Source organism: Camellia sinensis, chromosome 1 (assembly GCF_055761805.1).
Source record: "Camellia sinensis isolate YWXY chromosome 1, ASM5576180v1, whole genome shotgun sequence".
Classification (NCBI taxonomy): Eukaryota; Viridiplantae; Streptophyta; class Magnoliopsida; order Ericales; family Theaceae; genus Camellia; species Camellia sinensis.
This window is the reverse complement of record NC_138961.1, coordinates 149172717-149244805: the sequence shown is the minus strand read 5'-3', so window position 1 is coordinate 149244805 and position 72089 is coordinate 149172717. Positions and strand designations below refer to the sequence as shown.

The following is a 72089-nucleotide window of genomic DNA, read 5'->3' as shown; positions in this document are numbered from 1 at the left end:
TGGTCTAATAATACGTCTGAATGTTTGTTCAGGTGGCTGGAGCTGGGATGTCGTATCACTTGGCTGAGGATGCCCATTTCAGACGTGATGGACAGCATGCCTTGTAGGCTATTGCAGAGATCCGAGAGTTATTGTACCAGGCATTCCAGGTTGCCCATCGGGGAGATCGTCTGCATTACGGCCACTACGGTGTACACAGTTCAACAGTTGCTCCAGACACATCAGCGTCGTCCACGTCAGCACCTTCCACTTCAGGGCCTCCCACATCAGCTCCTTCGACATCAGTCACCCCACCACATACTACCCCATACATATCTGGCATACTTTATGTGCCTAACCCTGATTGGACACCACCCCAATACATGCATAACGTTGTTACCCCACCCACCCAGTTACCACCACTAGACAGTTCAACCGCGACCATGAGTACACATGATGTAGTTCTCACTAACATCTCCCACGTTGACGATGTGGCCCATATTGAGCCCCCCCAAAGCACGTGGGAGAGGCCGAGGTTTTGATCGTGGCGGACGTCGCGGCCGAGGTCGGGGTGCGGGCAGAGGCAGAGGTTGAGGTCCAGCTGCAGATCGTGATACAGTTGCACCAGATGATGGAGTTTCACAGCTCACAGCAGTATCCGATCTTCGGCCACAGACAGGATCAGGGGCAGCACATGTAGTAGAGGGAGGGTCACACTCGCAGGCTCCACAGGATACGCATTTACGATTAGAGGAGCCAGATATTCAGAGAGTCTACCGCAGGAGATCGAGGAAGGAGGTCCACGGTCGGGGTTGTGGGACTGGGGGCAGGTTAGGGCATTAGTGGGTGTGATATGGAGTGTATAGTTTATTTTATTTATAGTTTTTGTTATAGTTTTTGTAAATCAAACTTGTACAGATGATGTAAATGTGTCATACTTATTTATTCCAAAAATATAATTTTACAATTTTTTATTCTTATTTGTTTTGATGATTTCTATAAAAATGAAAGGGAAAACAGAAAAAAAAAAGGATAAGAATTGATAGGATTTTATTAACGAGGGAGATTAGAGGACTACTTGTGTTGCTACAGGTTAGTAAAAAATTTATACAAAAAAAATCTGCGAAAAAAATGTAAACATTGCATAATGGATAGTTATGGGGAGAAATATGAATAAAAAGGAAACAAAATAAATATCTAAACAAACATATAATTTTGTTTTCCCTTTTCTTTCACTTTTCTGAATGATTGCATTCACTGTCTTTTTTTCACGTACAAACCAATGATAACCAAACAAAATGTAGACATATATATTTGTTGTTCATCTAGCTTAAACGTGTATTTCAACTATTTGTTATATGAACCTGTAGTTCATTAAGTATCATTATTATATTCCACATCAATAATGCATGAAATCATGAAAGTCTAGTTCAAGTAGCGTTCTTTAAAATAACAATAACGGACAGAAAGTAAAGGTAGAATTATAAGAACTATTCGAAAACAATTGAAATATCTCCCTTCATTGATACGTCGTGGATAAGCATTACAAATTGCATGCATTACAGAAATGGTTTGGTCGTTCATCCAAACAATTTCATTCATTATCATCATCATCTGACATCTCAGTATCAGATTCATACATAGCATCCATGCTCCAGGCGAAGTACTGGTGTGCATCATCCATTAACCCATCTTCGGCACGCTCATTTGCGGTCTTCATTAGTCCGGACCTTTGCAAACATTGGGTCATGCGATTAACCTCGTCGCGGATACGATGCAATGCCCTTTGCAACAACTCTGGAGTGTCAGTTGGCATACGCATGGCTAACCGGCGAGGAAATTTAAGATTAACTTCATGACATAGCTCAACGAGAACGTTTTCTCGAGTTTTGCAAAATTCCCACTCAGCTCTCATGGTATTGATGGTGGCACGTACGCAAATTTGGATTTAATGGGTATTCAAATTCATCTCCATCTGCAACCCAATAGCGACCCATTGCTGAATATAGATCAACCACCGTATATCTCATGATGATATCGCTCGAAATAGTTGTAAAAATTTTGTTGTGGTATGATGCGATATTTATACCATATATACACATGGTAGCTGTATGTATGAAATTATTGTAAACAACAATGCATCAGAGTTGTCACGTCAACTTTTATGACCTGAACAACTATACATCAACTTGATAGGAGTTGTTACTTCGACTTTTATGAATTGCATAATTTATTGTTATTTCAAAACAAAAAATAAAAACATAAAAAAAAGTAAAAACGTCTGAATTAGTCAAATTGCTTAAAATATTTTAAAAAATCAGTAAAAACTTTGGAAAAAAAACACAAAAATTAAGAAAGTAGAATTTTCTGAAAAATATTTTATGAAAAATGAAAAGAATCAAGCTGATCAACCGACTAAACGTCTGAATTAGTCAAATTTCTTTGCCTGAAATTTTTTTTAAAAAATAAATGCGAAATTACAATTTAAAAATCTTTAAAATCTTTTTAAATTTTTTGAAATATTTTTTCACAAATTTGTTTTACTTTTTATGTGTATTGACATATTGATTAATTTATTATTATTTTGTTATGATATCCCCTCAAAATTTTAATGAATTGCATAATTCATAAGGGCACAGTAGGTATGGTACGATAATAAATTGTAGCTCGGCGCAGTGATACGTCCAACATTTCTCAGTGATGCTCGCCAGTGATTTGAACAAACGTAATAATTTGGATGCTTTGTTTTTTCCTCAGATGCTATGCAACTTTGTGCAGCGATGCAGTGATGCATCTGACTTTGTGCAGTGATGCAGTGATGCATGTCACTTTATGCAGTGATGCAGTACTGCATGTGACTTTCTGACTTTGCCATGCTTATATAGTTTATGACTTTTTTCCTCACATTACGTGATGCATGTGACTTTCTGCAGCGCAAATAAATGCTTTCTTTTTTTCTCACATTTCAGAATTCATCTAAGTCACATCAATACGACCACATGGCAATAGTGTTGATAAACAATTATGTGATGGACTGAAGGAGTAAAGTGTAATTTACCGAATATAAAAAGAAGCAGAAAATGCAAAGAGGAGAAAATAGGATGACTGTGAAGTTCATTAAGTGAAAATAAGATAAAATATAGGCTGCAAAGTTCCAATCGTGTTTACATATCAGGTGACCATTTTATTATTTCGGTGAAAAAAACAACGATAGTTTTGCAGGTCGAAGTGAGTTGGACGGTTATGTATTTACTTGCACTCTGTTTCATAGTTGTTTATGAAGAATATTACTTTAAAACAAAGAAAATTTAAGCATTTAATTTCATTTATAATTTTTTGAAAACACTAATTTGTACTGAAATCGTCAATTCCAAGTGACTATTTACTATATTAAAAAAGTAAGCATGAAAAAATAGTTTCATGTGACGATGTGACAACTCACTGCATGTTGTTTTATTTGACAACTCACTGCTCGAATATGAAGGGATTGCATTGTCATCCTCTGGCCTACAATTATGATTTTATTTGACAACCACGTCCGTGACTACATCACAGGTACACAAAGTCACAGGTACTCAAGATTGCATGAAATGAATAACATAAAATAATATCGCGGGTATCACTTCTTCCATAGTGCCCCAGTATGCATTATCGTCACTAGATCATCTCTAGTTAACCCTCAGTATAATGACTATAAATAGCGACACTCTCAGTATGATGTTTGTTCAAGTCATAAAAATAGTAATATATCTACAATTACTATTATTATTTGTTTGTTTATTTTATGAACAATGTCTTCAAGAGGTGCAGGAAGTTCACGCCGGCAAAGAAATTCGAAAGTGTGGCTGCTACCTCCATTTACTTATGACTACAAGAGTGAAAAGTACTCGAGTTCGAAGGATTATTATGCTGCTATCCGAGCAGAATGAGCGTTCAGGGTAACAGAGCAAAAAGGATTATTTAATGATCTACGTAACTTTGGGACACCGGTACCTCATCGTCGTTCATTGACCATGGCTAGACGAAATGTGAGTGACTATGAAAAAGCAATTAGTAGAATTAAGAAGGAGAACAACAGAATGTTGATGCAGAGATGTCGACATTTCATGCTTCAGCTAGCGACCGAAATGGCAGAAGCAAGCAACAGATATTTGAAAGTGATTGAGTGTAGACACCCCATTTTTGACCGTCCTCAAGATTTGGACGTCACCGCTTGGAACACTCGGTGATTATCCATGTTTGTGTTCGTTTGGAGTTCCCGGAAGTCTCGGCTCGCGCGCCCTGCCTCAGGATCTTCGAACTTGACCGTTTAGTGTCTGGTTTCACACCAAACACTTATGTTTTGCCTTGGAGGGGCAGGGAATGCCTTGTAAGGCATCCCCACACGCCACCGGCTGGTTTTTTTTCTGCCATCGGCACTGTTTGTTGCCGGTTGGCACATTTTATTGCCGGTCGGCATAGTTTGTTGCCGGTCGGCACTTTTTTTTGTCAAAATGACATTTTTGGGCAGCCGACCACTGTTCATCTACTTTATGGAGATATTTTGTGCTAGCTGTGATAGCTGGCACCAACTCTGCCTCCCTCCATACACGTGTATGGAGGGATCTCCCTCTAACCAAGCTTGTTGTATAAGCTTTGCAAGAGGGAGTCCTATAAGAGGAAGGCTCTCCTCTTTGATCTAGGTTAGAGACTTGGAACCAAAAACCAGAGCTTAGAGATATAGATACATCCTATCTCTATATCTCCCTCTCTCTCCTCCTTTGTGTGTGATTTTTGGCCCAAAAGTGTGTTTTTACCTTACTTTTGCACCATTACACACACTATTACACCTAGCTCCGAGATTGAGGGACTTGGGGGGTTGATTCTTGAGTTTTTGGACTGATTTTGATCAAAAGAAGAGGGCTGGACCATTTGTTCTTCAAAGGTTCTTCAAGGGTGAGCATCTTGCTTTATATTCCCCAAACTTGCAATAGTTATTTACCTATCTTGCTTGCTGATTTAGCTTTTGTGCATAACATGAAAAAGGTTTATATTTTCATGCTTTAGAACTTTCATTAAGGTTGTCTTGTAGTTTGAGTGCAAACTCACCTTGTTAGGCCTTATTTGGCCCCTTTTGTTGCCTCTTTGGTAGGGCTTTGTTTACTTCAGTGTTTTGATCTCTTCACCACTGAGAACCAGTGTATTTTTAGTGGTAAGGAAGATGGTTTGAAGTCTTGCATAGGGGAGGGACACCCCTCTCCCTTCATTGTCTTGTTTCTTTGAGTTTTGGCCCAAAAGGGTAACATGTATGCTTGCTTGTTCTTTTGCCTTATTTCAGAACTTTTTGGGTGTTTTTGGGTCATATGGGATCTCTGTTTTTGGCCGGATCTATGGCCCTTTGCATGCTTAGTATACTTACTTCATACTCCCCCATTTGGCCTAGAATCGTGTCTTGTGTTTAGGCCTTAATTCTTGCATGTGTTGGCTTGGTTCCATGAAGATCTTGGCTTTATTTTATCATGTTTAAAGTCTGTTGGCCCTTCATTTCAGTCATGCTTGCATGGTTTGATGTCATCCCTTTGTGTTTTGGCTTGTAAGTCTTGAGCATTTCGACCTCTAACATGTATAGCTTGAACCATCTTCATGATATTGGCATCATTTAGGACCTTATTTCAGCCCAAGAATTATGCTTGTATGTGTGCATGTATGGTCTCTTTCATGCCTTGATGGTGCGCTCTTTTATGCCTACACATGAGCCTTGGTGCATATGCCTTTTTGGAGCTACTTTAGTTGCCATATTAAGGAGGTTTTTGGAGTCCATTTTTGCATGTGAAAATTTTGTTTTTACTTGTCTTGATCATGCCATGAGTGGTCATGTTGGTGGGAGTAAAATGCCTCTTTTTGTACCTTAACCTTAGGACCTTTGGTTTGCTTGTTGGCATGAGCATTGGTCCACTTTTTGGACACTTTTTGCCACTGTTTTGAGGTGGGTGAAGGTCTGCCCCTTTACCATTTAAGGCCCTCTTGCATGCTTGTCTCATGTTTGTTGCATGATTGTTTCATTAATGTGTAGTCCCATGCTAACTTTATGACAAATTGGTCCATGTTTGCATCACATTTACACCTTGCATGCTTAGCATTGTATATGTGTCATGATAGTTCCATAACATTTGCCACGACTTGAACAATTGGCATCATGTTGCATTTGAACCATGTTTGCATAACATGCATTGCATTGCTTGGTTTGGGGTGTCAAACCAAGTGTGAGTATTAAGGAGTGTTCATACTACAAGTGATGAAACACGCCTTAACTCTCGGTCGCCGGGGCCTTTGACTTCGACATGATAAGGCTTTGGATCTCATTTGTATGTTGCATGCATCTTTACATTAAGTGGCAAATTTGATCCCTTGGGTTATCATGCACCATTGATGGCTCGAGAATCGAAGGTCATACTTCCTTGAGTTCAAAGCATGATAGGAAGCATGACCATGCTCACATGTGCCTGAAAACCCCATGCCATGCACTGTCTGTTCTCTGTTTGCTGTCAAAACTGTCTTCTGCAGGAAATTTCTGCCGACCGGCAGAATTCAGTGCCGGCCGGCAATCTTTGAATGGCCGATAAATCAAAACAGTGCCGATGGAAATCCTGGACTGCCGGTGGGAATTCTGTTAAGCCGGTGGTACTCTGCAACATTCAAGGAACCTGTCCTAGGGTTTTGGCGATTTTCAGAAAGACAAGGCAGTGTAAACAGAGGTGGCAGAGATATGGTACGAGTTTTTCAGGCGAGCCGGGTTTCGAGCATGCATCATTCGCGCATCCCGAGGCAGAGGCTGCGGCCACCCTCTTCTTTCTTTTGCATTCTTTCTTTTTAATTAAGTAGAAACTCTGTAATAATTTTATTTGCTTATTATTTGGGACTGTAATATTTATTTGTATCCTCTGAGTGAGGGCAATTGTGTAATAAGTGTGTGTGAGTGTGTGTATGTCTTCCAACCCCACGTCTTCCTTCCCTTTTATTTATCCGCTTATGATGGTAGACTAGGGCATATTTAATTTAGCATACCTTATGCTATGCATGCGTGCATCCATGCATTTGTATTGCATGCATTGGGCTCGGTACATCATGCTAACTGCATTTGTATTTCAGTTCCAAATTGAATACGTGCATCAAATTGATCGCATTTCATATGCCATGCTTAGGTTAGCCGAGTCTATCTAATTGCATCCTGTATGTGTTGCATTAGGCAATTTAACATGAACTAGGACATGCATGTTTGCTAACTAGTTTATTATTTTGGCACGGAGTACGATGTAAGTATTTTTGCTTTAGCATCCCGCATGCGTGTGAGTGTTGCCATGACAGTATGCTTGCCATGTGGTTAAATGCTTATCTGATAAACTGATTGAATGCCTGTGGGTGAAGGTTGGATTGCTTGAGTTGGAAGAACTCATTGAAATCCGTGTTTTAGTCTACTTGCGAGTCGCAAATTCCAAAGCACCTTTCAAAACAAACGGATATGCAATGCTTATTTCCAAATTAGGCAATCTAGTCTATACTTGTTTGTTGCGCGCATAACATAGTAATTCTAGGCTAATAAATGGAATAAGAACACATAACGTTTTCAAAAACGGATATCATAGTTAGTAGAGGCCGGTCTTCGAACCGGGCGAAAGAGGGTGCTCATAGCTGACCTTCCCCGATCGTACCCAAGCTCCCGAGCCGAGACAACTCCGGTGATGACGGACATGTGGCCTTCGGCACCGAGTCAGGGTTTCCTAAATTTTCCCATTAAAAAATATTTAGGTGGCGACTCTATATCTGGCAAAGCAGTCCATGTTTGGCACTACTTTTTCAAAAATCTGTTTCTCAAAACGATTTGCCAAATTTGGACTCTTTGGTTCAGATTAAGAACCGCGACAACGAAATCGAGAGTCCAAATTGTAGTAGCGAAGCCCCCCACGCGGGCGCGTCTACATTGAGCGAAATAATGTTTTAAACAATGAAAAATATCTCTCTGACTGCTACATGTCAGATGAGGAATGAGAAATCAAACACCTTTATCTTTCATATATGTTTGTATGTTGGCTCATATCTTCGTTATTGGAGTGTAAGACAATGTTGTTGTTCATCTAACGTACGGATGAATTTCAAGTATTTGTTTTATGAACCTGAAGTTTATGAAATAACTACATTTATAACTGCACATTTATTAGTTCATGACTTTCTTTATTGAATTGCAATGAGTTAATGAATGTTCTGGATTAATGAATAGATTAATGTATGTTGAATTATGTAAATGCTTAAAACACATAAAACAAAACAGGTTGCTCGGTGAAAAGCTTCCCTTAACTGGGGCTCGTGAAATAGGGATCCTGTACGTAAAGAATTTCAATCTCCATCAGAAAAGAAGAAAGAGTCACCTTCAAATTCCTAGAAGTCCAGTCAAAATGATGACTCTGGTAAGGAATGGGGGGTTGACAGATAACTAAACTTGGGGGGCTGGACAAACAAGCTCAAAGCCAAGTGGTTGGTCCAGTTGGGGGACTAATAAAGTTCATACAAACGAACTACCGCCTTCAACAACACATAAAACATGACAGGTAGCTCGGTGAAAAGCTTCCCTTAACTGGGGCTCGTGAAATAGGGATCCTGTACGTAAAGAATTTCAATCTCCATTAGAAAAGAAGAAAGAGTTGCCTTCCAATTCTTAGAAGTCCAGTCAAAATGATGACTCTGGTAAGGAATAGGGGGTTGACAGATAACTAAACTTGGGGGGCTGGACAAACAAACTCAAAGCCAAGTGGTTGGTCCAGTTGGGGGACTAATAAAGTTCATACAAACGAACTACCGCCTTCAACAACACGTAAAACAAGACAGGTAGCTCGGTGAAAAGCTTCCTTTAACTGGGGCTCATGAAATAGGGATCTTGTACGTAAAGAATTTCAATCTCCATCAGAAAAGAAGAAAGAGTCGCCTTCAAATTCTTGGAAGTCCAGTCAAAATGATGACACTGGTAAGGAATGGGGGGTTGACAGATAACTAAACTTGGGGGGCTGACAGATAACTAAACTTGGGAGGCTGGACAAACAAGCTCAAAGCCAAGTGGTTGGTCCAGTTAGGGGACTAATAAAGTTCATACAAACGAACTACCGCCTTCAACAACACATAAAACAAGACAGGTAGCTCGGTGAAAAGCTTTCCTTAACTGGGGCTCGTGAAATAGGGATCCTGTACGTAAAGAATTTCAATCTCCATCAGAAAAGAAGAAAGAGTCGCCTTCCAATTCTTGGAAGTCCAGTCAAAATAATGACTCTGGTAAGGAATGGGGGGTTGACAGATAACTAAACTTGGGGGGCTGGACAAACAAGCTAAAAGCCAAGTGGTTGGTCCAGTTGGGGACTAATAAAGTTCATACAAACGAACTACCGCCTTCAACAACACATAAAACAAGACAAGTAGCTTGGTGAAAAGCTTTCCTTAACTGGGGCTCGTGAAATAGGGATCCTGTACGTAAAGAATTTCAATCTCCATCAGAAAAGAAGAAAGAGTCGCCTTCCAATTCCTGGAAGTCCAGTCAAAATGATGACTCTGGTAAGGAATGGGGGGTTGACAGATAATTAAACTTGAGGGGCTGGACAAACAAGCTCAAAGCCAAGTGGTTGGTCCAGTTGGGGAACTAAATTTAAAACCCAATTGGTTTCACTTGATTTGCTTGTCAAAATCACTATTTACAATTAATTATACACAAACAGATTGTTTTCTGCGCCTTTTTCAAGAAATTAAAGATTTTGTTAGTATAGAATAGCAATCAACGTAAGGCCAAAAATGTAAGAAACTTGACTTATACCCAAATGACAACAAATAATTCAAATAGTCATACTTTTCAATGAAATATACGAACGTTTGGTCGTAATAACGAATGATGCATAGCTAAGTGAATCACAACATTGCCTACATAAGCTTCATTTTTTATTACAGTCTCAATTCAGAAAGTCACATGGCAACAGTGAATTCACTGATTTACCTTACAGTGAGCATGCCATTATTTTGTCCGTATATACAGATGAATTGTCAAGTCATGTGACTTGGTGCACATACTTTGGTTTTCTCGATTTTTTGCTCGATTTTTTTATTACAGTGACAACTCATTTCTTATTAATATATGTGGGATTCTTAATTCAGAAAGTCACATGGCAATAGTGAATTCACTGATTTACCTTACAGTGAGGATGCCCTTCTTTTCTCGGTATATGCAGATGGATTGTCAAGTCATGTGACTTGGTGCATAGGCTTTGGTTTTCTCGATTTTTTGCTCGATTTTTTTATTACAGTGACAACTCATTTCTTATTAATATATGTGGGATTCTCGATTCAGAAAGTCACATGGCAACAGTGAATTCACTGATTTACCTTACAGTGAGCATGCCCTTATTTTCTCGGTATATGCAAATGGATTGTCAAGTCATGTGACTTTTTGCATAGGCTTTGGTTTTCTCAATTTTTTGCTCAATTTTTTTATTACAGTGACAACTCAACACCAATTTGATATATGTGGGATTCTCAATTCATAAAGTCACATGGCAACAGTGAATTCACTGATTTACCTTACAATAAGCATGCCCTTATTTTCTCGGTATATGCAGATGGATTGTCAAGTCATGTGACTTGGTGCATAGGTTTTGGTTTTCTCGATTTTTTGCTCGATTTTTTTATTACAGTGACAACTCATCTCTTATTGATATATGTGAGATTCTCAATTCATAAAGTCACATGGCAACAGTGAATTCACTGATTTACCTTACAGTGAGCATGCCCTTATTTTGTCGGTATATGCAGATGGATTGTCAAGTCATGTGACTTGGTGCACAAGCTTTGGTTTTATCGATTTTTTGCTCGATTTTTTTATTACAGTGATTCTCAATTCAGAAAGTCACATGCCAACAGTGAATTAACTTATTTACCTTACAGTGAGCATGCCTTTACTTTGTCGGTATCTACAGATGGATTGTCAAGTCACGTGACTTGGTACACAGTATTTGTTTTTCTCTGTTTTTTCATTCTAGTGACAACTCATACCTTGTTCATATATGTGGGATTGTCATGCAAGGGCATCTTTCTAAAGTGGTTCATAACGAACTATTTAAACGACTAAATGTGAAGATACAACCTTACAACTCATTTCGCCCTACGAAATTATCATTCATTTGTTTTAAAAAATCAGCATGGCTACATGGTTCATGGGAGGGAGTGGGAATCGCAGAGGTGGTAGGAACTTGCAAAGGGATGACAGTTCACGACGAGGAGGGAGAAGGGGAAGTGGCGATGCTGAAGATGAAACACCATTTACTTTGTTAGATGCCTCTTGTGCTTATCATGATAGGTTTGGGAAGCGAAATTTTGTCATGCCCAAGTACTATCGAGACCCATGTGGTTTGGTGGAGGATCCATCAGATAATCAAACAGAATATGGTTTAGCAAACGCTAGACTTCTGAAGTGGCCCACACTATTTATAAAGCGAGTGCAAATGGAAAGATTATGTCGGGAAAATCGACTGAAGGTGCCAAAAGCACGATCTGTTGAGATCCAAAAGGAAGATCCTGATAATGTTGATCGACTATGTGAAAGACTACAACGTGAGATTTCTCAAATACGCCGTAGGTTTGCCCGCGATATGCAACTATACATAGTTAAGAAGGATGCCCAGAAGAACAGAACAGAACCAAATGTTGCGGCTATCAAGGGTATCATGGAGGATCCTGAGCTTGTCTCTGACGCTAAGCTTTCGGATTATTCAGACTCTGAGCCACCTACTGATTTAAGTGCGAATTAGGTGTTAATGTCTACACTTCGGCAATATTAGGTTATGCATTAATACGTAATGTCTGTGTTAGACTAAGTGTTTCCGTAATGAGTTTGTCAGATTGTCTGGCTAATATTTGTCTGTCTAACTGTTATGTTTATGTATGTATTGTGTGTTCAGTTCGTGGTGTCCAGAATGTATTGTTGTCGGAGACTTATGTCTGTACAACCTATGTATTTTTGTGGGAGACTTATGTGTTTTTTCCTCAAGGTTTTCTAAATTACATTATTACCTTCTAACCCAAAACAAAGACAACAGAAAAAAAAAATTATTTAAATGAAAACGGCTTTGGTAAAGCCAAAACAAATTTTTGAATAACACCTTCTAACCCAAAACAAAGGCAAGAGAAAAAAATAAAAAATAAAAAACTTTACATGAAAACGGCTTTAGTAAAGCGAAAAGAAATTTCTGAATTACATTATCACCTTCTAACCCAAAACAAAGACAAAAGAAAAAATATATATATTTAAATGAAAACGGCTTTATTAAAACCCAAACAAATTACTGAATAACACCTTCTAACCCAAAACAAAGAGAAAATAAAATAACAAAAAATTTACATCAAAACGGCTTTACTAAAGTTTAAAAAATTTATGAATTACATTATCACCTTCTAACCCAAAACAAACACAAAAAAAAACAAAATAAATTTACTTTAGTAAAGCCAAAAAAAAAAATCTGAATTACACCTTCTAGCCCAAAATAAAGACAAAAGAAAAGAAAAAAAATTAACATGAGAACGGTTTTAGTAAAACAATTTTAACCCAAAAAATTATTCTGAAATACATTATCACCAAAACAATGGCAAAAAAAAAACCAAAAAAAAAAAAAATTCTTCTTCAGAGTTCAGTTAAACTGAAACTAAATAATTGGTGTAGTTTATGTAAAAAGCGTGGTTCACAAATACGCTTTCTTTGGGAAAAAAAATTTGCCAAAAAGCGTGGTTCATAACCACGATTTCAGAAGAAATTTTTTTTTTTGTTAAAAGCGTGGTTCACAACCGCGCTTTTAGAAGAAAAAAAAATTAAGTTAAAAGCGTGGTTCAGAAAAGAGATTTCAGAAGAAATTTTTTTTAATTAAAAGCGCCTTTTGTAACCGCGCTTTATTAATTAAAAGCGCGTTTTGTAACGATGCTTTTAAGACTTCCCAATTTTCACGCGGGACAGGTACACAGACGTTGAAAGCGTGATTATGAACCACGTTTTAGCCTATTTTGGGAATTCTTTCAAAACTAGGCTTAGTTTGGGAATTGAATTGATAATTTGACTTATTTAGGGAGATGGCCCTACTAAAAAATCTTGTTCCCAAACGAGGCCTTAGCATATGTTATGATTTTTATTGATCAAAAGTATCATATAGATAATGTCACATAATATTCTAATATCATCTAATAATTTTATGTATATATATAATAAAAAAATAATAATGCTAGGTAACAGTGGATGTCATGTCTTGTTGGTTGTATTATCATATCATCTCATATTTATGTTTGTATTGAAACAGCAATGATAGAGGGCCCGAATTTTCCAGGCTCGAATGGCTCGAATTGACCAAAACAACGTCGTTTTGGACAAAAAATAACACAAAACGACATCGTTTTGGTCAATTCGAGCCATTTGAGCCGCAAATATTGTGGCCACCAAACATTTTTCGTATTGAAAATGCTCAATCATTATCAGCCAATACAGTGTGATTTGTGTCAAAAAAAAAATTTCGTCATTAACTCCAGCTAAATAAAATTAAAAAACAAAAATCAAAATTATACAAAATATATTTTATGATTGAATTTTATCTTTGATTGTAATGTGAGTCTCTCTTAAAATATGTAGGTCATTGTGAAAATAAATCTTAATTTTTTTATTTTAACTAATTTTTTTAAAAAAATTAAAAATTATTGATAATACTAAGAATAATAATACAAAAACATTCATATAAATTTTTTATGCACAATTGATAAAATTTAAAGAAAAATAGCTTTAAAACTATTAAATGTGTTATTTTAATAAAATAGTGTATATAGATTTTTAATACATATTCAAATACCATATAATTTTTTTTTTACTCTTAAAATCTTAATTTTTTTTAAATGATTTTAAAAAATAAAAAATTAATAATTAATAATACAAAGAATAATAATACAAAAACATTCATATAAATTGTTTGTGCACAATTGATAAACTTTAAAGAAAAATAGCTTTAAAAATATAAAATTTTGTTTTAATAGAATACCGTATATAGATTTTTTAATACATATGAAAATAGTAGGTGTTTTAATACAAATGCAAATCACCATAGGTTGATGTTGATGTGAAGTTGAGTCGGTATTTTAATATAAGGGAATATTTATGGTACATGTCTATGTATTATGTCTTGTTATGTATTTTTGTGGTTCATGTTACACATTTATATGGTAAATATTACATATATTTTTGGATAGAGTTACAACAATCCATGATTTAGAAATAAAATTACACATTTTTGTACTAATGTTATACATTTTTGTGGTAATATTATAAATTTTTTTTATCGAAATGTTTATTAACCACAAAATATATAACGTTACCAAAAATGTGTAATAGTAGCACGAATTGCATAACTTCATTTCCAAATCACAAATTATCATAACTATAAATATATATATATATATGTAAAACATTTAACACAAAAATACATCACATTACAAATGGTTATAAGTTGATGTTGATGTGAAGGACATCATTTCTCTCTTAAATGAGAAAACAAGGACAATAATGACCACGTAAGTACACAAACCTGGATGAGAATATCATAGATTGAACTTCAAAATAATGACAAAAAAAGGCGACTTTGATTTCTTCGTAACGAGTGTCATTCCTACCTCTTTGATTCCATCAAACATATCCTAACGCTGTGTTTGGTTAGAGGATTTGAGGAGAAATTTTAAAAAGAAAAAGGAAAAAGTATGTGAAATTAAGTAAAATATAAATATATTTTATTCACATTTTACCTACCTTTTTCATTTTTCTTTCCAAATTCTTCCTTAAATCCCCCAACCAAACACAAGATAAGGGTAAAATTTTCAATTAATAAGAACCACATAAGAGGTTTGCCAAATTGCCATGCTTGCAATACCAAATGCCTCTAAATTTGCAAAGGGGCCAACTTCACGGAAACACAACACCACCATAGTGCTGATTTTTGTCCAACTCATCAAGGAACATTTGACAAGCCTAGTTGCCAAGGACAGATGTCAAAGCCAGGCAGATTTTGAAGCTATTTGAGACAATGCATATATCAATTTCAATTAGTAAGTCGTCGTACTCAAAATGTATCCTATGTTACAGGGGAAAAAAAAAAAATTAAAAAAAAATCAAGAGGGCATCATCATGCTCTTTTATCATCCACTTAGAAGTGATCACCAAGAAGTACAGTGAAGAGTAGTCATTCAAGTCGAATGTCGAAAGAAATCAGCACCATCCTCGACATCATCAGTTTTAATGCTTCCACATTGTGCCATTAATATTCTGTAAACTCTCTTTGAGCAAACCTCCCCCAGTCTTCTATCCTCACCAAGTAACCCTTCTATTATCAAGTCCTTGAGCAAAAATTCTTTCTCATGCACCTGCCATTTTAAATAAGAATCAATTTACAATATAAATTTCAATTATGCTCCTTTTGATATGCAAGACAACGGGAAAATAAATACTGAGAAGTTGAGTTAAACTAAAAAACAGGATGCATTTATCATACTAATAGAACAAATCACTTTCTCTAGGCGTAGCTAACTCAGCATTAATTTTGAAGATCATTTGATGACGTTCAATATTTCCGAAATATCTAGGACACAAATTCAAACCACCCCAATTACTTTTTCAATATTTCTAGTACCAAACACACTTTTGACGCATCTATCACTTGGACACATAAAACACATCACAATTATAAAGAAAAATGACTTGGAACTTCGAAGTTCATAACAAAAGGCAAAATAATGAGGGTTCATATTAATCTTTTCTCTTTAGCCTAGTTTTAGAAACTAAGTTTGCAAGTTCCAATTTTTTGTGAATGAAGTCCTTTATATATATATATATATATACACACACTAGCAGTTCGCACACACGATGCGTGTGCAATTTGAAAAAAGGTAATAGTATAAGAATAATAATAAAGAGAAATGCACACAAAGTATGGGTTGTTCAAGTGGTAAGTGTTTAATCTTCTTCTTAATGTATTTTTTTTACATAAGCACCAACTATAGGGGTAGGGAAAACCCAAAATATGAGACGTCAACACCATCAGCAGCCTTGACATATATAATAGTATAGATTGATTATGACTTTTTGAATACTCTTCTTTTCCATAATATTTGTAATGAGAAAAACAAAGAACTTATTATTACTGTGTAATAAACATACATTTATTTATTGTTGTGTGATATTTTGAAAATTACAATGACGAGTGTCTGTATCATAATAACATAACCATTAACCACCAAATTATGTAAATCCATGTTGAAGAAATAATAATATATGCTAAGGTCAAGTAGCAAGTTTTGCTGCATTTGAGATATTATTGTCCCGCTACATTAGAATTTCTTGTATATATTCATATACTTTCCAAGAAGAAAAGGGAGAAATAAAACAACTTAGTTGGATATTATGTGCCGAAGCATTGAAAAATCTTTGTACCAATTGGGCTATCTTATTGGATGATACATAATTGAATGGTCATGCACATTAAACAATCCCAGGGGTTCATCGGGAAACCCAAAAACGCAGGAAATGAACATGAACTCATTCAACCTCCTAAATAGAGAGCAACAATTTTAGGTTCATTTTCATCTCAATTTTTTTCCCAGCAAAATCCACAAGAATACCTTAATATTTTACTTGGATCCCTTGAAAGGATTTGCTGTCATCCTTAAACTGAAATTTCCATTCCCTCCACAAACCCTACAAGGCTGGACTTAATCAAGACTCACTATTCGAGTTAAATCCGTTGTTTGTTTCTCAGCCCTCCTTTATATGTCCCAAACAGAAATTTAACAAAAATAGTCCACAAATACTATCCTTTTAGGAAGAGGACTGTCCAATCCAAGAGATGGAAGAAGACAAGTTGTACCATGAGAACAGTGTGAGGCATGCTAAAATCGCATCACATTATTCAACCAGTAAAAAAGTCACTATTAGTCACCAATAAACAAGGTTTGTTTATACAAATATGTGTATTAAGAAAAATAAAGGCTGTTTTGTTATATCACTCACCGATTTATTTGGATCCATGTAAACAGTCAAAAGGGATTTCATTGTAGGGTATCTCTTCGAGATAGCAATAGCAAAACGTGGTTGTACCTTTGGGATAGCAACCAATGCCTTTAACCTGAAGTAGAAAAGGAACATCAAGAAAAACAGAACTGATTTTCCACATTGATTTTAAATTAAGGCATATGACACTCCCAAAATCAAGCGTGACTATAGAAGGAAATGGTTCAACCCAAGCAATCATTGTTGTCAAATAATGAATCGAATTGTGAATTTTTTTGCTAAATAGTTAATCGTGAATTGTAAGATTTAGTTTATTTAGCATTATATATATATATATATATTGAAAAATGTTTGGGGACCCTAATTCTGTGGCTCAAATATGGCTCAAATGGCCAAAACGACGTCGTTTTGGCCATTTTGATGTTGTTTTGTACTCAAAACGACGTCGTTTTGGCCATTTGAGCCACATTTGAGCCACAAAATTTGGGCCCTCTACCATTGCTGATATATATTACATATAAAAATACAGTGTTTAAAATGAAATAATTATCAATATACATATTATATATATATATATATATATATATATGTATATACATATAAAATCACGTATATCAAAATAATTAGTTAATCTCTTCTTTTTTCTTTCTTCTTCCTTTTTGTGAAAATGACTCAATTGCATGCATTATGCAAACATAATTGAATCATTTAAATTGCAATGAATCGTAATGAATCATACTAAATTGTAATTCAACCATAAAATTCACTGAATTTAAAATTCAAATGCATGAATCAAATCGTTTTGCCTGAAGCTCATATCAAATCGTATGAATCGAACCGTGAATTGTAAGATTCTAACAACCATGCATGCAATATTATTACAATTCTTTTCCTTTTTCTTTTGTGTTTTTGTTTTTTTGGGATAGGATATTACAATCCTTTTCTAGAACATCTATTTTCAATAATCAGCTTAGACATCCTTGACTGAAGTGGAAAATGAAGAAGCTACAATATTTTAACAAGTCAACTACAAAAAATTCATAGAGCTATATTTGACACAAATGAGTATCACAAATATGTTCATAAAAAAGGGTAGTATCATTTCAGGGATTGTTCTCAATATAAAATTTATTATTATAGTTACTTTCACGGTGGGTGAGCACACAAGAAAAAGGGATGTTTTGCCAAGAAATCATCATTATTTACCGTAACGTTGCTGTAATGTCAAGAATTATGACTGGTGTGGTGACATTTGGAGCACTTCAATCCAGCAGATCCTGGAATGGTGTGGGCCAGCTAAGTAGATTAAAGAGGCAAGCAAGGCCCTGATTCAAGGTCAGCCCAAAGGCCTTTAACCATAGTTATCAAGGTAAGTATGAGCTGAATTATTTTACGAAAAAAAATATTTGACTCTGCCTCCCTATGGTCCTCCATCTGTTTCTGTTGAGTTGTTGCATGAGTAGAGGATGGGAAAAGGCCACAAAGTGGATGAAGAGAGGGCTTCAGGTATTCGGAGCTACAGAATGGTTGGCAGGAGGCAATGATGGGAAAGTGATGATTGGAGGAGATGGATGTGGGGAGAAACTGAGTTCTCATTATCTCAATAGGGCTCTGGTGGTGGAAAGGGATGCATCTATAGGTGGAGAGGATGGGGAGAGATTCTATCAGGTGAAGAAGTGGTGGCTACTATCTGACAGTTAGCATGGAGGTGAGTATTTACAAGACAATGATTTTCAGCCTTTTCTGAGTTCTTTGGGGAGATGGAGAACCAGAGGGACTATTTGTGAGTGATACCAAGGAATGGTCACAACATGGAGATTCTGCCCTCCTTTGGTTGTTTATGGCTGAAGAAAAACAGTGAGGGTAGGACGAGGCAGTTTTAGCTCCTAGGTTTTTATGACAAGGGTTTGAAGAGGAGGCCTACAGGTTTCTGGAAACCATTGAACTAAGATGAGGCAGCAGTCCAAACAGGAGGGTAAGAAGATGGGAGGGGGATCATCTTCGAGAAGAGATAGAGATCATGAAAACCTAGTGTGTTCTACAAATTATGATAAGATCAACAGAAGGGGGAGAGGAGAAGCACCACTAAGAAGTGGAGACTGGGGGTGTTTGGGGTGGCTTCTGAAATGCACTCATGGCGTTGGAAATGCTTTTAAATTAGTTGTCTTTGGCGGTGATTTATACATTGGATTCCCATGGAAACTGACCTTCTCAGAAGCCCATTTTCGGAAGCAGGTCGACCTAGCTTCTAATACCACTTCTCGCAAAGCCAAAAATCAATTTAAGTAACAAATGCACATTGCCATTATTATCTTATTTAAGTGGTGGTAAATTTATGCCTTGCCCTCATGTAGTATCCTAAAATATCAAATGGTAAAATCACAAATACTCCCTAACATTTGATAAAAATACAAGAACACTCCCTGACCTTTCTAATTTATCACAAAGAACCATTGACATTTGGAAGCTGTATCAATTGCAACCCTCTTACAAATTACTTTTATTTATTTATTATGTTCATTTCCTTTAGAAGACAATTTAAACAAGGGCAAACTAATTATGATTTGTAACACAACTTATGCAAACTAAATTAAACGAGGGCAGCTTTGGAATTAATGCAATGATCTTTGATCATTACACATTCAAATGAAAGGTAATGACAATAAACATGCAACTTTGCATAAATTTTGTAGCAGAAGTCATTTGCTTGTATTAGCATTAATTTCCTAAGAATTAAATTTTACAATGATGACTGATATCAAATGAAACTACTCACCACGTGCTTTTTTTTATTAGATTCCTGTCGATGCAATCCTTGGGGATAAGGGAACCATTGGAATTTACAGACAGACGTGTTAACTTCTTTCTGCACATAAATATGAAAGGAAAAATATTGAACAAATTCAGAATTAAGGCAAGCAACAGTAAAGTAGAGAGAAAATAAAATATTAAAACTAAAAAGATTTCTTAATTAAGGTCATGACAATATGCAACTATAAAAATTGAATCATAATATTTGCAAATATCTATACTATATATTAAGCAAAAGGGGGTTTTTAACCCCAAGTCTTGTGGGAGCTCCAATCTCCCAATCTAAATTTCTTAATTTTTTGATTTAAAAAAAAAAAAAAAAACCTTAACATTTATTAACTTCTCCCAACCCCCAAGTCTTACCCTCATAATAACACTTCAATGCATTAAGAACAAGCATAAAAAAAATTCTTTGAAATCCAACATATGAATTCCTTGAAAAGTCCCAACACATATGATTATTATCCCTCATAATAACACTTTAATGCATTAAGAACAAGTATAAAAAAAAATTCTTGAAAAGTCTAGCACATATGATTATTATCAAAATATTAAAATTTAATATAATATAATAACAAAAAAGACATTTAATTCCTTGAAAAGTCTAACACATATGATTATTATCAAAATATTAAACTTTAATATAATATAAAAAAGGAAAAAAAGAAGACATTTAAAAAAAAAAAAAAACATTTAAAAATCGCAATTCAAAAAAAAATCTTAGCATTTATTAATTTCTCCCAACCCTCAAATCTTACCCTCATAATAACACTTTAATGCATTAAGAACAAGCATAAAAAAAATTCTTTGAAATCCAACACATGAATTCCTTGAAAAGTCTCAACACATATGATTATTATCCCTCATAACAACACTTTAATGCATTAAGAACAAGTATAAAAAAAAATTCTTAAAAAGTCCAACACATATGATTATTATCAAAATATTAACTTTAATATAATATAATTAAAAAAAGACATTTAATTACTTGAAAAGTCTAATACATATGATTATTATCAAAATATTAAACTTTAATATAATATAAAAAAGGAAAAAAAGAAGAAATTTTTTTTAAAAAAAAAGACATTTAAAAATCACAATTCACATATATAGATAATTGTAAACACAATCTGTGCATAGCACGGGTAATATGCTAGTATATGATTCCGTAGATTAGCTTGCATAAGATCAACACAAAGTGCCTCTTTCTATCTAGCACATCAACCTGGTAACTGCACTGGACCAGTAAGTCTCACTATATTTGGACTCAATAGTCCCTAACAGATTTGGAAAAAAGAATGACAAGAAAAGAATGAAAGAAACAAATATCCATGATGAAATTACATTATGCATAATATGATTTTTACAAACGCACCTATAAACACTAATTCAAACTATCATAAATTTCTAATTAGTTTTTTTACAGTCTAGCAAATGCGAGTTTTTTTAATATGAGATATGTTTTCTGTTAATCAACCAACTCCTCTAAAAGCTTAAGTTGGCAGGGACTGGGCCCACCAATATATATCATGCTCTCAAACTTTCTTTCAGATGTGATCTCCCTCATATATATATATATATATATATATATAAAATCCAGCCAGACATTTAAAGGAAAAAATGAATCCACATAAACACTTGAAACAAAGACCTATTAGAACCTGAGTTCCAAAACCATGCCAAGCAGCCCACACCTTTTGGAGCTTAAACTGCTAAGAAATAAGCCTGCCAATTATATCAATTTGACATTTTTCTGTTTCTAACATAACTAAAAATCACCAATAGTTATGTGTAAAGACTGTATTGAAATGCATAAAAAAAAGTGTATAAAAGTATGTAGAAATATTTTGGGCTGTATAAAAGTTATATTGAGATTCCAACTTTTTTGCCATTTTTTGCCTCCCTTTATATTATCGATAGATCCGAAGATATTCTTTAAACATGCATGTGTTTTGTGTGTGTCTAGGAAGCATGGACAGTCCAAAATGGGTGTCGTGTCTGTATCCGACATGTATCAGACACCAACATGCATGTCCATGTGTCAGACACATCACATGGTGCATCAACTTTTTTTATTTTTTTTTGCAAGACACTTTGGAGACACTTTACAGATACATGTATCCTAAGTTTGGATACGTCTTAGGCCATCTTTGTGATTTTTTCGTTCATATAGTTTTAGAAAGCTGATTTGGGTCAAAGTAAAATGTTAGCAATAAAGAGGGGAGAAAGTGGGGAAAAACAACAATACACCCACATATAGGTTGATGCCTCTTATGTCTCTATGCCCAAAATTTATATTCATGTACATAGCAATTAAAACCAAGTAAAGTAAAAATTCCTATCCCTACTGTGTCCTTGTCCTAATTTTTTAAAAAATAGCCATGTCCCATGTCTATACCAGTGTCCGTGTCCATGTTAGGTGTGTGTCAAGGCAACGTGTGTCCCCCAAGTGTCCGAATAATGTCTGGTTTCAAAAATTATAAGAAATAGGACACATTTGGACACATGCTTGGCACGTGTTGAAGAGTGTCCAACAAGCTTCCAACACCAACATTGTACCTTCTTAGAAGTGTCCCTGCTTCTTCAAAAAGGAGACAGGCTTCTTCAAGAAGGAGACAGGGCTGTAATACAGAACTTATAGAAAATCATTTCAACATTTCTCAGGGGATTAATAGATTTTTGCAACTTGAGGCAAAACAACCTCAACTCTTGCTTTTACATATTTTGATGACTGCATTTTGTCTTCAATAAAGGCCACCAAAATCAATATGTACAGAAGAACATATAGGGTATGTTTGGTTTGTGTTTGAGAGATGTGTTTTAGAGATAAAAAGTACGAAAAGTTGTTAGGTTTGGTTTTTTTCAAAAGATGTTTTGGAAAATTATTTTGAGAGAGAGTTTTGGAAAAAGTGATTGATTTGATGTGTGTGAGAGAGAGATTTGTTTGGAAAACTTGCTTGGTTTACAAGTTTTGAGAAATTTTTTTGGAAAAATTTGTTTGGTTTGATTACTTTTAAAAACTTATTTGTAGAGAAAATTTCCCAAAAATTTTTCAGAAATACAAACCAAACGAACCCATATAGTTTTAGGATACCAAAAGACAAGGAGAAAGAAATGAAAAGTTACATTTCCGCACTATATTTTTGGCCTTCAAATTACTGAAGTTGACCATACAGTACCTGAATTGGCAAGAGGCCAAGCTGCAAGTCAAACCTACAACATGTTCAGCTAATTCAGCTTCATCTACGCAGAGTCTTGAATGTACCCTAAAAAAATGAGTGGCTAATTTCGATAGCACCTGTAAAAAAACAAATTTCACATTTCAGTATTATAATTGTCCAGTAAAGCTAGAGAGCAGAAATTTCCCAAATATTTGTACATTAAAACTTAATCATCAAACAACCTCCTCAACAGGCGGGCGCCTCCATCTGCTACAATTTGCAGGGTTCTTGTACTGTCCTTGTTCCCTAACACATAACAAATAGTACATCTTTAAAATGGTTGCAACATACCTTGTTATCATTCTACCATATGAAAATCTGTATAACCCCAAGGAAGATTACATAGGAAGTACTTTTATGGGAAGTGGAGATCATTCATGCCATCCTACTTGGTGCCATCCCCAAGGACTTATCCCAGTAATTGCCCGTGTTGCAGGGGATTACACAATCATAGGGACTACTCACTAGTTACTTCTGTTACCTTCCTTTTCTTTTTCCTACTTCTGCCACTCGGCAATCTAAGAGTACACGATATATAGAAAAGAAGATTTTTGTTAGAATTTACCATCACCTACCACCAATTTACCACCACCTACCACCTACACCTACCATCACCTACCACCAATTTACCACCACCTACTCCTCACCTACCACCTACACCTACTACCACATTTTCTTCTATATATATGATCATTGTAAACAATCAGATATCAATCAATAACAATCAATATTACATAAATTTCAACATGGTATCAGAGCAGGTTCAGCACCTAATATTTTTTTGCTTCACCGGCGGGCGGCAACCTCACCTTAGCCGTCCGCCGGACCTCAACCTATTCCGCTCATTTTTATACACATACCTTCCCATCACTTGCCATGTCTGCAGTGCTTGCTACTTGTTTCTTTGTTCGAAGGCATCGCATAAGACGAGAAAGGCCTCGAGCTTCACATGTTCGTGAATTCCACGGGATGAGTAGTCGTCTAGTGAAGGCAATGCCAAGCCTAATTTTTACAGCTGTAGTAGAGGATAATTGTACTTCAGCAACGTGCGCTATATGTCTTGAAGACTACAACGTTGGAGAGAGGCTTAGAGTACTGCCATGTCGACATAAATTTCATGCGTTTTGTGTTGATGCTTGGCTAACCACATGGAGAACCTTTTGCCCTGTCTGCAAACGTGATGCCAGAACTAGCACAGGCGATCCACCGGCATCAGAACACACACCGTTGCTTTCGTCAAGCCCGGCTTCTGTTGCTTCATCTTCGGTATTGTCATCCGTAAGATCATCTTTAGCATCATCTTCAGCAATTCCAATGGCTGATGCTTCTGCAACGCCCCTACATGTGAAATAAGACAATGAAGAAGAAGAACAAGATCAAGAAAACTCCAAAACCCAGAAACGAATTTGCGATTTCTGTGGAGAATCTCAAGCTCTCTTGTACTGCAGAGCCGACTCTGCAAAGCTCTGTTTCTCTTGTGACCAACAAGTCCACTCCACCAATCAGCTCTTCACAAAACACACTCACTCTCTTTTTTTAATATTTCAACCCACTCTTTCTCTTGCCCCACATGGGCATGTCTCCCCCCACTCATTCTCTCTCTCCTATTTCTACTTTCCAACCAACCATTTTAATATTTCAACCCACTCTTTCACCCCGTGCTTTGAGCAGTGATTGATTTTTTTTATTTTTTATTTTCCTCTTCTTTTTTAAAACAAACATCATCATCTCATTTTTTAAAAACCACTCTCTACGCACTAGCATCTTAATATTCTTTCTTTCTTCTGTTTTTTATTTTTCTTTCCCATTCACAGCCCCATGTGCACCATTCATCTTCTTTATTTATTTTCTTTATTTATTTATTTATTTATTTATTTATTTATTTATTTATTTTTTCATTCAAAACAAAAAAAAATAAAAAAAATAATCATACTTAAAAAAAAAATAAATAAAAAAAAAAAATTAAATCACACACCTTTGCAGGTTTTCAAAACCGTGGGCCCAACGCTCCACTTTCTTTCTTTTCTTTTCTTTATTTATTTATTTATTTTATTATAAATAAATAAAAAAAAAAAAAAAAAAAACAAACAAACACGGAGGAAGAAGACGAACTGCAAACTCATTTTATTCATATCGGGCCTCACCCCGATCACCATTTTACACAAAAAAAAAAAAAAAAAAAAAAAAATACAAACAAAACAACCACACCCACAGTGGGATTTTTCTTTTCCCTTCTCTATTCTACTGCAGGTCTCTTCTTCTTACTTTTATCTTGGGTGTCCCGTGCCAGTCCGGTCTCCGTGTTTCCTTGTCCACCGAGCACGTTCACTCCCCCAAACTCCTCCACTGCAGCATATGGAGGACCTCCAAATCGGAACATCACGGTGGCCTTCCGCTTCAGCTCCTTATTTTCCGCCTTCAGCACACTTATCTCTGCTCGCGCATCCTTATACATGCGTTGGAGCAGAGCCAGTTGGGAGTTTAAATGCTGCACCTCATTTGTCCTACTCTGCAGCCGGTTCGACAGGTTTGTGACCGCCGTCATGCTTTCCACACATGCCTTCAAAGTATACTGATTGGCCTCCACATCCGACTGCACTGCCATTCTTTGCTCCACCGACCGCATCGGAAAGTTCAACGGAGCAAACTCCGAGGCGCTTGGTTGAGTTTCCAGTGCCACCGCACCAGTTCTCTCTCTCGTTGACTCGTTGAGGTCGGGAAAGAGAGTGAGCAGCCCGCGGGAAGACGATGAAGCCATTTTCTAGGCAACAGAGTGTTATACAGAATCTCTCTCAGAAATCTCTCTCAGAATATCTCTCGCAGGTTTTTTTGCCTCAGCCTCAGCCTCTGTCTTATAGCCGAGGCAGCCACGCGCATCGCGCGCCTCTTGACGCCCGACAAACTGGCACGCCTTTTCATGGCACATCTTTTGATAAAGTGGACACGTTTTTTGATGGCACGCCTTTTGACAAAATTGGGCACACCTTTTGAGGGTGCGACTTTTTAAGGGTCCGACAAGACTCTGTAAACTGTCCCGACATTGATTCCGGTTAGCTCCATCAAGGGTCCGACAAGACTCTGTAAACTGTCCCGACATTGATTCCGGTTAGCTCCTTTATGGGTCCGACAAGACTCTGTAAACTGTCTTCTACAACGGTCCGACATGACCCCATAAACTGTCTTCTACAACGGTCCGACATGACCCCATAAACTGTCTTCTACAACGGTCCGACATGACCCCATAAACTGTCTTCTACATCGGTCTGACACCACCTTACAGTGTCCTCTACATGGTTATGACACCCCCATACAGTATCCTCTACAACGTTATGACACCACCATCCAGTGTCTTCACCAATGGTCTGACACGACCATACAGTGTCTCTTATCCTCTTTTATTTTTATGTATTTTCTTGTTTTGTTCCTCTCTTCAAACTCAAGTTGGTTAGTTTCTATCCTCCTTGAGTTTGCGGGGGGCTGTTAGAATTTACCATCACCTACCACCAATTTACCACCACCTACCACCTACACCTACCATCACCTACCACCAATTTACCACCACCTACTCCTCACCTACCACCTACACCTACTACCACATTTTCTTCTATATATATGATCATTGTAAACAATCAGATATCAATCAATAACAATCAATATTACATAAATTTCAACAATTTTAATCACAAGAGCAGTGTGACATAATCTCATTTCACTGTCAATGATCTGCACATTGCTGCATTTTATTATAAAGAGGATGGACAAAGGGTTTATTTATTTTCAACGAAAACCCGGCAGAGATACTGCACAAGCTTCTCATGGGTGGGAAGTTCCAGGACAATAAACCTGCCACAAAGTAATTTTTTTAATTTTTTGATAAATAAAAAGTAATTTATTAGCCCTGGAATTGATCACCTAAATTTTTATATTCTAAGAAAAATAAATTAAAAAAAAAAAAAAAAACCATAAAACTGTTTGCTGGTCCAATTGGACACCATTATTCACCTAACCACTATCGCCTTCAGATTGAACTCTGAAATTCCAACATCTTTTTTTTTTTCTTTTCCAACTCCTTGCAAACAATGCTTCATATATGTGTCAGCAATTGGAGACATCAAGGGGGAAAAAAATAAAATAAAATATAAAAAAAACCAAACCAAACCAAACCAAACAAACCCTTGTATCCCAATCAGGTGGGGATCAAGGGGCACACAAAAAAAAACAAACGAACAAATGAACTGAAGGGAAAAAATAGAAAGCAGCAGACACAAAAGAAAAAGCAGATATTTAAAAGGGAGCCACACAGGGTCAAGACCAGCCAGATTATCCATGTGATAGCTGCAATTCAAATAAAACACCCTCCAGCCCAGGTTCAACTATAAGGCCCGCAGTTAGAAGCTTTTATAGGCCGGTCTTGATCTATTAAATACATTTATTTGTTGAATTAGTGCAGAAGAGAAGGGGATTGAATCAGTGCAACCAACATGCACAGTCTCAGTCACAGGAGCTGCAATATAATAGAATGGCAACAACTGCAGAACAGAAACCAAATGGAACATATCCACAAGAGGATGGGGCTCTAAGGGCCACTATCAAATTAGTCAATAAGCAAAGTTCCTTATAACTAAATTTTTATATTCAACCACTAATGATGCAAGCCAATGGACGTCATGGCAGATTCCCATTTCTAATCAGCCCAACACACGTTCAAAGAGTATAAATTAACCTAAAAGCAAACTTAACCAGTCAAAAGCATCTCCGTTGTCTCTAAATCAAAAAAGCACAGACACTTCTACGAAGGAGAAGTATCATGTCGGACACAACACTCTACAAACAATCCTAAAACATGTCATGTTCGACACTTCTTTTAAAATGTCTTAATGAAAATTTCAAATTCATAATATCAATCACTTTATAGACACTCGGCGATACTTCTTGAACACTCCAAAGACAACCTATGATGAATCTCTTCATAGTAACTGAGAGGGTAATTTATGATCTGGAGTTGGGCCGAGGTGACGGCCGAGCAGGTTGAGGGCCCAACGGTGTATGGGGCCGAGCTGATCAACTATCCGCCCGGAAATGGGTTGAGAGAACTTGGGCCGGGCAGAGTTGGACTGAGTGTGTGTGCCACCCCGGACCGTACAGAAACCGCTCGGCCAGGAAGTGACCGGTCAGACCAGGATGCTCGGTCCGAGGATGGTCGAAACCAGACAGACCGAGAGACCGGCGCCCAGAAAGGCACGGTCAGCCGAGGTAGTTGATTGACCGGCAAGAAGGCCAACCAAAGGAGGTGCCCGGGCTAGGCTTTGCCGAGATGCCGCCTAGCCCGGTCCTTCATGTGTTTGTCCGGCTAGGCGCATGGGTTTGAAGCATGACATGGCCGAGGTAGAGCAGCTCGGCTGCCGAGCTCCAGCTGTGAAGTCAGGCAGTTGAGGTTAGGTGGTGAATGGCATGGTTTATGCTGACAGATGGGATAGCAGAGCCACGTGTCAGGAGATGACTGGGAGTGGATATGGGGCTCAGAAGGTATAAAAGCATGTCTGCACCCCCCATACGCAAAAAAAAACATATCTGTAAGAAACTCACACCCAAACACTCTCTCCCTTCTCTCTATCCATCCTAAGGTGTGTGCTAATTTGACCGTCGGAGGGTGTTTCCGGCCACACACCGCCGGGTAGCTCACCGTTATTTGCTCGCAGGTGATCGGATATCGACGGAGCTCGGAAGAAAGGAATACGGGCACGCCGGAATATTTGCTCCCCATACAATTGGCGCCGTCTGTGGGAAGATTGACAGACAAAACCTTGTCTTCCGGGTTCATCTGATCGCCGTCCATGGCGAACAACGACGAGTTCCCGTTGTCCGCCATCGACGGAGCCACCCCGGAGTATACCCAAAGGAGAGAGGGACCACCTGCCGTCCATCCAATGGCTGACTTGGGGACGCCCACTGGAGGACAGTCAGGAGACGTGCGGGATAAGTGCGGAAGGAGTCATGGGCGTTCACGGAGTCCAGACGATCACCGGCGGAGGAGAGACTCGCACGCCAGGCGACTGGAAAACAAGTTAAGGGACCAAGACGCTGTCATCAGGCGGATGGCGGCGGAGATGGAGGATCTTAAGCGGCATGTCAAAGGGAAAGGTGTAGCTGGAGTGGGAGACCACAGTGAGCGCACCCCATCCCGCCGGTCAGGCGATCAGAGTCAGCAACGTACTCAGTCCATTTCCATCACCAGGAGTTACCAGGTTGGTGATTCCGACGTGCATGCAGAAAAGTCTAGCGCGCAAGACAGCACCTACAAACCCTCACGTCCGGCGACGACGTCGAGGTACTCTTATTCTGCTCAGTCAGAGGACCTACGGGCAGTGTTAAGGGAGCGGGCTCGCCGGCGCGAAGCCCAGAGAATACCAGCTTTCCAACGGCTCTCCTACGGGGTTCACGCCAGCGAGGAGGTCGGAATGCCTCCACCCCGCCAAGCAGTGCCAATATTTGAAGATACAGACCTGGCCAGGCTGAGTGCCACCCCTTTTTCCCTGGAAATAGAAACAACGCCGCTTCCGGCAGGCTTCCACCAGCCTAAGTTCACGCTCTACGACGGCAAAACCGATCCTTATATGCATGTGAGCCACTTCCGACAGGTCATGGCCGGACATAGGCGAAATGACGGACTTATGTGCCTAATCTACCCGTCCAGTTTAGGTGAGCTGGGCTTAAAGTGGTTTGAGAGGTTGCCGGAAGGAAGCATACAACGGTGGCATCAGTTGGCCGAAGCGTTTGTTACGCGCTTCAAAACCAACACAAAAACACCAAAGGAAGTCGATCACTTGCTGAGTGTCAAGATGGAACCGTGCGACACACTGAAGGCATACAATTCAAGGTATTGGGAAACCTTCAACGAGATCCTGGATTGCCCGGTCAACCTTGCAATCACGCAATATAAGCGTGGTCTCCCGGTCGGACATAGACTGCGGGACTCGCTTACCATGCACCAGCCGACCTCCATGGGCCAGCTCATGCAGCGCATCAATGAGCACATCCGAGTAGAGGATGATGCGTCAGCTTCCACCGTGAAGGCCACTCCGGTCGGAACAGACAAGAAGACAGCAGGCAAAGTGCACGTAGTTGGGCAAGAGTCCAGCCGCTCAAATGACCGAGCAGAGGAATCAGACCGAGGTTCAAATCGTAAAAACCGGGGTAGAGGACGTCGGAATGACCGGGATGATTACCCCCGAGATGACGTTGAGGACGCAAACAGAAGAATGAAGGCGAGGACTGGCATAACCACGGTCTTCAAGATTCCAATCTATCGCATACTTAGTGAAATCCGAGACGAGGAGTATGTCCGGTTTCCTGCTAAGTTGGGCGATGGACAAAAAGGCTACAATCCGCGGTATCGTTGTACGTTTCACCGGGAGAGGGGCCACCGGACTGAGGATTGTTTGCCTTTGCGACAACACTTGGAAGAACTGGTTGCGGCCGGGCATCTGGACCTATACATTGATGGCGGCGTGAAACCGAATCAGGCTCCGGTCGATCCCAGGGGACAGGATGACCGAGATGCACCACCACAAGGAGTTATTAATGTCATCCACGGCATCGTGGAACCGGAGCATGTTTGCGAACTCCGGGGCATGATCAAGAAGGCAGAGCATATGAGGGAAGTTTTGTCAGTACAACCTGCCATCAAAAGGGGGAAGACAGAAGAGAAATACGTGATTAGTTTCACCTCAAGGGATTTAGAGCGTATCCAGACGCCGCACAACGATGCTCTTGTAGTAACACTACGCGTCAAAGAATTTGATGTTAGACGGATCTTGATCGATCAGGGAAGCTCGGTCGAGATCATGTATTATGATGCGTTCAAACAGCTCAAACTCCGTGAGACAGACTTGGCTCCGGCCACATCGCCACTGGTTGGATTTAACTCGCAGCCGGAGTGGCCATTGGGAAAGATTATCCTGCCGGTCAAAGCGGGATCCGAGGTCACGCAAGTGGAGTTTTGGGTGCTACAAGTGCCTTCAACGTACAACCTTATCCTTGGAAGAGGATGGCTTCACGCCATGCAAGCCGTAGCATCGACCTACCACCAGGTGATGAGATTCCCCTCGGCTATGGGGGCAATCGAGGAGATTTGGGGTGATCAGGTCATGTCCAAGCAATGCTTCGTGGCGGTCAACGGGAGCCGGGCTGCCAAAGGATTCGTTCAAATGATCGAGGGACCGGAGGACCGGAGTGTCTTGGATGATGTTGGCACCAAAGCCGAAGACAAGGCTGTTGAAGAATTGGTTGAGGTGCGGATTGATGCCGAGCAGCCGGACAGATTCTTCTTGCTCGGTTCAAGTCTCTCGGCCATGGAGAGAACCGAGATGATTGAGTTTTTGATGGCGAATATCGAAGTCTTTGCATGGTCGCCCTACGACATGCCTGGCCTTGACCCAAGCTTTATCTGCCATCACCTCAATGTCTTCCCTGGAGCAAAGCCAGTCATCCAGCGAACAAGGAGATCGGCGCTGCATCACGCCGAGGTAGTAGCAGAGGAGGTAAAGAACTTGCTTGAGGCACGAGCAATACAGGAAGTGCACTACCCTCGGTGGATTTCCAACACGGTAGTGGTGCCTAAGAAGAATGGAAAGTGGCGAGTTTGTGTCGACTACAAGACAGTCAACCGAGCTTGTCCAAAAGAGAGCTTCCCTTTGCCGCGCATTGACCAGCTAGTGGATTTGACGGCTGGACACAATCGGCTCAGTTTCTTGGATGCGTACCGCGGCTATCACCAGATTGCCATGCATGGGCCTGACCAAGAGATCACCTCTTTCACGACTCCAAGGGGACTCTTCTACTATCGAGTTATGCCCTTTGGTTTGAAAAACGCCGGGGCAACCTTTCAGAGGATGGTGACCAAAATGTTTGCTCCTTTGCTCGGCCGGACAATGGAGGCTTACATCGATGATATGGTGGTAAAGAGCCGACATGAGGCAAACCATTTGTCCGACTTAGCCGAGATGTTCGCCATTCTGAAGAAGCACAAGCTGCGCTTGAACGCCTCGAAGTGTGCCTTTGGCGTGGGATCCGGAAAATTTTTGGGATTCTTAGTCACGAACCGAGGCATCGAAGCAGACCCTACTCAGATCAGAGCCGTGCAAGAATTGAAGCAGCCCAACTCGGCTAAGGACGTGCAGCATCTGGCCGAGATGGCCGCCGCGCTTAATCGATTTATAAGCCGGTCATCAGATCACTGCCGCCCTTTCTTTCAAGCATTGAAGTCAAAGTTCTCATGGGATGACGAGTGCGACCGAGCTTTGGCCGAGCTCAAGGATTATTTGTCTTCTCCGCCGCTGTTGGTTACACCAGAGCCAGGTGAGGAACTCTACCTTTACCTTGCCGTCTCCCAGAACGCAGTAAGTGCGGTGTTAGTCCGGGCTGAAGGAATCAAGCACCTCCCAATTTTTTACGTAAGTAAGACCTTGCTGCCGGCTGAGACGAGGTACTTGCCGCTGGAAAAGCTTGCGTTGGCACTGATGATGGCTTCGAGGAAATTGGCACATTATTTTCACGCCCATACCATCGTCGTACTGACCGAGTTTCCCCTCAAGGCCTTGTTTGAACGCGCAGACTTTTCAGGCCGAATTTTAAAATGGGCAGTCGAGTTGGGACAGTTCGATGTGGAGTTCCAGCCGCGCACCGCAATCAAAGCCCAAACCTTGGCCGATTTTGTTGCCGAGTTCTCACCCGGCACTCATCCGGTATGCCCGGTCGACATTGCCGAGGCAGATGATGAGACGCACGCAATGCCAACCGAGGAACAACCAGTTGAAGAAGGAAGCGTCGCGGAGTTAGTGTGCACCATCGAAGTTCCCTCAGTTTGCACGGTCATACCACCCGGCGATGCGATGACGGAGTTATGTATCACCAACCCATCCACTCTGTCCGGTACCGCATCACCAAGGGGGGAAGGACTGGTTCCACACACCTCAGAATTTGATGATTCGCCTACGGACTTGGGCATTCGGACCCAACTTGCTGAGTCCGGTGCCGAATCATCAAGGGGGGAAGGAATGGTTCCAGACAGCTCAGAACCTGCGGCCGGCTTCACACCGCAACCTGATGATTCACTTACGGACTTGAGCATTACAGACCAACTTGCTGAGTCCGGTGTCGAATCACCAAGGGGCACTGAATTTGAACCGGTCAGCACCAAACTTGACACCGCACAGCCGAGCAGTTGTGATCCCATTGCCCTTCGCAACTCTCAGGACCCATCTGACTGCTGGAAGCTTTTTGTGGGGGACATGTGGAAGCTTTTTGTTGATGGAACGTCCAACCGCCATGGTGCCGGCCTAGGTATTGTTCTTATATCCCCGGACGGCCTAACCATTGAGCATTCTATCACACTTGGCTTCCCGGCGTCTAACAACGAGGCTGAGTACGAGGCGCTTCTCGCCGGGCTCAAGAGTGCAATTCAAATGAAGGCTGCCGAGCTCCTGGTATACAGTGATTCCCAGCTTGTGGTTAACCAAGTTTCGGGGATTTATGAAGCGAAGGACGATAGGATGGCGAAGTACCAAGCTCTGGTCAGGGACCATATCAAGCAGTTTGAGGCAATCAGAGTCCAACGGATTGGCCGGGAAGAAAACAGCCGAGCTGATGAACTCGCCGGCCTCGCTTCCATGGTAGATAGTACGTCTCCAAACCCCCTGTTAATTGACTTTCTTCCGCGGCCGAGCATTGAAAACGCCGGGCAGACGGATGTACTCTGCGCCGAGTTAGGTCCTTCCTGGATGGACCCCTTGATCTTGTTCCTCAGAGACCGGACTCTTCCAACAGACAAGAAAGAAGCACACAAAATCCGGGTGAAGTCAGAGCGGTTTTGGCTCTCTCCATCTGGCGCGTTGTATAAGAAGTCCTTCACCGGTCCTTACCTCAAGTGCGTGCACCCGAATAGTGTGGAGGCCTTCTTGTTTGAAATTCATGAAGGCATTTGTGGCAGCCACATAGGGGGCAGGTCCTTGGCCTACCGAGCTATTTCGCAGGGATACGGGTGGCCGTGCATGCAGGCCGACGCGCAAAAATATGTCCGCAAGTGCGAAAAATGCCAGAAATTCGCCCATCAGATCCACCAGCCTGCCAGGGAACTTCTTCCCCTCACCAGTCCTTGGCCTTTCGCCATGTGGGGGCTAGATATAGTGGGACCACTGCCAACAGCACCGGGCAACTGAAAATTCTTCATCGCGGCCACAGATTACTTCACAAAGTGGGTTGAAGCTGAGCTCTTGGCAACCATCAAAGAGAAAGACGTGAAGCGATTTGTCTAGCAGAACGTGGTCACGCGGTTTGGCGTCCCCAAGATTTTGATCTCTGACAACGGCACCCAGTTTGACGGTCGCCTATTCAGAGGATTTTGTGAAGATTTGAAGATCGAATTCTACAACTCCACCCCCGCCTACCCGCAGTCCAATGGTCAAGCCGAAGCATCGAACAAGACTATACTGGATGGGTTGAAGAAACGGCTGGAAAAGGCTAAGGGCAAATGGGCTGAAGAATTACCTAGCGTCCTTTGGGCATACCGAACAACTCCGCGACGTTCGACCGGGGAAACTCCATTTGCTTTGGCTTATGGCATGGAGGCGGTCATACCTTTGGAAGTTGGAATGCCCACCCTTAGAAGCGAAAGTTTCGAGCCCGAGCTAAATGCCGAGGCTATTGCCTTGGAGCTCGACCTAGCGGAAGAGCGCCGGGAGAAAGCCCTCATCCATGTGGCCGCCTACCAACAAGAGCTCTCCAAGAAGTATAACAAGACAGTGCACCCCAGACCGTTCAAAGTTGGAGATTGGGTTTTGAGGAAGATTATGGGCAACACCCTGGTGCCAGGAGAAGGCAAACTAGGGGCAAATTGGGAAGGACCCTACAAGATCACTGGTCTGGCTGGCAAGGGGGCTTACCACTTGGAGGATCTAGAGGGAAGAGCCATACCCCGGCCATGGAATGCGGCCAACTTGAAATTGTATTATTTTTAAGCTTTTACTTTCCTCTTTTTGTAAAGAAATTTTTTGGCTTGCAAAGCAGAATGTAATTCTTTTTGTCAAATTATAGAAGTAATTTTGCTTTAGCACTTGGATTATTGTTTTAATGTTACAGACCGAGATGATGTACTCCGGTTGGAAGAGTTGGTGTCTTGCCCAACTTAGGATTCCCAACCGAGATGATGTACTCCGGTTGGAAGAGTTGGTGTCTCGCCCAACTTTGGATTCCCAACCGAGATGATGTACTCCGATTGGAAGAGTTGGTGTCTTGTCCAACTTTGGATTCCCAACCGAGATGATGTACTCCGGTTGGAAGAGTTGGTGTCTTGTCCAACTTTGGATTCCCAACCGAGATGATGTACTCCGGTTGGAAGAGTTGGTGTCTTGCCCAACTTAGGGTTCCCCAACCGAGATGATGTACTCCGGATGGAAGAGTTGGTGTCTTGCCCAACTTAGGATTCCCAACCGAGATGATGTACTCCGGTTGGAAGAGTTGGTGTCTTGCCCAACTTAGGATTCCCAACCGAGATGATGTACTCCGGTTGGAAGAGTTGGTGTCTTGTCCAACTTTGGATTCCCAACCGAGATGATGTACTCCGGTTGGAAGGGTTGGTGTGTTGTCCAACTTTGGATTCCCAACCGAGATGATGTACTCCGGTTGGAAGAGTTGGTGTCTTGTCCAACATAGGATTCCCAACCGAGATGAGGTACTCCGGTTGGAAGAGTTGATTTGTTTGACTTTGTTACAGCCGAAGTGGCTATTTCGGTTCATGAATTTGTCTTGTTCTGCTGAAGTGCTTAGACCGTGTTATGTATTCCGGTCGACAAAGTGTTCAAACGATGAGTTATACCGAGATGTTTTGCTGAAGACAGAACTGATTACAACCGTGCATACACTTGCAAAAATTTGAATTTTCATTGATAAGAAATTCATTACAAAAGGTGGGGACCAAGCCCGGTTACATCAGCAGTGTTGAAAGCAAAAATACAAAAGAGAAGAAAATTAAACTAGAGGGGATAGATGTGTGAATTCGTCCTCGCCGGCCTCAAGGTCAATGGTTGGACCGGTATCTTGGGCACCGGGCTCCTCATTGCCGGGCTGCTCTTGCACCTCAGCCTCTTCTTCCTCAGAATCTGTCTCCCCGTCCCCATCTTCAAGTCCCTCCTCGGCCTCAGCCTGTAAAGCGCTGAAAACATCGTTGGCATATGGCACGAGGTAGACCGGTAGTGAAGCTTTGGGAGGGTTGGCAAAAACGTCGGTGTCAGAGCCCTGGCCGAGCTGTTCGCAAGCGGATTTCCAGCCAGCCTTGAAGTATATGTCTTGTGTTGCAAAGACTTGCTTCTTGTAATTCTTCTCGGCCTCGTTGAAACCCGCGTTGTTGGCAGCCCGGCAAGCTTTCTTCTCCGACTTCTTCAAGGTATCCACCTCGGTCTGGAGTTCGCTTTGTTTTTTCTCAGCTGCATTCAGTTGACCGAGCAGCCTGTTATTATCAGTGTTGGCCATCTCAAGTGAAGCCTTAGCCCGGCCGAGCTCGGCTTGAAGGCTCTCGACCTGGCTGGCCGTGTCGTTGGCTTTCTGCCTGAGCCGGTGGATGCGCTCCAAAACCAGATGTTGTTTTTGAATGGCCTGCAAAAAAGAAAAGTTGATTAGAAACGGAACCGGGCAAACACTTGTGAAATTTTCAGAAAAACGTCGACTTACCCTAGCCATAGACTTCACTGACGATTTGACTAACCGAGTGTCAGGAACGTGGTCGCTGCCGACCACGTCGCTCGGTAGTAGCAGGGCTTTGGACAGATCGAAGGCGAGCAGATGCTCTTTGTCAGCCTTGATCGAAGCCGTTGCCAGGATATCTTGACCCCGGTGCTTCAAATGTGGGCGTCAGGCCGGCACTGGGGCGGGCGCGTCTGTTGGGTGCTCGGTGGTAAGCTCGGTGACTAGCTCGGCGGACGGGTCTGCCCGAGCTCTCTTCCCGGCGCGCCTTGCAGAGGGTTCTCGGCTGGATTGCCCGGCGGACGGAGTGGCAAGGGCGACCACAGCGCTACTGGATTGGCCGGCGGCTGGCGACCGGGTTACAACGCTCGGCAGCTCGGCGGAGGTGGCGGTGAGAAGATTCTTGATTCTGCTGCGTTTGGCCATCTCTTGCTCCTCGGTCAGGCGGATGAGAGGAACGTTCGGAAGGGTAGGGTCTGGAGGTGGCGAAGGAGCTCTGAGGAAGTCAGTTACTCTACTCCGGCGCGGAGCAGAATATCTGTAAGTCGGGATGTAGCCGAGTAAGTCGTTGCAATCTCGGTGGGGATACCGAAGCACGGTCCGAATTGCCTCGACGTTTGGAAATTGGTAGTTGGCTTGTAAGGCTTGGATTGCTGCAAAGGAAACAGGAAAACCGGTTAGTTGCAGAGTAAAGAGTTAGACCAACCGAGCAAGGTGAGCGGCTTACATGAAGAACCGAAGCTTTTGTTTATAAACCAGCCCGGTACCTCGGCTGTTTCGTAGTTGCCGGACACCCAGAAAAAATCGTCATCGTGCATGTCTTTATCCGGGGTGCCGGTTATGATTTTTTCCTTGCCCGGTCTTATTTTCAAATAGTAAGCTAGGCCATCACCGGTATGGCCCATCGTGTATTGCCTCAGTATCTCGGCTAGACCTAGGTTGATGCCTAGCCGATTGTTCAATTCGTGAACGCCGTTGATTATTCTATAAGTGTTGGTGGACACCTGTGTGGGTGCCAGCCCGGTGCGGCGGAGGAACTCGGTTATAAGAGGGTTGAGCGGGAAACGAAGACCCCCTTCAACGATGGATAGCACGGTGAAGGGGCACTCCTCCCTACCCCAAGGTGTGGTCTCCTCTTCTGCGAGCTGCAGGTGGACATCGGCCGGGACGCCGTACTCCTCCCTGAACGTAGCCAGCGCAGCCGGAGTATCCACTAGGAAGCGGAATTTCCCCATTTTTGGCCGGCTTAGTGTATCCCGGCTAAGGGGTTTGGCTCTGGGTATTGGATGTTGCCCGGTCCTGAGAGCCTCAGGAATGACAGTGGTCCCCTTGGACTCTGCAGGAAAAGGATGGCAAGTGTTAAGTGTTAGCGCGGTCGCGCGAAAGGTGCTGGATTTTAGCTCGGTCATTAAGGGTGCCAAACCACCTCGGTTGTCTATCTAAGGAGCCCGGTCGCCCAAGCGGACCAGATGTTAGCCCGGTTGAACGGCCAAGTCCATTTGTTATCTCGGTTTTCGCTGGGGTTGAAACAAACATGTTGTTTGCCCGGTTTGGTTGGTTTTTTGGATCAAAAGAAGGCCCAGAGCCCGGTTCACCCCAGTTCTTCAGCGTTCTTCAGGAAGACGAAGAACACCAAGAACAGTGGGGGGTTTGGGACAGATTCTATGGCCTTTGCCCTAAATGCTACGTTTTTGTACCCTAATGTGTGTAAAATAAAAGAAAATGGCAACAGAATAAAGGTGGGATGACTTACCAGAAAAGGGCAGGGCCTAATCCCACAATCATGAAGAATGGCAGTCGAGCTTGAGCTTCAGAATCGTCACAAATGGAGGCAGCAGTAGGAAGAAATGGAATGGTGGGGGGGCGAGTATACATAGGCGAAAGAGACCGCCCAAATTCAAAATCTGACAAGAACGGCGGGTTGGCTTCTCGATGACCAATGGGAGCTCGCCACGTGTCCCCATTTATGGCTACGTCAGGATTGATGCAACAGGTTGAAGAGACGAAGAGCCAGCCGAGCTACTTTCGACGAAAAGGCTGAAAGCCGAGGAACATGACCGGGGAAGGATTGCAAATTAGCTCGGTGAAGCTTCGGCATCTTGGGAACCGGGGAAACGTCATCTCGGTCGAAGTGAGTAATCCCAGTCACGCTTCCGCGGACGGAATTAAGGGGCAATTGAGAGGGTAATTTATGATCTGGAGTTGGGCCGAGGTGACGGCCGAGCAGGTTGAGGGCCCAACGGTGTATGGGGCCGAGCTGATCAACTATCCGCCCGGAAATGGGTTGAGAGAACTTGGGCCGGGCAGAGTTGGACTGAGTGTGTGTGCCACCCCGGACCGTACAGAAACCGCTCGGCCAGGAAGTGACCGGTCAGACCAGGATGCTCGGTCCGAGGATGGTTGAAACCAGACAGACCGAGAGACCGGCGCCCGAAAAGGCGCGGTCAGCCGAGGTAGTTGATTGACCGGCAAGAAGGCCAACCAAAGGAGGTGCCCGGGCTAGGCTTTGCCGAGATGCCGCCTAGCCCGGTCCTTCATGTGTTTGTCCGGCTAGGCGCATGGGTTTGAAGCATGACATGGCCGAGGTAGAGCAGCTTGGCTGCCGAGCTCCAGCTGTGAAGTCAGGCAGTTGAGGTTAGGTGGTGAATGGCATAGTTTATGCTGACAGATGGGATAGCAGAGCCACGTGTCAGGAGATGACTGGGAGTGGATATGGGGCTCAGAAGGTATAAAAGCATGTCTGCACCCCCCATACGCAAAAAAAAACATATCTGTAAGAAACTCACACCCAAACACTCTCTCCCTTCTCTCTATCCATCCTAAGGTGTGTGCTAATTTGACCGTCGGAGGGTGTTTCCGGCCACACACCGCCGGGTAGCTCACCGTTATTTGCTCGCAGGTGATCGGATATCGACGGAGCTCGGAAGAAAGGAATACGGGCACGCCGGAATATTTGCTCCCCGTACAGTAACAATGTTTTACATTCTTCAAAATGCAACTTGTGCACTCCAAATTGAGCAATTTGAAACATTTATAAGTTGAATACATCATGTGTATTGTAATGTTCTAGAATTGTTTTGCATTCTTTAGATTATTAAGTGAATGATATCTTGATCTTTAAGTTATGAAATATATGTTTTTTCTATTTTAATCGGTGCATCTTTTTTTTTCATTATCTTTGAATAAACTAATCAGATATTTGACAAATAAATTCATAAATATATATATATATATATTAATATGTTCTAGGCATATCATGTTCTGCATTTTTTGTTAAATTGTTGAATTGACATCTCTGTGTCAATGCTAATTGGCTCTCAACAAAGAAGAATTTTTTTATTTTTTCTTTTTAAGTATGCTAATATTTTAGACAACCCACTTAAAATACAGTTTGGTTTTCCATGGCATCCTTAATTTTGACATAATTTATTGTTATTTTAGATACATAATAATATCTCCTTAGGAAGTAGACACTAACACACCACATGGACATGATTTAAATATACACCAACATTCATACCTAATATAACTACACCAAGAACATTATAGTTCAAACTCTGAAACCCATCAGTGAACAGTATAGAAAGAACAAAAGGGCGAATCTAGAATTTCACAGAGTGCAAGTTTAGGGCATCATGAAATGAAGTTTGGAAATAATTTAAAGCCTTTATTTGTGATTATTTACATTTAATATGTTGTTCAATAAATTTTATGTCATTACATTTAAGTTTAGGAGTTAGGAGTATTTTGGTAATTTTGATATTTTCTAAACATGGATTGTGGGGGTTGCTCATGGGTCTTCTTACGGGTTCAATTGTGTTATTAGGCCTTTCATAGTCTTTGTTAGGTCTTCAATATTCTAGTTGGTCAAAATTACTTCTAATTATGAAAGCAGTCTTTAAGTAGCAAAACTATAGAAGCATATAAATACACATGTAATCTTTCCTTTCAATAAAGATATTTGAATTATGAGAATTTGAGATTGTGTTTGTGTAAATTGCCTAACCCTTCCAAGGATGAAACACCTCTTTCCCACACTTATTTCAATAAAGAGATTTGAGTTATGAGATTTTTATTTTTTGTTTGTTTGAATTTGCCTAACCGATAAAGCATACGACCATTGGAGGAACAATACCTAATGTGGGCGCATTTGGTTTAGTTTTGAAATAAGTTTTGAAAGATAATTTTGTGAAAAGATTCAAAACTTGTTTGGTTACGAGTTTTCAAACTAGTTTTGAGTTGTATATTTTGGAAATAATTTTTAGAAATTTGAAAATTTAAAACTTGTTTGGTTATGACTTTTCAAAACTAATTTGAGCTTTTTTGGGTCTTGTATTTTTTTGCCTTGTAGTCAAAACTTTTTTTGCAATATTATAGTCAAATTTGTTTACTCCTTTCATATACTTTTTTGTATACACTAAAAAACTCCAAAAACTGCACTTTTTGTATACACTAAAAGATGCATCTATACAGCAAAGTTTCACTCCATATTTTTTCTTTTTTATGAACGTTTTAAAAATTTTAACACTTCTTTTCTGATTTTATATCCACTCAATCTACATACATTTAAAACGTTCCACATTTAAATGTAACTTTTTATAAAATTAATAAATAATGAGAAATATGCAAAATAAAAATAAAAATTGACCTAGTTTAAAAATTAATACAATTTTAATGTTTTATGTATTTGTTAAATTTGTTTTTGCGTTCTTCATATATATCAAAAACATAAAAATTTATTTGGCCAATTTGTGAAAACCAAACAAAATTGATTTTATGAAAATCTTAAACCAAACAAGTTTTGGGTTTTGGAATAAGTTTTCAAAAACACTAAACCAAACAAGTTTTGGGTTTTGGAATAAGTTTTCAAAAACCCTAAACCAAACAAGTTTTGGGCTTTGAGTTTTGGATTTTGGAATGAGTTTTCAAAAATCCTAAACCAAAACAAGTTTTGGGTTTTGGATTTTGAAAAATTGGTTCAAAAATTGAACCAAACGGAGCCCATTAGAGAGAGTTGCCTCACGCCCCTAGGTGTTCTATACCTAACCACCTCCCTTTCAGCCCGTAAACCCTAGCCAATCAAGTTCAAATCATCCCCAACCTTTCTCCCCACCCTTTGGTCACAAATGTACACTGAAACACCATAAAATAGCTACTGCCCCGAAAATCCAGCGACTAATGCCAGAAAATCTTGCAAACTTAAATTTCAAAAATTAAGCTAAAACTTTTTACATTTAGAAACCTTAGAAACTTTCTTCTCCCTCATAAAATCCTAACCCTAGAAGCTTTCCAAACCAAAAACCACCACGATTCCTATTGTAAGCAGCAACACTCCAAGTTTCCTAAGTCATCTTGCATAACATATCCAATAAAGCTTACTTCCTTACCAGCATGGTATGTTTGAGAAAGAATAAAGCTCGTTTGGATGCATTGACCCAGTAAAGACAAGTTTTACCACCTGAATATAGCCACTGTACAAAGGAATAAACTCAAGACAACTTCTTCTATGGAGATGGCCAACTACAATGTTGATACTTCTAAGAAGGGATACATAATGACAACAGTATAGAAGCAAATAACATTCAACAAAATATTTTCAATCATAAATCTTGTCAAATTTCATGAGAACCAGAACCAGAACCAGAACCAGAACCATTTGGAATTACAAATTTGTTAATAGTCTTTACTTACTCCTCAACTATTACCTTTTTCAAGCTGAATTATCCAAATCCAACAATTCAGAAGTCCTAAAATAGCCAATAGTTGAGTGAAACACAAGATAGTGAGTAATAATTGAAACAAAACCCTATGTGTATGCAAATATTTTTAAAGTTCATCTTTCTTTTTTTATTTTGTTGCAGTAGTTTCTTTCTAATATATTTACTTAGGAAACAAATTTGGAAATCTTATAAAAAAAAAAATTGCTTTCTCGTAGTAGTTTTTTCTTCTATATTTAATTAGCAAACATGATTTAAAAGTCATAAACTAACCAAGGATGATAATTACTTCGGCCAACTTCTGATACACAAACTGACCTTCACTTGCCTCCTTGTATGTGATTGCTTTTCCCTAATATTTTCGGATTCAGGTGTTTATCAATGTTTCTGTTGAGTATTCCTATATATTCATTCATGATAACTGCACTGCACTATACAAGCATTTATTTTTCATGCTATAGAGTTCAAACGTGATACCTGTCTTGCTTAGCTCATCATATTTCTTATTTTGATTGTTGCCTGCTTACTTACTATAATTTCTCTCACAATACCAAACTTGGGGGGGGGGGGGGGGGGGGGGGGGGGGGGGGGGGGGCAGAATTAAAAGACAAAAACATTTTAAAAAAGACAAGTGGCAGCAACAACTTGACTCAACAAGCCAAAAACAATCATCATCTCACTTGAATAAGAAGTCCAATGAGGATTGGATTGGCCAGAATATCAAGTGGGGCACTTGGTTCCTTGTCACGGTTTCAACCCTTTGGGCTAACATAGATCACTACACTCTCCATTTCAATCAGAGAATATAAGACTGACACTACCCAGTAAAAGATTCACAAATATGGGTTAATAGATAAAAGCAATCATCTAAAAAAATTATTTTGCAGTAAATTTACCTTAAAAATAAATTATAATAAAACAAAACACATATTGCTTTGAATGTAAGCTAAAAAAAGTATAGAGTGAAAATTTAGCAATAGTTAGCCTTCATCAATTTGTTAGTACACTTTATTATACGATTTTTTTTTAACAGACTTTATTATGAGATTGCATTCCATTATATTCTGATAACTAATTTTTACACTCTCATTCCTAAAAATTATGCTTATAAAATTATGCTTCGCTTTTCCTCTTAAGAATAGCAAAATCTGACCAAAAGTTGTACCGATCAAGATAAAGAGAATAAACCAAACCAAACCAAGCCTTAAGTCCCATCAAATTGAGTCGATTACATGAATCTTTCTTCTCCATGCAGCTCTATCAAAGGCCATTTCGTTAGTCAAATTAAGTAGATCCATATCTCTATTTACAATGCTAGCCAACGTTAATCTAAGCCTACCTCGTCTCCTAACACTCTCATCTACCGTTACAGCATCGCATCTCTTCACTACTGCCTCTGTTGTTCTCCGATGAATATGACCAAACCATCTCAATTGATTCTCTCTCAACTTATCTTCTATCGGTGCTACTACTACCCATTTCCTAATTCTGTTTTGTCTAGTCTTACCACACATCCACCTTAGTATCCTCATCTCAGCCACACTCATTTTATTAACATGTTGTTTCTTGGCTGCCCAACACTCCATCCCATCTAATATCGTTGGTCCAATAGCCATTCTATAGAATTTACCTTTTAGTCTAGTGGGTATTCGTTTATCGCATAGTACCCCAGACGCACTTCTCCATTTATACCATCTCGCCTTAATCCTATGGGCCACATCCGCATCAATCTTCCCTACTATTGTGATAATCGATCCTAAATAACGAAAATGTTCATTCTTAGGCATTTCTTGGTTCTCAATATTCACTTCTCCTCTGTTTTCATTGTTACTATTACTAAATTTGCACTTCATACACTCGGTCTTAGTTCTGCTTATCCGAAATCCTTTAGATTCAAGAGCTTTTCTCCAAATTTTCAACTTTATGTTAATTCTTTCTCTAGTCTCATCCACTAGCACGATATCATCTGCAAAAAGCATACACCATGGTACGTTATCTTGAATATTTCTCGTCAACTCATCCATAACTAAAGCAAAAAAGTAAGGACTTAAGGTAGATCCTTGGTGTAACCCTACAGTGATAAGAAATTCATTTGTCTCTCCAGCAGGCGATCTAATAATGGTCACCACCTCTTCATACATGTCCCTAATCACATCAATGTAACATTTTGCCACCCCTTTCTTCTCTAACACCCACCACATCATATCCCGGGGCACTCTATCATATGTTTTCTCAAGGTCAATAAACAACATATGAATGTCTCTTTTCTTTTCTCTATACTTTTCTATTACTCTCCTCAAAGGATAAATCACTTTCATTGTTGACCTACCAGGCATAACCCAAATTGATTCTCTGACACCTCTGTTATATAAAGAGAAAACAAATAACAAACAAAAATAGATGACTAACTTAGCAGAGAGAGATTCAAATGCCCAACACCTACCATTATAAAATATAAGAACTAAAATAATTTAGAAAATATAAAAGGTAAAAGTGACCAGAAAAATATAAACAAACAAGCATAAAAGGGTCTATAAGAGAGTCATCATCAACCTTTTATTGATATATGCCATCAGCCTATTAGTGAGATAGCAAATTGTATGAGATGGATAACGGCTTCGAACACTGGAAACATGATCCATGAGAAGAGATTCATTTGTAACAAGGTTGCAAAACTCTTCGGCTTCAAATACAATTAATACATATTGAATTTCGAATCCATCAGAGGGAAGCTGCAATACAAGAGCAAGGTCAATATCTTTCGAAAGATGGTAAAAAGTGATGTGTTCCGCTAGAAAACCCAAAAGCAAATCATTATATTTACGAGGGAGTGAGATACGTATTTGAAATTTTCCATTGGCCACTTCTTATGCTTGTATTAAACTATATATATATATACATATATGGTTGAATAATTGCTATAAAATAAGTAAAATTTCTTTTTGACATTTAATGTTACATATAACACCATTTTATCTGAATTTATGGTTGAAGGTTCTTGCACTCAATATCAGATAGCTGTTCTTTTAATAAAATTTGTTCCATTATCCTTCATTTGCAAACCCTATAAACAGGTTTTGAAGATCATTACTGGTTCCATCACACTGGAGTGTGGGAGGATAAACAAGTTGTTGAAGATCAAGATAGATTTTTAATTGTTGCTCCAAGCAAAAAAAAGCAGCCAATGATAGAAAAGGTTGAAAATAAACCACTCCCAAGCACAGGTCAAGGCACTGTAATAACTTAATGAGTCTGTTTCTTTCCTTAAAAGAAGAAAAGAGAAGAAATCTCCTATTTTAGAGAAGAAAACATGGCTACAGAATCCCCAGCAGCCAACAACTCAAAAGGATGATAGTTAAATACATGTTGTCAAATGCCACAATTTTAAGTAACAGACAAGCATAAATAACCTAAGGTGTCTGCAGGTTTCAAAACAAGAATAGTAAGACATGGAAGAAATATTATGGACCGTAAAAATGCTATAAGTGGGTATAAACCAAGTTGTACAGACAACCAACGGAAATGACTAAGGATTAAATGAACATCTAGCAAACAACTTTTTTAGTCCTATTGATAGGAAAGACAAATTCATTGGGTAGAAAAGAAGTTAAATAAAAATCTACAAATTGAAAACTTTCTTCCTCCAAAGTCACTTGTGCACAAAAGTACAACCAGCAAAAGCCCAGTCATTCATTATATTTAATACTTAATAATACCATAAAGAACCTTCTGTCAAGTGCCCGGGGGTTACCCGAAAGCGTTAAACAGTTCAGAAAAAACACCCAAAATATGTACAAACACGGTCTAAAACAATTTGCCAAAACAGGTGAAAGTTGGGATTAAAGGTTAAATTCGATTTTTCTACTGAGAAATTCATAAGCTAGCACATTCCAATTTTCATCATCGGGTGTTCAGAAGAAAGCACCAAAATCTTAAGGCCGGTCAAAATGGGGCGTCTACACTTCCCTCCTTCATAAACCTTCAAACTTGAGAGAGGACATGTTCTCTATAAAATGCATATAACTTGACCTTTTCCAGTGCTCTGTTAGGATGAAAGTGCATCTTAATTCAACCCTGGATTAATGATTGAGTTGAGTGTACCACTTTGAGAAAAGTCACAAAGATAATATGTTGCTCAGTGCAAAAGCGGATTATGATAAAAACTGCATGAAGCATATAAGAAAAGAGATGCTTAAAGATGGCAGATCTTCCACATATGTTTGCACATCCTCAAGCACAGATTACCTGTGAAATTTCTTCAGGAACAGACATATTCCACAATATAGATCTTTCAATTGGATTTGGTGTTATCCGGAATGTAAGACCTTTCTCCGCAAACCTTGTAAGTAGGTGTCCTAAACTACGAAAGTAAAAGCTTATTCAGCACATTATCAGATGTAGGGAGTAGATGACAGTACCATGAATAATCTACGTCCAACTGAACTGAAGAATATTAGAAAGGTCATACCTCCAACCGACCCCAGTTCAACTACTTTAGTATCAATTTCAGCCACAACAGATTTTAAAGCAAACTTCCCCTTCTCCCACTTTTGCTTTTCTTTTTGTAATTTTTTCAGCTCTGCAGCCTCAGCTTTCATAGCTGCTTTTTGCAACTTCTCTTGCTGGACAATGTACATCAATCAGTTCATACATCTAGAAATGTACATCAATTAGATCATACATAAAAGCAAGCTTAAACCAAATTAAGTAGTATTAGTGAAAGACTCACTTCTCTCAGTTGTTTCTTTTCTTCCTTTAAGCGAATTTTTTCTTCCTTTGTCATCCTCTTTTTTCCGTTTCCTCCATCCACATTTTTTTCCATATCTGCACTGACCTTACTTCTACTATTCTGTCTCAAAAGATTCCCCGTTGACTCCAGTCTATCAATTTCTTCATCAAGAATATCATTTACCTAAACAAAATTTCCTCATAATATTGCCAACCACCAAATAAGAATATGACAAATATTAACATGATCTGTTCCATATACACTGCAATAAAGATTTTTTGAAAAGGAACTCAAATTTAGAAGTATAACACAAGAAAAAGCATAAAAATGCAGCCATAGGATTACAGAAAAAACCATAATCATTTCTCTGAACAACTTTAACAATAATCTAATCCATAGTATTGTAGCACAGGAAAGTCCTAAAAAGTGTAACAGCAACACTTAATATTGCCAAATTCCTAGAAAGTACACAAAATCACTGCTCTATTTTCTATGAATTAGGTGCTAGACTACGTTCTAAGTTGGTGAGATTCTGGAAATAGTAAACAAAACTTACCCGTCCAAAAAACTACAAAAATAATTTGCATAACAACAATAGAGAATTAGTTATCTGGAGAACTTCTTTAACTCTTAAAAGCTTAACCTAATTCACACTCACTAGAATTCCACTTTTAGTGCATTTAGTAAGAAAGTTTATTTAAGAGAATACAGAAATTCTATTCGCACACCACAGGAAACCTTTCTACACACCATTTGAGTTGTTTGGATATAAACTTTTGAACAAAAGTCAAATGTTCGGACATTTGAACAAAAATGAATTGTTCAGATATACATTACATTCAACTGTTTGTGTCCAAACAACTACTTATTGTTCATAAGATCATGTCAGAACATGTGACTTTTGTTTGGAAGTTCATATTTGAACAGCATAAATAGTGTGTACTGCGCCTTTTTGTGATGTGTGAATAGAATTACCCAAGAGAATACCTATGTGGAACAGATTTAGAAAACTTGGACTAATGCTGCCTGGTGGCATAGGGCAAAAGAAAGCTATAGGTTTAGGATTCTAAGATTAAAGAGAGGTTCTAAGGTTTGTAAATGAAATGAGGCTGAAACTTGCTTGCGTCAAAAATTGTCACATTGCTGGATCTTCCAATATAAATGTTGCAAAAAACACTGGACAGCCACCAAGTTAAGATTTTTAAGTATTAAATTTATGGCCAAAAGGTAGGGAAGCTTTTAAGAGTTTAATAGGACCAGATATGCTATGATTTTGAGGCTAAAAAGGGATGATTGTCACCCATCAGGCAGCCACTAAGTTAAACTTCTCCTGATGTCAGCAATCTCAAGTGTTGACAGAATGATCATCTCCATCAGGCCAAGTTAAATTTGACGACGAGACGCAGTTGTAGATAATATATGGAAAAAGAAAAAAAGGAAATGATATAAAATTAAAATAAAAACATATTATCATCATACTCAACGAAGAACTACCTGGGGGATAACATCTTTAGAAGACATTAGATGCAAAGAACTCTCCCCAGACATTTGTGTTAAATTCTCATGCCCTGGTAATCCTTCTTCCGTACCTTCCACAAAAACATATAACAGCTGATTCCAAATAATGGGTATTTTCCCTCTTTTTCAAGATTCATCCCCGAGTTCAGAAGTTCCAGAATCACATACGAAAAAGTATTTTGACTAACTGAACTTACCAAGAGAAAATGCAGATCCAATGAGTCTGGAGCTAAATTCTGAATTGTTTACCACATCAAAAGCAATACCCAATGTCTCATTATGCTTCCAATTTCCCTTCCCGGAACTATTTTCAGACTCATTGTCAGACTCCAAACATATTAATCCACTGACTCCTGATGAATAAGAAAACAGGTCCAATAAAATCCACTACATTCTTCAGCTACAGACACATAACCATTATCAAAATTAACATTTTAAACCCACCAAAAAATTTTAACCATAACTGCACTAAAACCCATTTCATTACCAATCCATAAAAACTTGAAACAGAGACACCAAAAGTATAACATTCTTGCGCTACAAAAATACATAGATTGTATGCTAGTATATTTGGTGTAACTTATGCATTCAGCTTATGAGACAAAATTATTAGGTAGATTTGAAGGGTATGCTTTTAACTTCTGCATTTAGGTTACAATTAGCTATTAGTTTGCCAGAAGTTGCATCAAACAGAACCCTTATTGTTTTGGCCAAATGAATTTTATGTGGTGAAATTGCAGTAACGAGAATTGTCTTGACAACTTATGTTCTCATCAATATATCAATATAAAAAACTAAAAAACACAAACATAGACATGACACGACACGAACACAACAATTTTTTAAAAATCCATAACACAACACGTGGTGGACATGCATAAAAATATAGTTTATATATTTATTATATCATATGTCATATATATAAATATATCATTGAAAGATAATTTTAATAAATGGTATGACAACACTAATTTCTATAAATTTACATCATTTTTCTTTTATCATTCTATCCTAGGTTATTTTGCTCAACCTTATAATTTGTTTCATGTGTGTCTAATCCATGGACACTTGTCTTCTAAGTGTTCAAAGAGTGACTGGGTCTTAAAAAAATCTAAAAAATCAAACACGTTTTTTACGAGTGTCGAACACGTGTTAGGAAGTGTTTAACGAGTGTCAGTGTCCGACATAGAGATGTCACCTTCTAGAAGTGTTCGTGTTTTTTAGATAATAAAAAAATTAAATAAAAAAAAAAACATATTTGTAGATGTCACAATATCTATTAAAATATGGCACATTGAGATTTGGAAAGCCAAAAAAAAAATATTTGTATATAATTGAGTTTTAGTGATGTTGCTAATAATTTGAAAAAATTCAATATTGCATAACCAAATTCCCAATAGATATTATTGATTGATACTAGCTATACTGTTACCACTTTTTATCCAACTATCGCTATTTAAAACCTTGGTTATCATTCCCCATATAGGGAATTAAATGGGGGCATAACTTATACTCCCACCCCCATGGGATTAGTTGCAAATACCTCCATAGTATCTTCCCTCTCCATCCAACAGTAAAAATTCTCTTATCCCCTCATTTATTCCATCCTAATTAAACATAATATAAATAATCTTATGATAAACATAACCTCATCCATTATCTCACGGTATTACTTATGCCTCCTCTTATCCCATGGCATTGTTTATCATTCTAATCATGTCTGTGAATCAAACATGGCCAATGTACAATATATATTTAGAACCTCTACAGTCTGGTAAAATGAATCAATTGCCTCAATGAATCCACCAAACTGAACAAAATGAATTAGATTCAAAAATTTTAAATGAAACATGACTTGGCCAATTATATATTGGATTGCAAGAGGCATTTAAGCTTCTACATGGATCTTATCCCATGTCCACAACACTAGAACCACTAATGCATTAATAATTCTAGAAACTAGAGCAATACTATTCAGTGTGTTTGGTTTGAGTTTTTTGAATTAAGTTTTTTGAAAACTCAATTTTTTGATTTTCGTGTTTTTTTGTTTTTAGTGAATATTTTTAAAATTTTAAACATTTTTTTTACCTTTTTAGATGCACTTTACTTAGATGTATCTAAAAAGTAAAAAAATTGTGAAAAAATATTTTAAAATTTTAATAAATACATAAAAATACAAAAAATGTACTGAATTCTCGTATTTTTTTTGTATTTTTGGTATTTAGCGAATTTTTAAAAGGTTTTTTTCACAAATTATTTACTTTTTAGGTATATTTATGTTAGGTATGTCTAAAAAGTAAAAAAAAAAAATACTTAAAATATTAAAAAAAATCAGTAAAAACAAAAAAATACGGAAAACAAAAATGTAAAATTTTCTGAAAAGTGTTTTTGGAAAAGCACAACCAAGCAAGCTAATTATCTTTCATGTCTCAATTGCCGAAAACACTTGGTTCTTATGGAGGCACATGGCCAAATTTTCTCAAGTTCAACTGTAATCATCAAGAATTCAAAGGGATGCTTTGAAGAATGTAGTTAGCTTCGTAAATAAAATAAAAAAAAAAAACAAAAAAAAACAATAGTAAACAAAAATCCTAAAAGAAGAAAGCTATAGGATTTGACAAGTAGATATAGTTACAGAGACCTTAGAGAACTCAAAACTTTCTAGGCTGCTATTAAATGTTACAAGGAGAGCATATTGTTCCTTACATGCTAAGTACAAACACAGACACAGACATGGAAACAAGACATGATGGGTGTGTTTGATTTGGTTTTGAGAGATAAATTTTCAAAAAATATTTTGGAGAGAAAGTTTAGAAATTTTTTTTGTTTGTTTGGTTGTATATTTTGGAAATAGTTTTGGAGTATGGGAGTTTGGGATGATTTGATGTTTTGTTGTAGTTGAGTAGATGTGTGTGAGAGAAAAAGTGATTGAGAAGGAAAGAGGAGAGAGAAAAAGTGATCGATTGATGTGGAGCAGAGAGAAAGTGTTTTTGGAAAAAAAATTTCAAAATCACTAAACCAAACAAAATTTTGAAAAATTTTCTCCAAAATTACTCTCACCAAAACAAACCAAACAAGGCCAATAATTTCAAAAAAATATAGAGACACAATAGGAACACAGCAATAAAAAATATTTTTATATATTTTTATTTTCTATTTATATTAATCCATAAAAAATCAAAAATAAAAACTAATGAATAGGGAGAGAAAAACTAGTTAGCATGTTCATAGCGTGTCCCTAGTGTGTCCTCATCATATCCCTTGAAAAAAAAAACAATAATTAATTAAATAAAGAGATACACCATGTGGCATGTCCCGTACGTGTCCCTGTCATGGCCATGTGTCCGACACCACTACAGCACTTGTTGTGAATTGTCGGTGCTTCATAGCTTACATGGAATGGGAAGAGGAAGACAATGAACGATGCCATAGAATATGGTACAATGGCATAGAATGTGACGAGATTTTTTTCAATTAAGAAAGTGGTTTTCTATTCTTTAAAACCGTAAGAAAGAATGAAGTTAGTTCCACTAACATGGTCATGTCCACTTACTTAGTAACTAGTTTTTTGCTTGAACAAATCAAATAGAGGCATTTTACAAGCCATATCCAATCCACAAGAGTTCTTGGTGTGCTACAGCTCTTTCATTAATGCTCTTTCTAAGAAATGCTTTAATTTGAAAACTGGATGAATTGTGCTCATAAATCTTGATGGTTTATCTTGCATTAAGATTGCATGGGGCAAAAAATTAGAATAATTTAGAATTTAAAATTCATTGTCCTTGAACTTGAATAGAAGTGCCCCATGTTTCAAAACGTGCAAAGTAAAACACAAAGAGCTAGGAGATAAGCATATTCCAAACAACTCTGCCACAACATCTATACTTCATTTTGCATCCATGTTCCATCATCTACCATCATATATGTGCTACCTAGGCAGATGTCATATATGTGCTACCTATGCAGATGTCATATATGTGCTACCTATACAGATGTCAGATGTCAGCCTCACTTGGGTTCCAATCTTTTAATGCCTCCGTTACGTCTTTCACTTGTACAACTGACCATAACTCAGCCCATCTAAGATTGTTTCACCATTTAGACTGTATTCTGGTTCATCTTATACTAGTCTATAACAACAGCTTACATATCACCCACCGGGGTTTTTGCCCTGTTGTGTTTGGTAACCTATGCCAATGTCTAAACAAAAACATGCTAACATAATTGCCAAAAAATAAAAACTTGCAGCAAACAAACTAGAACTAGAACCATAACACGTAAAAAAAATGCGCTCAAAACAGACAGTGGATCATAGAAACAGGGAATGAAACACAACTCACCAGAAAACTTGTGGGGAGCAGAGGGGGCTTTGATGCACTTAACAATGGCTACATCGGAATTGGAGAAAGGAGAGATTGGGGTTTCGGGTACGAAGGAGGGCCGCTTGAGAGGGGTTGGGTGGTCGTCATCAATGAGGAGAACTGTAGGGTTTGAAAAGGGTGGTTCAGTCCTTTGCCTCTTTGATTGAATTGGAAATGGAGTTGAGAGGGGATCGTTTTCTGGTTCGTTTTGATCATCGTCGTCATCGGAAAGAGTGTCTACTGAGATGGGCTGAGACATCTGAGTCGAGAAAACGGTGAGAGAGAGAGCGAGAGAGAGGGGTAGAGGTTAGGTTTTGTCTAATTCGAATGAAAGAGGTAGTAGCAGCAGCGCGGGATCGATGAATCAGGGAAAGGGTTTGTTTGGAACCAGCTTTAATTTGGGAAGAGGCCTTTTGGGTTTTTTTTTTTTTTTTTTTTTGGTTAAAATAGTTGCAAAAAAATAAAATAAACTTTTTAGCTTAGTAAGACAAAACATCACATCTAACTCATAATCATTACATTCTTTCTTTTACAAAAAAATCAAAAAATCCTTCACAAACTAGGCTTTTTTAGCCCCATGCTAAAATAGTAAAAAAAAAAACTAAAAAGCCAACCCACTTCTCAAACGACATCTCAATCCTAGTTTGGGAAAGGATAGAAATTGGTTTTTTGCGTTAAAATTTATAAAAAGACAAAATAGACTTTAATAACTAATAAGGTAAAATGTCACATTAAATTCATAATCATTTCACTTTTTCTCTCACAAACATCACATCCAACTATAAAAAAATTTAACCATCTTTCCAAATATAAAAATTTTAACCTACATAAATAGCTAAAAACTAAAATAGCCTACTAAAATAGACAACTTCCCAAACAAGGCCAAAAATGACACACAGGTTCGGTTAAATTATAGATTTACAAAAACTTTTTTGTTATAATTTTTTATTTAATAAAATTAATTAAAAAATAAATATTTTAAATATTTTTTTATATAATAATAAAATTATTTAAATTATTAATTAAAACAAATTTCAGAAATTAGTAAAAATAATTAATTGACTTCATAATTTATTAATTAAAATGGATATATGTCATGAAATTAGAAATTTCAAGAATTGGGTGTAACTAGTTTTTCGCTTAAATCAAATAGAAGCATTTTACAAGCCATATCCAATCTACAAGAGTCTAAGATGCACGAATACGAATACAGACACGATAACATGCAAATTTTCAAAAAATATGGGACACAACAATCCTCAAAATGTATAATTTTATTTATTTATTATATAACATGAAATTTAAAAGCACAAAACATTGAAAAGTATTTAAAAAAATACAAAATAACATTAACAACTATTTTAAAAATATATATGCAACCAACCATCATCTATTCATCAATATTTTAGCACTTTACCTAATAAAATAAATTCAGCAATTTCAATAAATTTGTATTTTCTTCAAATAAAATTAATTTGTTCTATGAATGCTCATGAAAAGAATGCTAAAGGCGAATATTGAAAAATATAGGGGTAGCAAAGTTTTGTTCACTTCTTTAGTGGCTGACCTCATAAAAATGAGGGAAATTTAAATTCAACAAATATATAATTTAAAATAAACAAGAGGGAAGGGGGAAAACAAGAGGAGAGAGAGAAACGAAAAAAACAAAGAGAGAAAGCAAGAAGGGAAAAAAAAAGGAAAAAAAAAAAAGAAGAAGAAAGCGAAGCAGAGAAGAATAAAGAAGAGAGAAAGAAAAGAAGAGAAATAGAGAGAAATCTACCTACAATTGCTTCAATAGGGGCCTTTAAGTGCTTCGATAACTTCGCCTAGGGTTTCAGAGTGAGCGACTTCCTCTCTCTCTCTCTCTCTCTCTCTCTCCCTGTAGTGCCCCAAATGAACGTGTCTCTCAAGTGTCTAAGCATGTCCGCAAAGTGTCTAGCTGGGAAAAAAATAAAATAAAATTTATGGACACGTTAGATAGAGTGTCTGACACGTGTCCATCGCCTGTCCATCACGTGTCAGATACCCATACGTTGCATGTGGGGAGGTGTTTGCCATAGCTCTTTCATTAATGCTCTTTCTAAGAAATGCTTTAATTTGAAAACTATATGAATTGTGCTCATAATTCTAGATGGTTTATCTTGCATTAAGATTGCATGGGGAAAAAATGAGAATAATTTAGAACTTTAAATTCAATGTCCTGGAACTTGAATAGAAGTGCCTCATGTTTCAAAATGTGCATAGTAAAATACAAAGAGCTAGGGGATAAGCATATTTCAAATAACTATGCCACAACATCTATACTTCATTTTGTATTCATGTTCTATCATATACCATCATATATGTACTACCACCTATGCAAATGTGAATGTTCAAGAGATTTCTCAACCAAAGCTTCTCCCTTGGGTTGCAATCTTTTTATGCCTCTGTTACATCTTTTACTTGTGCAAGTAAGTGTAACTCAGCCCATCTGAGATTATCTCACCTTTTAGACTAGATTCTGGTTCATTTTATTGTAACTCAGCCCATCTGAGATTATCTCACCTTTTAGACTAGATTCTGGTTCATTTTATATTATAACATCTAGCTCTTCCATATTGGTTGGATGTTTAACAACTCTTTCTCCCACTTTCTAGTTATACAAATCTATAAAGACCTACAAACACAAATTCGAATAGAATTACATATTCCCCACCTCACTCAAGAATTTTGTACAAAGAGTTTTTAATGTCACATTGTCAACTAGCTAGTGGTCACAAATAAAAGTGACCTTTTTACATTTATATGCAACCGAAAGCACACCAATGATGTTAAATGTTGATATTGTGATTGCGAATAATTAGTGACGATTGCCCCTTATTGCAAATATTTTTTGCCACCCTATATATTTGTGTTTTCCTTTTGCCAACACAAAGCAGTCGCAAATATTCATTTGCATCCGTTAATGCTTTATTTGTGTCCACAATATGTGATGCCGCAATTTCTACTCTAAGGGCTAGGATAACGTCACTAAAGAGTCCCTTGGTCAATAGCTAAACAAGATCACAGGAAGGTCAGAGAAGTCAATATAGTCTCCTTTCTAAGTCCAACTTTCTTAAATAGCAAGCTATCTTTTTGACAGATTTTAAGAGGTATTAACACAAGGTCTCATAAGTAACGCAAAGATAGGCATAGGATTACAAAAACAATAATAATTACAGTGTTTCAAATCTTAAATTACAAAACAAGTTCCATTACTATTACAATCCAAAAAAATAAATAAAAACACGAATAGACTCATAAGCAAAATGGCTTCTAACTTTCTCTAAAACAGACACAAGTCTTCAAATGTCTCTGACTCTTTGTCAGCCTTGTGTGTTTCTTTAATACCTGGCATGAAACGCCATGAGATTTGAATGCCCAGTAAATGCATACACACTCCGTCCATTTTCTCCAATCTAATACACAATAGCAATTACAACAATAGGGGAAAGAAACAAGATATTCAAGTAAATAACAAGGGTTAAAAGGTTAGTTGTTAGCAGTCTAGAAATCCCCCAAAGAGATTTTATCATTCCAATAACAAGAATCAGACACGAATTATTTGGTATGCCCCATCTTTTCCTGCTTTGCAAACCTTACTTCTGATGCCTACTAATGGTTACATACCGCATAGTGCCAACCAAGAACCTCAGAAGAAACGGTAAAATAAGGGCCTTGCCCATTCCCTTCTCACACCAAAACCACATAGGGTCCGAATAAAATCGCTCCGTTCAAAGGTTCTAAAACAACCACTTGCGCAAGACTCTAGCTTTCAAAAGGGAACACGTCCCGCTAACCAATTCAATTTAAACATAACCTTATCTCATAACAATACTCATGTGATCGAAACCCCATTAGTTACTTCATTAAGTTTTCCGTTTAGATTAATGTTTTAAGTTAGTTAGCACAAGCCAATAAAAAAAATAAATTTGCATAAGTATGAGCATCATCAAGGACTAAAATAAAAGGTATATAACCATGAAATGTGTAATATCATACCAAGACATGATCATAAACTAATAATTACATTCATGAAGATAAGAGCATAGAACACCAGTGCAAAAATAAATTTCCCGATTCAATACCATTTAAGGATTAAAATCAAAAGAACCATTTCAGATTTTTCTCGAGCCTGGCCTTCCTATAGTTTTTAGAAAATTTATCTAGTTTTCAGAACATTTTTCGGAAGTGGGATAGCTTTTCTAGATTTTTAGTTATTTAAGAAACACTCCAGCGCTGTTCAGATTCATTAATCGTTACAAAAATCGGATTTTCTTTCAAACTGCTCACTCTTTCAATGAAACCAATTTTACTTGAAAAATAACCCTTTAAGGAAGTTTTTGACATAAAAATGAGGTCAATGAAATTTTTCTACATTTTTCTATAATTTTCGCAAGTTGGTTGGAAAATTGGTTCTTTAAGCACAAAGCTTGAAATAAGAGAGGAGGTAAGAAAAAAGGGTAACTAAGGATAATTTTTCACTTGTTTTATAATAAAAACATGCTAAATAGTATATATTAAACTCAAAAATTTAGATTGAAGGTGTTCCTTTAGAAATTATGAGAGATAGGTGTAGAAAAAGATAGTTTTGCACTAATTTAGGTGAAGTGCAGGCACAATTTTCTCCTCTTTTCCTCTCCTCCACTACCAAGGTTCACTCTCTTCCTCTTTCTTCTTTCTCTCAACTGAATGTGTAGGTGTATGAATGTATGAGATGTGTAACATGTGGAGGGTGGTGGTGTTTTATAAAAAGAAATGGTGTGAATTGTCTAAAATGCCTGTGGTTCCAATTCCATTGAATAGTTCTTTGATTTAGTTAGAATATAATGAAATGAAATGAGTTGCAATTATGACTTTAATTATGTACTTAAACATGATCTAGTTAGGCTTAGATTTAATTTAATTCATGCTAGTTACAAGCACATTAGATATATATAAATATATATTCAAATTGTACCTAAATCAAAGACAAATCTCCATGATTTTAGCAATGTGTTTCAAATTGGTACACTCTAATGGTAGCTCTAGGGGTTGGCCGGCCTTGTGCAAGAAATTTTGGGGGATTTGTTTTGATTTTCTTGTGTACAACATGAAAATATTTTGTGTACAAAATTATTTATTTAAGAAAGATACAAGTATATATATGTGTATATGTGTGTAATGGTACTAGTTTGGGGTCAAAATGTGATTCAAGAAAAATATGAGGGCCAAAATCTTAATTTATGAATTTGAACATTGAATTAAGTGTAGTGTTTAATTTATTTAGAATATGGAAATTTAATTCGGTTAAGATTTCTTTATTTTGAATTAAACGGCAAATTGTACTGAGAACCGGAAACCTAGGGTTTCTGTGTGAAAAATATACTTAGAATTAATTTAATTATTATTAGGGTTTTAGAAATGGTTCCTGAGTTCCCGGGTTCAATTTAGGGTTTGCGAGTTTTCAATTGGCGCATGTTTCTGATTCTAGACTTAAAATTGCAATTAATTAAGAAATTAAGAGACTATAAAGAAATAATTTAAAAGTAAGAGTTAAAGAAAATATTGTAAAGATCAGGGGCCTCATACAACAGGCCAAAGAAAAAATCCCACTTTTCTTAGAATGGTTGACAACCAAAATTGACATGCAAATGTGTTCTACTCAAATTTGTAAAATGAGTTAGTAATTGACATGTTTTAAGCAATGTCAAATGGAAAATGTTTGGGACCTACAAAAATTACTTACAATTTGACTCACAATGATATGGTATGATAGGTACCAACTTTTGATTACATATCTAATGATATACAACCCAACTTTCTTATCACATCATTGTTGGTGAATTTATGAGTCTAAAATTGTGAGTCTGTAACACTTCTCATGTCAAATTTGACATATATATATATATATATATATTTTTTGATCAACGAAAATAAACTTTATTGATGATAATCCAAAATGATTGGATATAACCAAACATCAATAAAGGACAAGCCAAGACCAAAAGCATCAAAGTAAACCTATCTAATCCCAACTAAGATGGAACCAAATAAGATACTCAATCATCTGTAAGCTCAAGCGAAAGGATTGGTGAGAAACCAACAAAGAAAAGAGGGAGAAAAACACAAAATAAGAACAAAAGCAACCCCCCAATTGATGGAAAAACGATGATATTGTTGGAAAATAATGATTTTTCAACAGTTTTAATTCGAAATTAAAGTGGGAGACCCAACCGCCGGTTTAGGTGGGTCCGAGTGGTTTTATATTCTCTTAACTGAGAATGTTGCAATACAAAAATAATGAGCTAAAACCATTAGGTTGTGAATGAGAATTGCCTCATAAAGTGGGCATCAATAAAAGTTGGGCATAGATTTGGACTTAGTCTTAGTTTGGACTGGGCCTAGGTTTCTGCTTGTACATGTACTGGGTTTGGTCTTGGTCTTGAACTTGGACTTAATCTTGAGCTTGGGCTAAGCTGTGTTGTGTTGGGCTTAGCTTATGCATGTGTTTGAAATTGAGCTTGGATCGGGTTGCGATCCAACATTAGTATTCATTTTGTGACCCATTTGTTTGAATTATTCAAATATCATTATATATATATATATACATATACATATATGTCTGTATATATTAAGCACATGAAATTTTTAGACTTGTGTAACTCTCATCTTTTGATGCTGGAGTTGATGGCCATATTAGTGGCCATAGGTTTTCAACCTTTGTAACTCTAGCCTAATGGCTAGAGTTAATGGCCTTGGTCAATGGCAATTTGGTGACCCTATTGATGTTAACCTTCATGGTTAAGGCTCTCTCTTACAAGTATAAATAAAGGTCCTTCCACTCCAACTTGATAGAATAATTTTGAAAAGATTTTTGAGATGGAAATGAAGATGGTGTTTTGATATAATAAAGTTGGAGATGGTTTTTGTACCAAAGAATTTTTTTCTATCTGTTTTGTGTTAGCCCCTTCTTTGGTTATTGTTAGAGAGAGAGAGTATTGCTATTGTCAAGTTTGCCAAAGCTATTCAGAAGTTGTTTCTGCATTCTACATGAGCTAGTTTCAATCATAGTATCCTGGGAGACAGACGCTGGCGTACCTCTAGCACCCATCGAGTGGCGGTGAATCTGTTTTAAGAAAACTGTGGTATCACACAGGTTTCGGTTTGTATCTCTTATCTTTTGTTCTTCAAACTTTTAGATTTAAACAACTTTTGTATATTATTTTGTATGTCTATGTGGATCCGTCTTGTAATATGTTGATGTAATCTAGTTAATTCCTATATTTTTCTGTATTTCATTCTTTAATTTTAAAAAAAAAAATATTTTGTCATTTCTATTTAATTTAATTTTTATTTTTCCTAGTATTATTATGAAAAAAAATACCAACAATCTTAAAACAGATCTTTATAAATAGTTTTGATAAAATAATTTAGTTTTATTAAATTTTTATTCTAGTGACTCTTAGAATTAAAATTAATTTAATTGCCTAGAGTTATTGGATTTGAGTGGTTCATTTTTAGTAATTTATCCATGCAAGTTATTTTATGTGAATTAGTTGTTATTACATGAGTTATTTGATTATTAGTACTTAAGTTGTTAGGAGTTTATAAAAATAAAATAAGAATTTTATTTTTTTAAGGTTCTTACTAGTTTATTTGATTTGTTCGTTATTTGTTTTCTGATGTACCTAACTTTCTCTACAAATTTGTTTAGCTAAGCGAGAAAGGAACATATAGAATACAAACAAAACAAATTGGAACTAGTAAATTAGACTACTAATTTTTTATTTGAACATGATTACATTTACATGGAATAAGGAATAAGATTGGACTTCAGTTTTTTTGGACATATCTGTGAATTGAAATATTCACTTTAATGTAGAGAATTTTATAGGATTTATTTCGTATATTGTATTGCAAGTTGGTTAACCATTTCGATTTAATTCGATTAATTAAGTTTTAGAAAAAAACAAAGTGTTGGATTTGATGTTTTTAGAATTTCAGGAGATTCATCTTGTCGAAAGCTTTCTGACGATATAAAGAACATCTCAAACGGAATCTTGATGAACCCACACGGCTACCGAAAAGTTTGGTAGTTTTTGTTATCAAATGATGACATCATCATGACTCCTAGATGATTGTAGTGCCATGCAGTAGCCACGCCAGTGACATGTGGCAGACCAGTCAGCAACACGTCAACAAGGCTGCCATGTCATTGGTTTTTTTATAAATTATATTTTGGTCCTTGAACTTCAAGATAATTTTATTTTGACCCCAAAACTTTTTGAAATTATAGTGTGGCCCCCAAAAGTTTTTGGTATTTTCATTTTAACCCCTTAAGGTTATGATATTTTCAATATGGCCCCTGACATTCCTAATATTTGCAGTTTGACCCGTGGATTTTATGGTATTTGTAGTTTAGCTCTTAGAAGTTTATGAAGTTACAATTTGACCCCTGAAAAAGTGGAGGAGTGTGTTCTTGGCTAAACAAACTATTCTAGATGTAACCGTGAACTCGATTTTTGCAAATTTGAACAATTTATAATTGTAACAGTTGCATTTCCTTTTGTAGTGGTTTTAATTTCTAATTTGCAATAGTTTTACCATAGTGAAAGGAAAGGGGGAAAGAAAAAAAGAAGTTTATAAACCTTCAGGTTTAGAGAAAGTCTTTGGAATTAATTTTATTATTTCTAAAGTGTTTTGATTTTCTGTAATAGAAACCAAAGTTTAGTCTTGGCTAAAGAGTATTTCTGATTTGTGTTCATAAATGGCAACTGAAACGGATTTGGTTTCAAACCTTTGGGGTTTGAGAAAGTCTTTAGGTTTAATCTATTTATTTCCAAAATGTTAGAAAATCAATGTTTGAGAATGTCTTTGGTTATAATCTGATTATTTCCAAAGTGTTTTGTTTTAGGAAAAGATCCAAAATTTTAACATTAGCTACAATATTTCTGTTTTTTATTCAAAAATAATGGGCTCGGTTCCTGGAGTACCGATTAACTTTTATGAGTGGTATAATTCTGGTAGCAATTTTTATTTGCTTGGAAATTGGTTTTTAATTTGGTTTATTCCCTGGAAACTTAATTTTGGAATTTTTTTCCATTGACAATGAGTCAACAAGCTCTTGAAAGTTTTGTCTAAGGTTAATTGGGTTTTAAGTGGAACCGTTGTGACCTCTCCAGTCTTCCTGGAAACTTTCTTGACCCTGTTCAATTATGAAGTTAGTGGTGAGATTAATTTTGAATTAAATTCCAGTTTTTTGGGATTTCCTAGTGTTAATTTGGTTTCTGGAGAAACAAAATAGTTGAAATTCTTTTGTAGTTTTTAGAAATGGCTTCAAAGGTGACAGTAGAAAATGTTGTTCCACTTGACAACCTTAAGCTTTGCGAGGTTCTTAAAGGAGATCAAAAGAAATCAAGTGTGATCAGAGCAAATCATAAGATTGCATGATAATATCTCTGAATTAATCAAAGGCAATTAGTATGCTATCCTTGTGTCAATTATAGCACGTATGATTGCTATGTGACTTTGCTTAAAAGCAAAGATGAGACAACCCGTTAGGATGGGTGAATATATTTTTGAATTTTTAAATTCCAAATATATTCTTAAATTGGTAACTCCTAGTGAGTACAAGATTACTGATCACAGAAATAGAAAACCGGTGGTTCTTATGAGGTGTTAGACCATTGGTTACACAATTATAAGATTGTGGTTCCTAATAGTGAACAGATTACTAATTACATATTAGACATAAAGGTTCCTAGTAGTAGAAAGGCTACTGTTCATATGTCAAGACATGATGATTCATAGTAATAAAAGAGTCTACTGATCCTATATCAGGATGTTGTGATTCCTAGTAGTGAAGTACTATCGATCATGTAATAACTCGAAAATTTAAGTTGTCCCTTAAATTTTATACTAGTATTATGGTTATATGTGATAATATATTATTAAATAAATAATAATAAATACATAATCTAATTTGGCATTAGATTATCAAATATGGGATTAATTAGGGATTATTATTTGGAGCCAAATTAACAGAAATATGGAATTATAATACTAGTTGGGCCAAATTAAAGTTAAAGATAGTAAATAAATAAATATAAAAGTAAGAGTAAATAAATAATAATAATAATAATAATAATAATAATAATAATAATAATAATAATAATAATAATAATAATAATAATAATAATAATAATAATAATAATAATAAGGGAAATTTACCAATAAATCCTAAATGTTGATCTTATAATCCAATTAGTCCTATATGTTTTCTAGTGTTCCGTTTAGTCCTATCTGTTGTCAAAGGATGCAATTGCCATCAGTTATTGTGTAATGTTTGTTGTACATTTGTATGCACGTGTGGCACAGATGAGGTAAAACGGCATGTGGTGGGTCACGTGCCACACAATTGATTGTCACACACCCAAAAAGTTCACTAAGGGTTTTTGTAGAAGACTGATGTGGTTTTTGATTGCCACGTAACCCACATCTTGAAAACCCATACCCATTAAAACACAACCTGATTTCTACATCCACATCCCCACACATAGTGCAGAAAACAACCCCAAAAAATGCACCACATAACCCCCCACCCCATCCATTGTAAAGAACTCCCTTACACCAATACATAATGCAACACACACCCACAGCAGAAAATATACAAAAAACAAGACATTCCTTTGTAACACAGAAAATAACCCCAAAAAATGCACCATATAACCCCCCACCACACTCATTGTACAACAGCCCTTTCCACCAATACATACAAAACCCAAAACGATATAAAACGTAAATGCTATCCACACAAGAAGACAAACCTTTGAACCAACGGCGTACCGACTTTGGTTATACTCTCTGTATCAGTTCGTCACACAGCCGCCACTAAATCATCCACCCACATCACTGAAAACCCTAAGTCCAAAAGGCTGAAACATTTATACACGTAACATTAAAATTACAAACTGTGATACCCACAAAATCCACAGAATGACGTGATCCCGCAACACAAGATCGAAACATAATAAAAAAGGTACAATCGTCCACATAGTGACGCCAAATATGGAAAATAGGATCAAAAAGAAACAAACCTCCCCACTAGTAGGACTTACCAGAACAAAAGAATAAAGTTGGGACTGATTGGTTTAACAGTTTGGAAGATGGGATTTATTGGTAAATATTCCTTAATAATAATAATAATAATAATAATAATAATAATAATAATAATGGGTGTGGTAGTAAAATAAATAATTAATTTTCTGTTGGTACACGATAGAGTGTAATTTAATTAGGGATTAATTTATTTGTATAATTTTATTAAAAAACTGGGTCAAAGTGTAATTATCTTAAATATTTATTAAAGATAAGTATAAATCTAATCGAATCTGTGGGAAGATTCACGTTGATAACGTTCTTACCTCCCTATAAATAGGGACGAGGTGATCTGCGTGGAAAGGAAAAAGAAAGAAATAAAGAAAGGAAGGAAAAAGAGAGGAAGGTAAAGGGAAAGAAAGGAAGAAAAGGAAGAAAAAAATAAAGGAAGCCGAGAGGGTCTTCGATAGTGGAAAGAAAGAGTAAGGTATTAAAGTAAGGTGAGTTATATTATACCTTGAGTTACCATAATTTATTTTACGTATGTTTTGACTTACCATATTTCTTTATACAAGTTATGTTTTATAAATTATTATAAATTATATTAATATTTCAATTACGTAGATTGATTTATGAACTCTATTTGTTAAAATGAAACCTATGGATATGTTTGTTTATATTTTAAAGAATATTTGACTATGACCTTATAAACAATTATGTTTTGTAAGTACCATCACGGGAGTCCCACGCCTTGGGGGACTTAAATAACCATTAGCTTCTGTTTGGTCTCTTTGTGGCCCTCTGTTGTCATTGATCTATTGACCTCTGTTCTGTGCGGAGCAAAGTGCTGTGTGGAGATAAGTGCTACACTATTGTGGGAGCCACCTCTATAATCCGTACTAGCCACCTCTTGAATCCGTATCTCTGTATTGTTATGAATCCATTGACCCTCTGATTTCTGGTGTGGAGCAAAGTGCTATACAAAGCTAAGTGCTACACTGTTATGGGAGCCACCTCTAGAGTTCATATGAGCTACCTCTTGAATCCGTACCTCTGTTCTGACTGTCACTCATGTGATCTATGTTCTGGTCTGTTCGATACCGTGATTATGGTTATTTATTTACATAATCTCAGTTTTGCTACTTAAAGGATTATTTGTTCAAACTAAGCTATTTCAAAGATTTTAGTTACATAACTATCCATGATTATTTTGTGTCCTTTATACTCTTGGTATAATATTTTTCACTCTACCATGTGCTTATAGCTATTTGCCAATTTTCAAGAAACAATGCAATTCAGAAAAAGCTTTTGGAAAGTCTTAGATGCGGGGCTACGGAATAGACAAACACAACACTTTTATGGATATGTTTATATGTAAATATCGGTCTTTTTGGTCAATAAATTTTGTTATAAAAATAGAAGCTCCAATGATTATTTTGGTACCCTTACTTAAATATTATTTCCGCTCGCGTTTATTAATTTGTCTAAGAATTGGCCGGAGGTAACCTCAGTTACTGGCTATCACGATACTTAACTCTTGGGTACAGGGAGCAGGTTGTGACAAGTGGTATCAGAGCAATAGTTTATAAAAAAAATAAATAAATCATCATTGGAGCATAGGACACACGCACATTTAAGAAGTAGGATAGCACATAATTAGTACCTAAATATTATATTTTGTTAGTCGATTTAATTATATTATAATTTTATATGATTATATATATAAATATTAATTTTTTTTTGTGCATAATTTGTGAATGATAATAGATATAATTTATATTTGTTATAGCAAAAGAAGGAAAAGAAACAAAGGATGTCAGGTTCAAGCACCCACCAAAATTATAATATAATTAAACACATATAATTTTCAGTTCAGTATTCAAAAAAAAAATTATTTTGACTTTTTAAAAGTGGGTTCAAATTTTAAAAATACTAATTTTGAAACTATTTTCCATCAGTAGAGAGTTCACGGATAAAAGAAATGAGAGTTCATCTCAAATTTCTTCAACTCCTGCATATGATTCTGTCGTTTCACTTTCAGTCGCTTGTTTAATTGTGTTCTTATTTTATTTTATTTTATTACAAAACTAATGAAAAGTTTTTAAAGTTACCGATTGTTCCTCATTTTGGCCCAAAACAATTTCTAACAACTAAATAGTGAGTGATTTTTGGTAACGTTTTTTTTTGAGGTAATATTTTCTACTATATTAATCATCTAATATATATTTATCAGAGTGCACAGCGGATAGCTTACACCTTTGACAAATTTCGAGGACGAAATTTTTAAAAGAAATGAAGATTGTAACAACTCGAAAATTTAAGTTGTCCCTTAACTTTTATACTAGTATTATGGTTATATGCGATAATATATTATTAAATAAATAATAATAAATACAGAATCTAATTTGGCATTAGATTATCAAATATGGGATTAATTAGAAATTATTATTTGGGGTCAAATTAACAGAAATATGAAATTATAATACTAGTTGGGCCAAATTAAAGTTAAAAATAATAAATAAATAAATATAAAAGTAAGAGTAAATAAATAATAATAATAATAATAATAATAATAATAATAGGTGTGGTAGTAAAATAAATAATTAATTTTCTGTTGGTATACAATAGAGTGTAATTTAATGAGAGATTAATTTATTTGTATAGTTATATTAAAAAACTGGGTCAAAGTGTAATTATCTTAAATATTTATTAAAGATAAGTATAAATCTAATTGAGTCTGTAGGAAGATTTACGCTAATAACGTTCTTACCTCCCTATAAATAAGGAGGAGGTGATTTGTGTGGAAAGGAAAAAGAAAGAAAGAAAGAAAGAAAGAAAGGAAAGAAAAAGAGAGGAAGGAGAAGGGAAAGAAAGGAAGAAAAAAAATAGTGGAAGCCGATAGGGTCTTTGATAGTGGAAAGAAAGAGTAAGGTATTAAAGTAAGATGAGTTATATTATACTTTGAGTTACCATAATTTATTTTACGTATGTTTTGACTTACCATATTTATTTTATACAAGGTATATTTTATAAATTTTTATAAATTATATTAATATTTCAATTACGTGGATTGATTTCTGAACTCTATTTGTTAAAATGAAACTCATGGATATGTTTGTTTATATTTTAAAGAATATTTGACTATGACCTTATAAACAATTATGTTTTGTAAGTACCATCACGGGAGTCCCACGCCTTGGGGGACTTAAATAACCATTAGCTTCCGTTTGGTCTCTTTGTGGCCCTCCGTTGTCATTGATCTATTGACCTCTGTTCTGTGCGGAGCAAAGTGCTGTGTGGAGATAAGTGCTACACTATTGTAGGAGCCACCTCTATAATCCGTACTAGCCACCTCTTGAATCCGTATCTCTGTATTGTTATGAATCCATTGACCCTCTGATTTCTGGTGTGGAGCAAAGTGCTATACAGAGCTAAGTGCTACACTGTTATGGGAGCCACCTCTAGAGTTCATATGAGCTACCTCTTGAATCCGTATCTCTGTTCTGACTGTCACTCATGTGATCTATGTTCTGTTCTGTTCGGTATCGTGATTATGGTTATTTATTTACATAATCTCAGTTTTGCTACTTAAAGGATTATTTGTTCAAACTAAGCTATTTCAAATATTTTAGTTACATAACTATCCATGGTTATTTTGTGTCCTTTATACTCTTGGTATAATATTTTTCACTCTACCATGTGCTTATAGCTGTTTGCCAATTTTCAAGAAACAATGCAATTCAGAAAAAGCTTTTGGAAAGTCTTAGATGCGGGGCTACGGAATAGACACACACAACACTTTTATGGATATGTTTATATGTAAATATCGGTCTTTTTGGTCAATAAATTTTGTTATAAAAATAGAAGCTCCAATGATTATTTTGGTACCCTCACTTAAATATTATTTCTGCTCGCGTTTATTAATTTGTCTAAGAATTGGCATGAGGTAACCTCCGTCATTGGCCATCACAATACTTAACCTTTGGGTACGGAGAGCGGGTCGTGACAGATCACAAGTCAAAACATTGTGATTCTTAGTAGTGAAAAGTCCATTGACCACATGTTGAGAAATTAGTGATTCTTAGTGATAAGACTACTAGTCATGTTATAAAGTTCCAAATAGTAGACTATTGATGACTAGGTTTGTGATTCTTAATAGTAAGGCTATTGACTTCAAAGTGACAGGTTGGACCAAATATGTTTTGGTGCCTTGAATTGGAAAAAGATGTAATTCGGTTGATGACGGTCTAGAAATGTGTTTTCTGTGATATGATTTTGAGAGTTTCATGATCATTATGACACTAGGAATTGTTTAAAAATCTATAACATGCTTGGGGGTATCCACGCGCATTAAACAGTTCAAACCCTCGATTTCTTTGATCTAGTCTCACGATTACAATGTGAAACATAGATGAGGGTTCAAATCTGGCAACTTTTATAGAAAATCCATTTTATTACAAATTCTTTACAAAAAATGAACTACATCACCAAATCTCAGAGTTGCAACCTAATATGTTGGGAAGATTAGAAAACTCGTGACTCGTGCCAAGGCCACTGTTCATCGTAACCAAAAATGCTTGGCTCGGAACTTTAGGTATGAAAGGGAAGGTCATTAATTGAGCACCCCCGCTCACCCAATCAAAAATCGACCTCTACTAAATCATGATATGAGTTTTATTAACTTTATATGTTCATATTCCGATTATTAAATATATCTTATAATTTACTACGTGAAGCATACAAGTATAGACTATGCTACTCATTTTGGAACAACTTGATTTCATGTGTTTTGAAGATGTACAACTCAAAGAAATTGAGTTTACAAATATGAAAATCAACATCATTTCAAATTAAGTGACACAACCTCCATCTACTGGCATTCATGGAGTTATATCAAGTAAGTAAGTAGCCTCATGGTAGGATACCTAAACATAGTAAGAAAAATACACACAAGCATGATGCTAAAGTATAAAAACTTACATATTTACCAACATCCCGCGAATAGTTACAAAACAAAGTTAGCGAAATATGCATGATCTTATATACAAAATCCTAATGCAATTCATTCATGAGATACAACTAAAGATTTGGCTTCTAATATATGACATGTGAATAATCTGAAGAATGTGAGGTAGCGCACATAATCACATAAGAATTGATTAAATCCACAAATGCAAACGTAGCTAAATCAATATGCATGAAATATGGATGCAAAGCATGGATATGAGGAAAAAATAAATAAAATATTATGCATATTCACAAATAAATAAAGCAAGTAAAAGAATGGGGTAGAAAGAAGTGGGGCGAGAAATTATTACAACACTTGAAAGAATAATTACAAATCAAATGAGAGATGGAGGAGAAAAATATTACAACAAAATAAAACCTCACAAAACACTTAAATAAAAAAAACAAAAACAAAATAGAAGCTTCATCTGTCTTGAGGATTGCCAGAAACTAAGATGTTCAACGCTAGAAGACTACTTCGTTTCGTTTAAAAGAAGCGAACCGGCTGGTCGGCCAACTAGGCCTATCAAAACCTGTCTTGTTGTAACACCGAGAAAAGGAACAAATAAGGGATATGTAGGTGGCTCAACTAACCACTTCTGGTTAGATTACAACAAGACTAATATGAAACTAAAGTAAGAAAAACAAATATAAGATAGAAAGTGCAAGAAAATGAAGGAATTGAAACTTGATCACTTTACAACAAAATAATATGAAACAAAAGTAAGAGAACAAAGATGAGATAGAAATGAAAGAAATGAAAATTCACCTTCCAAAAAAAGAGTGAACTTCTTGATTTCCAAACTTCCTCTTGATCACCCTCAAGTTTGTGAATTATGTTCTTAATTCTCAATTCAAGAGCTTGGAATTTGAGCTAGAACAATGGTTTTGGAGCAAGTGTATGATCACTTTTTAATCTTTTTCAACTTAGTGAGACTACTCTCTCTTTGATCAAGGCTTTAGGACTTGGTTATTGAGTGGTGTTTGCAAGGGAAGATGAGATGTATATAGGCTAGGTAACTTGATTATTTTGGCAAGACAACTCTCTTGTTTTCAAGGCTTTCTTTTCTCTCAAATTCAAACTCAAATTTAGCATTCTCTCTACACTTCTCTTCTAAGTCATCTCCCCTCAAACTCAAGACTAGAGCTCTCATTATATAGGCAATGCAAGTGAGCAATGGTGGAAGGCAAAGTGGAGCATTTAGGGAAGATAATGGAGCTAATGGGGCACTAATGGAGCTAATGGAAAACAATATATAATGGAGGTGGATGGTGAGTGGTGATAGTGGTGTATGATTAGGAAAGTGGATGGTGAGTGAGGATGGTGGGGTATGATTAGAAAAATTGATAATGAGTGGGGAGTAAGTAGGGATTGTGGGGTGTTATTAGGAAAATATATGATGAATGGGGATGGTGAGGTGTGATTATAAAAATAGATGGTAAGTGGGGATTGATGTATAGGAAATTTGATAGTGGAGATTGAAGAAGATTCTTTTGGTAACGGAGATTGGTGAATTTTGGATGAAAAATAATTTGGCTAAAAATGTGTAAAGGTTGGGATTAAAGCTCAAATTCTATCTCTCTTACTGAAGATTCTGTGAGAAACACATTCTGATTGTCATCATCGGGTAATCAAAAAAAAGTGCCCATGTCTTAGGGCTTGTCAGAATAGGATGTCTTCAAAACCCTGTATGAATTTTTTGAGAGGTGAAGAGACTTCGTATAAATTCTACAAATGTGGGGGTGTCATGCAAAATGTGGCAATACGTAAACCCAAACGGGTAGAATGGGCCTAAAAATCTGTTTACTTTGTGTTCAACGGTTATGCACAATATAGTAGTGCATATCGGTTTTCTTGTGGACAAATCTGATATTCAAATTTACACAAGAATATCATCATGGAATTGAGGAAGCGATTTTCATGAGAAAAGAGATAAGCCTAAAAGATGTTAAAGGCTAGGAATTTAAAGTTCTTATGTCTAATCTTTTTAAAATCTATATGGTGGTTAGTGAGTCTAAAAACTTTTTGAAGCTATGATTTCTCTAGAAAGAAGTTATTAAATTAACTTGATATTGTATAGGTAGTAAGCCTTAGGATACAAGTGAATGAAAACCGATGAGACAAACTTGTTATCAAAGGACATCGGTAGACTTGAGTCTACATTTGACCAAGAATTATGGAATATTCTTGGGTCATTGGAAATTTGATGTATTTGATAAGTTGTACAATGTCGAGTATAGCCTACTTAGTCAGCAGGCTAAATAAATAGACGAGTAATCGCAATGCCTATCTTTAGAAGGCGTTTGTGTAGGTATTAACGTACTTAAGATGAAGCTAGGATTATGGGTTGCATAACACTTGATATCTAGTTGTATTGGAAGGGTACAAAGGTGCCTACTGGATATCTGATATAAAGACTACAAATCCATTAGTGGATATGTTTTCTCTATTTGGAGCTGTAACCATGTCTTGGAGATCTTCTAAACAGATGTGTATCACGAGATCAATGATGGAATCAGAATTTAGCGATTTAGATAAAGCTATTGAAGTAGCTGAATGGCTTTGCCATTTTCTTAAGGATATTCTATGTTAATCGAAACTTGTGCTAGCAATTTGGTATACTTAGCGACAACCAATCAAGTATTTGTAGGGTACAGATGGAAGGTCTAGACATTTTTGTCAAAGACATAGTTCCATACAGCGACTACTCTTGTGTGTTGTCACTATAGACTATATATAGTCTAAGGACGATATTACGGATTCGTTAACGAAAGGGTTAAATCAAGAGTTAGTATGAAATCATCAAGAGGAATGGGGTTAAGGCAACG

At 37.2% G+C, this 72089-nt stretch overlaps 1 protein-coding gene across 4 annotated transcripts; it reads right to left on the bottom strand.

Annotated features, from left to right (window-relative positions):
* Positions 1-14906: 14906 nt before the first annotated feature.
* LOC114311181 (crossover junction endonuclease EME1B) lies at positions 14907-53573 on the bottom strand. Of its 4 annotated transcripts, XM_082886792.1 has the most exons (13): positions 53136-53552; positions 48993-49148; positions 48772-48866; positions 47278-47460; positions 47017-47170; positions 46794-46903; positions 45102-45280; positions 23280-23343; positions 23056-23174; positions 21538-21585; positions 19842-19931; positions 17066-17180; positions 14907-15423 (listed from the first exon to the last, which is right to left on the bottom strand). In XM_082886792.1, exons 1-13 carry the CDS (start codon positions 53413-53415, stop codon positions 15247-15249), a joined length of 1770 nt encoding a protein of 589 aa, XP_082742918.1. In that variant the 5' UTR covers positions 53416-53552; the 3' UTR covers positions 14907-15246. The 4 variants fall into 4 exon arrangements, with proteins under 4 accessions (XP_082742918.1, XP_028113060.2, XP_028113061.2 ...); XM_028257259.2 differs by lacking the exon at positions 21538-21585 and having other exon boundaries at positions 53136-53573; XM_082886798.1 differs by lacking the exon at positions 17066-17180 and having other exon boundaries at positions 15067-15423.
* Between the last annotated feature and the right edge of the window lie 18516 nt (positions 53574-72089).

Coding starts and splice junctions, on each gene's coding strand:
- LOC114311181 (XM_082886792.1), bottom strand. CDS start 53,415: ATGTCTCAGCCCATCTCAGTAGACACTCTTTCCGATGACGACGATGAT. Junction 23,344..45,101: donor ATGGCATATATCAATAAAAG/GTTGATGATGAC, acceptor GTTATGTGTTAG/GGAACAAGGACAGTACAAGA. Junction 23,175..23,279: donor GGCGCCCGCCTGTTGAGGAG/GTTGTTTGATGA, acceptor GTTTTTTTACAG/GTGCTATCGAAATTAGCCAC.